Below are 72,089 nucleotides of genomic sequence, written 5' to 3'. Positions count from 1 at the left end.
TGTCTCTTGTCATTTAATCTAGTAGAAGCAATCTTGTTTCAAGTAATTTTTTGATAATGTTTTGTTAGATGGGCTGAAAGCTCCTGAAGTTTAAGATAGGTATCTCAACATAGTTGTTAAAATGATAGGGCATAAATTTTCCAGTCAGCAACTCCGTATACAGCAAGGCTGCAGAGAAACCTCTGCTTGCATCTTGGATATGAGAAAAACACAGAATTACATATGGTAGATTACTTGCTCCTATCTTAAATGAAGGAATATAGTACCTCACATGATATGTAAAAGAGGTTTCTCTCAAACTCCTCAAATCAAGTCTATTTTTCACATGCTACAGAACTAGCCAATGACATACATTACTATTTAATGTTGAAGTTAAGATCTGTGCTATGTGCAGCAAGTCAATATGCATATATAGAGAGATAAGAAGAGTTATAATTAGAAAGCACTGGAGAACAAGTTTTGCAAGGGAAATAAAAATCTCATGAGCATGACATGAGATTTGGCAAAGGTTTCACTAAGGAGGATGATCCTCTGCCCTTTGCAATATCTTTTAACATTCCTAAGAAGAATCTAGTATTCTCAGCTGTGAAAATGCCTGTCTGCATGCTGCAGGAATAATAGTTTTAACTGACAGAAGCAAGTCTTATTAAAAGAAAAATAAAGAGGTTTATACAAAGGGAGGAGGTAAATGTGAAAAAGACAACATCCCAGGTGAGACTCTCTAATTTAAATGAAAATGTTATCTGTTACTTCTCCAGTGATAAGGAGGACAATATCATTACACAATTTATTTTCATTTGCATTTCATGAAAAATTTAATCAGAGTATAAACTTGTTAAAGTGTTTTCTAATCTGGTTTAAGGTACATCAGTGTGAAGTCACCTTCAGTAAAAGAAACATCACCTAAGGGCATAAATACTCTTCTTTTTTTACTGAGCTTTAGTCACATGATATAGATGCTTATTTCTTGATGTTGATAGAGAGCACCTTGATTTTTGATCTCTGATTAAAATGTATAGAAATTAATTTTTAAAAAAATTAATATGAATATGGAGAACTATTCAGCTTGACATTGGAAGATTTTAATTCTTTTTTCTTTTGCACACAATTCATAACTCCAGAAAAGAATGTGATCTCCAAAGCTGTAAATAATTTTTCTTCTCATTACAAAAGCAAGAACACTTATTTTAGACCCTACTGTAGTATAGGATAACATGATGGTTGCAGGCAAACCTATATATTGTAAACTACACCAATTTTTTTCTATGCCAGCTAAATTTTCAGTCATCCACTTTTCTGGAAATGCAGAAACAGGGGCTTCTGAAATGGCAGGAAGCAGCTATAAACTGTTATAAACCTACATGACTGTAGCATAAGTTTAGAAATCTACTTTATACATAGTCACAAAGAGGAATTATAGATTATATACATGATTTAATCAGGAGCTGAATCTCTTCCTTTGCTTGTGATAACCTTCACCCTTCTATCTAATTAGTTTAAATATTATTTGAGCCATATATTTCCATAGTCTCTTAGTAACTTTATTACTTTGAGCATGTGTATGCTTTCATCTTTATTATATTGATTTTTCAAGTCCACATAAAAACATTTCTGAAATTTGTCATGCTCTTGTTGTGAAATGAACATTATATTCTAAAACAATGTCAGCAGCACTTAAAAAAATTCTGCACTGACTTGAATATAACTACTGCAATATCTCCAAGCCCATATATAATTGGATATTATGAGGAAGACTGCTCAGGAAAATCTGATGTATAAAGCATATTTATCCCTGTACTGATAGACTATTTGTCTATATTGCTGAAAATGAATTTTGCTGACAGCAAGGTGTCTTTAACATGCTATCAATTAGTTCTTAATAAGTAAATTCTGTAACAAAGATGTTAAAAAATGTAATTTTCAGGGGGAAAAAAAAGACATAAGAAATAATAAGAAAAAAATTTAGAAATTTGATATTTTAAAGATTTTAGCAGAAAAAATTAAATCCAAATCCATTGGAGTATAAATAACTGAAAAAACGTAGTTTCATTGGCTTGTTGTGAAAGAGAAGTACTGAGATAAGTAGCTCTTTTCACAGTGGCATTCTGTCCCCCATGTAGAACTAAAAATAAGATATTCTCTTAAGGGTCTACCTGAAGGCCAAATTATGCTGCTGCAGTGTAAAGCAATATTACAGACACCTAAAAAGGATGTTATGTGGACATGACAGAGTGCAAAACCTGGAAATAATAGCTCAAGTCCCAAAAGCATAATAGATATACTATTTCCATTTTTGGACCTCACTTATTTGAAGGATCAGAGGGCTCCTCTATATGATTTAGGCATATTGTGAATAGTATTCTGAGTCTGGAGAACAGGTTTAAGTCATTTTTCAGCATCTCAGCTTCTCCATCTGCTCAAATTTGATTATGATATTTATATATGAATCAAAAGTTGTTGAGAGACCTACATCACTGAAGTGTAAAACACATTAAAAACTGTAGATTAGTTTGCCATATAATTTTATGGTAATTCCAAGAAAAAAGGATTTAGTATTATAAAGTCTTAGAATAGTGAGGCAAGTATGGCAGGCATATGAAAGTTGCTTTGATATTATTAGACAATTCAAAAAAATAATTTGAAAGCATCCATGCTTTGATAGTCAAGATCACTTCTACCTTAATTAAAAATATTTGCAGGCAGTTAAAAAGTTCAAGGCAATATTCAACTCCATTTGGATGTTTCCATCTCTTTAGATTTGCTATCTCTATTTTCACAGCAGTTTGGACATTTGTAAGAATCACATTGTATTCAGCATCTTTATGCGGAAAACTCATGGGAAGAGCGTTTTAGTGTTTTGTAAGAGAATGGAAAGAGCACCATTGACATAACACTTCAGGACAGCTTTTTTAATGGAAAGTGAAAAGACTCACCTACAACTTTTAAGTGATGCCTTTGGGGACTTGTTAATATTCACTGTGAAAATAGTCACAGCAGATTGGAAAACCATGTAGGAGTGAAGGGAGCAAAGCCCATGCAGAAGTGACACCTGTGAGTGAACAAGCACATGGCTTCAGACTGGGAGCTGACTGAGATGGATCAACCAGCAGCAGAGGTGACAATCCAGGACTGCTCAGAAATACAGGATTGTGCAGACACAGAGACATCAGGTATTGGCATCAATCAAGAACACAAACCATTATAAATGCTGGAGTTAAGCATTCTAACATTGCACAAATGTTTCAAGAGTAGAAGAATCAGGTAGGTCATTGCACTCAGTGCCCCACAATCAGTAAAAGTTTTTAGTTCAGGGAAGCCTAAAGAACTTTTGAGTCTTCTGAAGATCAGGCACCTCTCTTGAGACCCTTGCTGTTGTATGACCAGGTTTTTGTGTCTCTCAGCTACTAATTTTCAGTGAAGGGTTTCTTTTGTTCTGATTCGTTCCCCAGCCTAGACAGGAGTCACCTACGGTTACTGTACTGATAAAAGGCATGGATGTTGCCAGAGACACCCTTTCATAAAACCTATTTTACTGCAAGTTGATCCTTTAAGAGAGGTGATGGAACCTCTGACACTTGAGATATTCAAAATCGCACTGAGCAACATACAAAGGAGAATATTTAAAAGAACAGTACTATCCAGATAAATTGAGCAGGTGATCTATTACATCTCTTTAACCTTCACTGCCCTTTGATAGATTTCTTGAAGAAAATGTTGTCCCTCCAGGTTCCAGATGGAAAAAATCTTTGTATTAGAAAAGGTCTCTTTTATTACTGAATCTATTTTCCTGCTCCTATAGGCAGCAAAGTGAAACCCATCAATGTCTCTCTATCATAGGATAAATGTTAATACTGGGAAGACTTGTCACATTTCTATCTTGCCTGAGACTAGTGGTATTTATAGAAGAAATCTTTTAGAATAAGTTTGTTGAACCAATCTAACAAGTCTTAGATCTTGTAAACCTTCATAAAAAGTTTCATAAAATATGAGTGTTCATTAGTCCCTACTTGTACTATGCTATATGGAGGAAACAAAAATATGGCTGGAAAAATACAGATCATGGATTCTGCTTAGATTTCACCATCCATGGTGATAACAACCATTATCAGGTAATTATAGGCAAATTGGTTAAGTTCATGGAAGAACACATGCTTTCTTTCACACATGGAATATACTGAGCAGCACTTTAAAATGGTAACCAGATTATTGAATTCTCTGCACTGGCTGAGAGTGACCTTGCTAAGGAGATATTGGTACCTAATTCTCAGGGAGCATATCAGCAATGTATCACTAAATACTCAAACCTGAATGGTTATGCTCATTGTTTTAAATGTAGATATTATTATAATTTATCCTTTTTCTACTTTAGAGGAACCAAGGCTCTCACTGTCTTTGAAGTCAAGAAAATAATGAGACAGAAGTTAAACCCATGCTGCCTGCTATTTGCTCACAGTCTGTTAGGGGCTCCAGTGGGTGTCAAACTAAAATCAAATGCTTGCCACTTAATCTTGAATTTTGATCTCCCTACAGGGATACAAGGAGGTGGGTAAAACCCAAGCAATGCATAGTATCATGAAGGAGATTGTTATATGTAAGAAATCTGCATATTTCTTGTATCTTGTAAGCTAAAGAGTACTTCCTACTTATTAAAAAGTCCCAACATTATTACTTTGATTAAATCAGAATATTTTTCCACAAGCAAACGAATTTAATTCATAAGACTATAAGTAAAACTAGAAAACTTTATTGATTCCATAATTTTTTCTTGCTTACTAAGGCATCTCTAGAAGTCAGTCCTTAGCAGTAGAATGAATGCTACCATTGACCCTAAGTTAATTTCAATGGTATCTCTGGATAAAAAGCAATAAAAAATACTCCATGTAAGTTGATTGTTTTCTTGTTTTTCTGTCTTAGCATCATGTGTTCAAGCCAAAAAAAATGCCATCATGGTTTTGTTGTCATCACACATTATTCATACTCAATATGCTAACTTAAAAATGCTTTTTTGCTTTTATTCTGGCAGCCACAGTACATGGACATGTCTGCCACATTCTAATCTGCTCCATATCTCAAAATGCATATGTATTTTTTTACAAAATGAAGCACTATTTATTCTAATTTATTTGAAATCAAAATAATAAGTAAATATCAGTTGTGAAACATTTCAGTTTGACTGTGACCTAAGTCATAGACCAAATCTATAAATATTTTAGTCCAAGTCTGATACTGTGACACTTGAAAAAAAAAAAATAAAAGAAAATAGCTTGGCTTAATTGAGCTGGAAGTGTCCGAAAACAATACAGTAACTTCAGTCATGTACTTTTATATTTTCTGATAAAATAGCTTATTGAGAAAATCTAGCTTGAAACGCATTTACTGTTTCACTTGGTGTATTTATAAGATGAATAAATATGTTTTGGGGTTTTTTTAATAACATCTCTTTATTTTAGTATGGCTTTTTTTTCTTATTTTTCTTTCACCCTGTACTTTTTATTGCTATTTCCACTAGAGCCAAAGGCAACAGATATTCATGCATTAGTTATTACACTTATTAAAAAATAATGTCTCCTAAGCACATACATTTTGACAGATTTCCTTGTACACTCAACTCATCATTATGGGATCATTTATGTCCTATGAATTTTGAATCTGCCCTGGGTGATTCTATCAGCAGATTTGAGTTTATGATACTACTCCATGGGATAGAATTATTATGAGTCAAATGAAAAAAAAATCAAGGTGTTAAAATATATTTGGTTCAGAAACACATTGAAAATATCTTATGGATTTAACACATAGTTGGGTGTTAAATGGTATAAAAAATACCTCAGCAATAACCTGGTTACTTTTTACTACCTCATTATTGTCACACAGGAGACTAGGCTAAACACTGAAGAAATACAATGACTAATAGATTTCAGAAAGATTTTCAATCCATTTATTTTTGCTACAGTTAGTGATATTATTCCAACAAATATCTCAAATTTAAAGTAACGTGAAAAAACATGGATAGTGAGAAGATGTATAAGGAGACGAGGCACATATTTTTTATTCTTTAATTGAACTATTGTTCAGAAGAGAGATCATCATCTCTGAGCCATTTTTTTTCCTTAAAACTTCATTCAAACAGAGCACACAATCACTGAGAAATAAAACAGCCTTAAAACAGGCTTTTAAAGACAAATTTTAAATCTTACTTTGGGTAAGATGATGCAGTGAGACTCACTACATGTCTTTTTCATGGGATTTGTATCTTTTCAGAGATTAAAAGAAAAGCATTCTGGCCTGTTTACTAGTTCTTCAAAACTTGATAAAAAGTATTCAGATGCAGGATTTGCCATACATTTTAATGACACAAGGCTGAATCAATATGGGATTTTTGGAAAGCAAACCTATTTCTGTTGGTAACCTACAAGGCGTGTGTTTTAGCCTGTTTCATTTGTGTGGAAAGCAGTGTCTAGGGAGAGAAGGGAATTATCTTGCCCCAATAGTACCTTGGGTTTTTAAGTTCCCATAATTGTCTTTATATTTATGCAGTTTTTATTCTACTGTTCTTTATTTGAAAAAAAAGGAAAATAAATTATAGATAGACTGTCAATGTTTTTATCATATTTTCATACGTTTTTCCATCACTGTGAATCAGCTTTTCTAAAAGGTGAATATAATGACATTTTTATGAAATTGCTTTAAAATTATGATTGATATTTTATGACCAGCATAAATCAAAACAACATTCTGTGAGGCCAACTTGTTCTTTTCTTTGCTTGATTGCTTAATTTGGATAGAAAGCACAGTTTCATAAAGAAATTCAAAGTTGCATTACATGTGCATACTGAAGTATGAAGAAAATAAAGAGTGAAAAACTAAGCCTAAAGAGAGCAGATAAGAATAAAACTAGTGAATTTAAATAAAGCCATTTCAAGTCTTGGTGATTGCTGATGTGTTCTTGCCATATCAGGACATCTGAAGAGCAATTGGTAGAACCAGAATAATCAAATCATTCCCCTGATATTTATGGTCCTTTCAAAGACACCATGTAAGTAACTTCTTAGTTGCCCCACTTTATTTATTTGTGTTTCATCTTTATAGCTTAGATTTTTAGGCAATTTTGGCAATTTTATTGAATGAAATACCTAAACTCTTATCCTTATTTTCAGTGATTATTATACAAGAGTACCTAGGTGAGTCTAAGGAAGGGAGTAAATATCCTTTCAAGGTGCTTAGAGTAGAGGGTTCAAGAACCTCAGCTATGGAATTCAGATGCCTGAGTAATTGCTGGAATCTAACACTTCCTTGGATACGGATGCTCTGGAGCCAGCAATGATACAAGATATAGTGCAGGAGAATATTATGCAAGACCACACACCACCACACAAAACTTCTTAATCTACCTCGCCCATGCTGCAAGGTTGTGTTAATTCATGGCTGCAAAACAAAACCTCTGAATTATGGCAGAATGATTTGCAGCTGGAAGAGAGGCACGATCGTTGTTGGCTGAAGGCACCAAATGAATTTTCACTTCTGTGAAAGTACATATTACACTGAGAAACTAAAACTCAGTACACCACACCGGTGCATATTCGATGCCATTTCTTTAGCTCTCAAGTGAATAGTTTATAAACACATACCAGAAAGAAAATTTTAGGTTCAAAAATTAACATTCAGCATTTGGTTTGAAAAAATCCCCAAACAGCTAAAAGGTTGAACTGAGTGTGATTATGGTGGGCAGAGTTTTTGATTATTCAGCAAATCACCTGGGACAAAAATTCTGAGTTGTCATTTCTGGTGGCGTTTCAAGAAATTTTCTGGATGGACTATGAAGTCAGAAATACAAAGACAAAGATCTAAAGCTGCAGTTCTATATACAGGCATAAGAAAAAGAAATCTTATTACATATTCCTTTTCCTGTGCCATTACATTAAAGCTTGTTATAGCCTGATATAATCATAGGTAGCAAATCACAGTTAAACACACAGAGGGGTGTATAAAAATAATCTGGGTTTGTGAACTCAGGCCTTAGTTATGTCTATAAAATAAAAAGAATATTCCATAGTTCTATTGTGATCCATGATGGTAGCTCAGCCACTGCTGTTAATTGCAATAAATGTCTATGAGTCTTCCACAAATATTTAGAGAGAAAGATGAGACCTCATGGGGAAAGAGTCAAACCCCTGCCTTGAACGTAATTTTGGCTTGCAACTTTATGGTGCTTTCCCAGCTACTGGGTTTAATGTTTGTCTTCATTACTGTAACTGAATACAAGAGCTGATATTATTTCTAACTGCTTACCCCATGATGGAAATGTTAATAAAATGCTGGACTGCAAAGGTGGCCTAGTTGTACATATTCTAAATGGATGAACAGAGGAAGTCAATAGAGATTGGGAATCCAACTTTCTTAAACAAAAGTCATAGGGGTGAAATTTTGACCTCTATGAATATAAAAGTTCAAGGAAATTCAATGAAATCAGGATTCATGGGAAATCTCAGAATGGAGGTACCCAAAATGAAAAGTGCCCAAGCTAAGAGGTCCCTTTGGAAAACTGGCATTTGCATGACACACTAGAATTGACACAAGGAGTCTTTGTCAGAACTGATATGAACTCATGAGTTCCTGGCTCTCAATGATTGAAATTACTTCTTAGAACTTGCTAGAATAGCAATAAAAACAAATTTTTCACTGCAATCATTTCTGTTACTGTGCTCAACTTCATAAAATATGTTCCTTGGGGGTGAAATTAATGAGCAACACATAAAGACTGGTTATTCACACCTTATGCAGCTGCACTTACAAGAGGATTGGGGAGGATGAAATCCAGCCTCAATACAAGGCCATGATGTGCTGTGGCCAAAATTCAGGGGATTGTGGCTTTCATTTAACCTTATAGGCTGGAATAATATCTGCCAAATTTCTGTGTGTTCTTCATAAGGATTCTAAGTGACTTGTTTTTGATCTTGAAATTTGCAGCTCTTTTCCAAACCTATTCTTAAATGCTTTGCCACAACTCACTTGATGGATAATCAGGCCTTCTTCCCTGGTTTTCAGACAGAAGGAATACATTCCTTCTTCTCATAAATACTTTGCCAAAAGTTTCTGTGTAGAATTTACTTACTGCACTTCTGTGAGCTTAATGACTTCAGGGAAATTGTGGGAAAGCCCACAGAAAATGGTTTAAAAAGACTCCTCTGGCATTATCTATGTAATATAGATAATAAATATACAGTGTGTATCTTGTCACTGACATCAGCATACCTAAACCTTATCAGATAAATGTGACCTGTGGAGAAAAATCAAGTACAAAGGAAGAGTGGTATACAGAGGTAGTTACAGATGTTGCCATCTTTCTTATGAAAGATGCACAAAATTCTCTTTGTCAGGCGTCTTCTGTGGACTAACTAGCAATTTCATTGCATCAAAATTTCTTATAAAAGTCAAAAGGATTTTGACTGCAGAAAGACTGGAAATTCACTACAGATCCTGACAGTACACCAGAATCACTGGATTGTATACTCACTAAGGTGCAATAGCCCTTGTAAAAATCTGCTTTAAATTTAAATTTTGCTATGCTAATCTGAAATGAAGTACTCTCTTACTCACAAATCACATTCTGTGTATTTCTAAGTCAGATCAGTCTTCTCTGATCATATCATTGGCAGATTTCCTGTGGGGTGAGATAGCATTTACAGCATATCTAAATGATATTTTGCTGTTAGCCTGTTGTATAAACAGGGATACTCCATATCTAAAACCAGGCAAAATGTTTGTTAGCTTGTCTCCAACACTACTACAACACTTCAGTACTATAGTAATTGCTGTAATTGCATGACTTGAGGTACAAGAGTATTTTGGAATGGAAAGTAGAATGTGATCAGGTCAGCACACCAGGGCAGACATGACAAGTGGTATTAATTAGGGTGGGAGATCCTATTCTTCTTAATGCTGTAGATGAAGATAAGGAAATCTTTTTAACAGAGGAAGCTGAGAATCCCAAGCTTGTCAGAAAGAAGAACTATACAGGATATGATTAATAATAAATTATTATTAAGGAAATAGGTTTAATGTCTTGATCTTGAAGAGAATTGCACCATATTTTGTTATTATCCTTTTGCAGACTCCTTATGCAAACTCTTAATAATATCTAAAGGTAATGCAAACATTCCTTGAGTGAAATTTTATACCAAAGAAAGACATTTTGATGATGACAGATGTAGAAATACAGTTCTAGAAAAAGATATTTGCTTCAACTCACAAATGGTGATGACTTTTTAAAAAATCCCTTTTGGACTACACCACCTACTGTGTTTATAAGTAGGCTTCTATGATAATAGAAAAAAAGACAAACTTTTAAAGACTTCCTATTTTAACTATATTGCAAAATAATCACTGTGCAGTTCAGCATGTACTTTAAGCATGTGCCCTCATTGTTTCATTAGAAAGATTAATTTGTGCTTTCTGTGTATTTTCATGACTTATTTGTAGCAAACAGGAACAACTCTCCTCAAAATTTGTTAAAGGTAGCCTTTTCAAAACCACCAGACTGAAAAATAAAATGCCTGAAAACACAGAAGACACCTGCTTGAAGAGATGGTTTAGACCTTTTCTAATTGTCAACTTCTATAAAAAGCAGGTGGAATAATTTTCCTTCTTTTTTGACAATTCTTTTGTAATACATATCTGTTTAAGTTTTATTCAGCAGGTGTATTCAGCTTTGGACCACCACAACCTGTATCATGGCATTGATTTTGGAAGGTATATGTCCTATCCAGGGTCAAGGTCCACAGGTGAAAAGGAATTGAAATAATTTGCTATAATATTTATACAATTTTAGTGTATATAGAAACTTCTGTAGGTGTGGATTCTTTTGGTAACTGTTATTTCTTTTCAATACTTAATTTCATGAAAAATTGAATGATTCATCTTAAATGTGAGATTTTGTTGCAGAACTGAGCTCTTACTAGAATAGAATAAAATTGACATGCTCCTTTGAATCATTTTCTTGTTTGAAATGGGGACTCCCTTCTCTATTTTGAAGATATGAAAAGGATCAGATTCTTTTGATTACTTCTGAACACAATTATGTTTTCTTCCTGGCAACATGAATACAGTGAACTAAAATAAGAAGGCTTAAAACTAATTTATTGTTTTCATGGGAGAAGGACAACTCCTTCAAGAGGTTGCTATACTATGTGACCTTTTTGCATCTCACAAGTTTTCAATTAGATTTTGACTCTGAGCAGATTTTTAAAGAGAATGATTGATTAAAAAAGGTCTTGTAAGCAGAGAAATCAGGCTGAGGTCCCACATGGTCTCATATCCAAAGGTTTTATTCATGTAAGTGCATAAAGAAAATAGATTTGAAAGTGTTTGAGATTGAAAAACAGAGAACAATTTATCTAATGGCATTGTACTTTTATATATTTATTGATCGTATTGATTTTTTCTGTCATCAGCTGTGAAACAAACCATGTTCATGAATCAGCTTCCTCAGCAATAATGCAAGCAAAATGAAACTTGCACTAAAGAATGTATTCCCAACAAACAGAGCTCTTGTAGCATACTCTATTTCTGTTAGCCACAGTTTGGAGATGACTATGTATTAAATTTCTCCTGACAGTGAAAATTGTCTAATGATAATAATTCAAGCTATTAAAAAGAAATAGAATATGAATGCTCTCTTCTTTCCTTCCCTGCCCTCCCAGAAGACAGAAAAGAAGATATCTCAAGCTGTTGAGATCCAATCCTATTTTTGCTGACTGTAAAGTCTTCGACCTTCTGAAGTCAATTGGACTTGACAGAGTACGAGTATGAAACAGATTTAGACCTGAGATTATAAATTCTCTTTTTAAGGACTCCTAATGTACAAATTTCACGAGTGGACCCACATCACAGCAGAGATTGTTACAGCACTGATGGCATTCTGAACAGCTGCAAGTACAATGGGTTCTTGTTTTTGTTTGTAACACACCAGTACAACGTGATGGCTTTGATGCTTTTGAACCTAAATATCTGCAATTCTAACTTGCTGATTCCCATAATAATCTAGTAGAGTAAGACTGGCCATCCTTTTCTTCATAATAATTTTTGTGGGTATGTATTTAGCTATTTTTCTAGGTGTTTCCTAGATTACTGTGTTTTCCACAGTAGTCTCTGGTTTCTGCAGAACTTCTGTGCTGCTTGGAAAACTGTCATGTCATGCCCAAGCAGACTTTATAACATGAATTCATAAGATTACAGGAATCTCTTAAAGGTTTGAAATCTCCGATGGTTGCTCTTAAGGTAACAATGTAGGCAGTTCTTAAGAAATGTCTTTTAGATAATTATTACTAGTCAAAACTACCACACTGCTAAATAAGTCTATTTCTATTATACATTTGAATTTACTGAGGTTAACCAAATACATGTTTATACTCTGTGCTGCACATAACTCTTAACATTCCAAATCTGCATTATCATTCCAAAACATGAGACTTCTTTAGTTTCTTTAGCATATGGCTTCAAAATTAATATTTGAATTTATGAATCAGTCATGTTTTACATAACACTCTTATTCTTTTTACATCCTTTTGCTAAAGAGGTTTTCTTTGCAATTTTACTTTTTATATAGAAACATAACTTAGAGGTGAAAGGGATCCATAAAAAGAATATGCCATTTGTCATGATAGTCTACATTTAATCAAAATAAATTTCTTATAAAAGTTCATCCATTATTATCAGATATTATGAATACAGTAAATTCAGTATATTTTCAATTACATAGAAATATTTTGGTATTTAAAATATAAACTCCAAGAAATTTAGTAACTTTTTTAGATAAAATTGAGTATTTTTCATTTCAATCATGCTCGACAGGATAAGCAATTGTTCTTTGCCTTTTATGTTTCTACTCTTCAAATGCTTACACCAGGAAATCATATATCCATGGTTGTTATTTATCCAAGGTTACCATATACCCACCGTTATTTGTTTAGGTTGCACAAGCCCAGCTTCAGTTCTTTTTCATGTTTTCTTTAGTCATAAGCCTGCTTTCTCATCATCCTACTCTTTCTTTTTGGTTGACTCTTAGTTACCTCTAATTTTTTCTTACTCTTTAAGAAACTTGAAATGAAACAATGCATGAAAGCTACAATTTAACAGAAATATAGAGAAATGGACTACAAACCTTCAGAATATTTAATCAGGAGGGGACAAAAATATTTCTTGCCAACATTCAGGATTCCAGTGCATTGCAGACAGTCATGTAAAAACCTAGCTTTCTGATTTACTGCATACATGTCCTTTACTGGATTTAATAAAAGAATCTCCTTTAATCATTAATGCCATACAGCCTAATACAGGCCATTTACTGTCCTTGACCCATTGTTACAAGGTCTGGCAGAAGATTAAAATGTTTCATGCAAATGTCAAGGTGCTCATGCAAATACAACAGCTTGCCCAGTAATAGTAGGATAAAATAGGATAATTGTTATTAGCCTTCTCTAAGTACAGTTCTTAATCATGTTCTTAATTGCTCAGAAACAAATCCTGCCACTTTTGAACTAAGAGTAAACTATACAGTAATACAAAGCTGGAAAAGTGACTCTTCAGGGTGGCTGGGACTTGAGTGCAAATAGGTGTAACTTTGAAATAAGCACATATGGGTCAGACTCCCAGTTTACTGAAGTTAACAGAGCTAACTTCAGTAAACTGGGAGTCTGACCCATATGTGCTTATTTCAAACAGATAGGCAAAAAATAGTTTGAGTATTGGATGTCTTAGAAATTGCTAAAAGGTCACATTTAGGATTACATTCAATTTCTGAACTTATTTTCCAAAGTATGTTAACTAAAGAAAGATTGTTTGGACAGAATGAGTAGAGAAGGATGACATTTACTCTTTTATTAAACGTCAGCTGTGGCAAGCAGGTTTCTTACTCCTGAAAATAGTATTCAGGTGAGGATTAGGTAGTTCTTGGAAGAAAAGTACCAATTCCAAAGTGGATCACAGGAACATATTTCTCAGATTACAGACACAAATGAAAAGTCAAGGGTTTGTCCTCATTTACAGAAATGTGATCCTGGAAGGAGTCAGGTATATGTCCAAAAATGAAGTTGTAACTAGAGAAGGTTGACATTTACTTTGTGCTAGTCTGTTCAACCTACATTATTTTTTTTATGAATATTTGTGACTGGTCAGACACATGGCTTTGTGGGGACCAAGATCTCCATATATAGATAGCAGCCTTTCCATATCAGATGTGTATTTCATTTAGGAAATGCAAGCATGTCTTGCTCACTGTGAAATGTAGAACACATCAGCAAAGGAAATATGTGCTGCTGAGAAAATGGGAACATTGATGAAGAGGGACTGGGCAATAGCATTGATAGATTTGGCATAGGAAATATAAAATATGGTGTTTATTAGGCAGCAATATTCATTCTATTGTCTAACTTTAGTGTGGACAATTGTTCAAACCTCTGACATGAAAAGAAGAGAAGAATAACTAGCCACACAGCATTTGTAGTTTCCGTGCCACTGTACATATTTCCTTTGTATTATTTCCTACCTCTTGTTTTTCACAGTCAATTTGTGTTTAGAACATCCCTGCACTCTGTCCCAGGAACAGATACACTTCAGAAATTCATTCCTTCATGCATAGCTCCCTACCTAGTTCAAAACCCTGTCTGCAGCCATGGGCATTATATATGAAGAGCAAAAGGAAAATTTCCACTTATTAAATGATTCTCAAGCATTTTAGAGCATTTAAAGTGCACATTGGAAATGTCTTCACTTTGGAAGTCCAAGGTAGATACTTTCTAATTTTCATTTCCTAGCAGGTACTTCTGTTTTGCAAAGTTTACTAGCCCAGCATGTCCCTTGCCTGTATGTCCCTGTTTGGATCTCCTTCCTAGAGATGAATCATGAACTATTTCACCAGAAGCTCCTCCCTGAACTTTTCTGCTAATTGTTACTTTGCACAGCCCTGTATGGTGTGTAATTACCATGAGGGTGGTATTTTTGAGAGTAATACTTTTGAAATATTCATCACCTTTACAATTTTACTCATCTTTTGCGAAAGATGGATCACATCTGACAGAAACTGACAGACTACTTTCTGCTATTAAATCTGTTGCATTAAGAGACAAGGGTTCTGGCAAGAAACAATGTGCAAACAAGAAGTAGAGAGTCTTGTTTTAAATGACATGTACATATATGTTCTCAAAAGCAGCCACCAAAAAGATTGTGTTACATAACACACAATTTCACACAAAATTCACTCAAGGATTTGTCTCAACTTTTTTGCAAATGCTTTCTGCACCTCTCCTAGTGAATGTTGCCATTCCTGAGTACTATAGGACCAAGTTCCTTTGGTGATTTATACACTATGTCAAAAATATGCCAAAAATTTATTCCTTTGCTTCTTCATTTCACCGGCAGGTTATTCTTGCAATAAAAGAAAAATCATCAGGACTGTTTAGTAAAAATCCTGAGATGAAATTTAGTAATATCTCACCCTGGCTGGAGAAACAACCTAGTTTGAGACAATTTGGGTCAGCGTACAGAAACAATTTTGTCACTGGAACCACACTGATACCAAGATCCTCATATCATCTTCCTCTTTCTCTCACCTCTCTCACACACATTTAGAATTTGATCTTTATCTCTTTCCATAAATTCAGACTACTTTTTAAGGTAAAAAATAGTTTAGCATTCTTAATTTTTTTTCTAAATTTGAAGGTCAGATTGCATGATGACATATTGAACTCTGCCATTTATGCATTACAAGAGAAAAAAATGAAATTTATTTTTGGATTTGTTGTTTTTCAATTAATCACATGTTCTCTTATCATCTGTTACGGGAAAAAGGGAAAAATTTAAACATCAATTTCTTCAAACACTGGTTTTCCTTGCCCTTGTCTTATTTATCTGCTCACTAATCTGGATTGTGGTTTTCTGAGCTTTTTTCCCCCAGTGATTAGTTTTCCCATCAGTCTCTCTTTGATTGCATTATCATTAAAATGGTGCAGCTCTCAATATTCAGTCACAATCATTTTCCCCCAAAACTCAAAAGTGAGTGAGAAACATTCTTCTTCAAGTTTTTGTGTTTTCATTAGACCACATCCCTTCTCTTTTCAAATCTATCAAGACTTCAGGTAATGGGCTCATGACCTGTACATAAAGTAATATTCACACCTGTATTGTAGTCCTGAAAACAAATGTGGTCTGTCAGAGAAAGGCAATTGGATCATCAGTTCTTTCATTCCCAGGTAGAAAATATCTTCTATTATCTGGCCACTAACAGTGAAATGGGCTCTTAGTGTGCGTTTTCAAGACTGCTAATTCAGTTTTAGGAAAAAAAAGATATAAATGTCTTTAATTGGGCAAGGAAGCAGCTATTATAATATATTTTATAACCCTTGCAATAACAGAGAAAACATTCAAGAATAGGTAACACTTGGAGGACAGCCCCATGAAAATAAATAATTGTTTGTTCACTACATTAATAAGATTCAAAGAGACATTGATTTATTAAATGATGGGTCATTAGTAGTGGAGGCAAAGGCTAAACAAGCTTCCATGGAGAGTTACTCTAAAAGATGACACTGTAGCTTTTTTTTTATTATTACAAGGATATATAAATCAATTTAAACTGATTTATTGAAAGTTTGATCATTTTAAGATACGACATTTTATACATTACCTTTAACTTTAATATGTGCATAATTAGTATAAATTGGCATAGTGCCAGTTGTTCTAACAGAGATCTATTGACTTACTACACCTTAAAATGTTGCTCATTAGCAGCAGTTATCCTCAATTTGCTATGACAATATTAATATATGCCTGTTAGAACATTTTTTTAAAATACAAATATTTAGAGAGTCATTGATACCTTGCTTCTCATAATGCCTATGGAAATGTAGGTTGTCTAGATGTAATGTGTCTTGAAAATGAGAGTAATTTTCCAGCTGGTGGGAAATTCCAGTGGGTAATAATACCTTCTATTTATCCAAAAATATTTTAAAAAATGAAAATATGATGTTAAGAGAAAATTAATTTAGAAAATGTCAACAAATAGATTATCTCGTGAATATATTAATTTTAATTAATATTATTTGCTTTTATAAAATTGCATTTTCCGGGGTTTTTTTGTGTCTTTTTGCTATGATCTATCTAGAGGGTAATTAGGTCCCTCTTCAGGTAGAAGGAGGTGTTGTTTTTCAGCAGTACCATTTTCCATAAGGTAAATAAGCCTATTCTGTTAAGGAACATGGTACCAAGATAAAATATAAGAGGAACAAAACCCGAGGAGGAAAGCCAACTGATGGGGTTTTTTAGGTTTACTCATACATATGCATACAAAATACATTCCTGCTATGTGGATCAGTTTTATTATTCTTAAAACAGGCTATATTATTTTATGGATGGAGCAGTTACTAATGTTGAATTGATAATACTGGAATATAAATACTGTAGTAACTATTTTACTGATTATTAGAAAGACAAGTAAAAAATTGTCTAGAATTAGAGTTATAACTTATATAACAAGAAACATTAAAAAGCTGTATAGAAAACAGAGTTTTGGTAAAAAAACCCAAAACATTCTGCAATGTTGTTTGATGTTCTAACATCAATTTTTTTCAGTCGCTTTTGGAAAGCAAAGGCTTTTTAATATTTTCACCCCTGTTTATACATTAATGTACTATTCCTTCTTCATGCTGGTAAGCTACATCTGTAAGTAAGTCATATATGTAAGTCATAAAAAGAATGGGTTTGAAAAGCACAACCATTTTTTATTTAGATACTGACTGCACACTGAATTGATCTACTATGAAAACGTGACTCATTTAGTGCTCCAAAAGATTAAAGTAATACTTAATAAAAGCCAATACATTCAAGGGGTTTAAAACACTTATTTTAGCAGTTGATTGTACTTAAAATAGATCTTTAAGTCAGTGGGAACATTAAAAATTTTAAAGGGCAAAAATATGTTATTTCTTTGCCAGCAACTCTACATCAGAGAACAGCCCAGCAGCTCAGCATAGTGTGTGCAGACGGAATATCAAATGAAAGGAGGAGGTGAGGAGGTACCAGCAGTTGGTTACACAGTACAGTGAAACCTCCAACAGCTGTCACTCAAAGCATTTACATTTCAGCCAGGGGTATGCTGCTGTATTTGAACAGAGCTCATTTTTATCTGGAATGTTATTTAGGAAATGATAACAATAAAAGTGAGTCTGATACATTATGTTTTTTAGGATTTCTACATCCCTCTTCATCCCTGCCAAACCTGAAAGATCATCTGACATCCCAGCATCAGAGTATTGAGGTTTGTTTTCTCACACAAAGGCACATTGGGGTTCTTCACAATTAGTGGTGCTGTACTGGGTCTCACACCAGAGGTAATCAGCAGAGATCCATCACATCTCTCACATCTGGCCTTGTGCTGTGCTTTTCAGTATATGTTGGACTTTGTAAATGTATGCTTTATGCCTCAAAATAAGTACACTTTGAATTTTATAAATCTAATGGATGTAACTAATTAACCCAAAATATTAAAACACAACAAAGGCACAAATAAGTATTCAGAACAAATTAGGTCACCTTGTAAGTGAATGCAGTAATAGTTTATTTCCATTTTTACTGCATTTATTGTATACTTTTAACATGCTATCTACAGTATTTCTAAATGTATTTTGGCCTGAATCTTGCTTCAACAAAGTTGCTAAAGATAGCATGAAAAATGTCTTTGTAGTATCTTAGTTTTTCTTGGCTCTGTTAGGCACAGAATGAAAGCAGGAAGTATTTGGCCCTGTGAATATAACTTGTCATTTGGAAATTTCAAGTTTTGGTTTCTTCCCTGCATGCTGAGGTTTAATTTAAACCATGTCACCCACCCTGAGCAATGATGTCATATCCCTCTGTGATAGCTCTCAGAAGTTCTCTGAAGTTGTCAGTGAGTTAATGCCATTCTCTCCTCTCATAAATGTTGAACAAGTGCAATAAAGAAAATATAGCACTTGTTCATGAAGAAAACTTTGTAATTTGTAGGACAAATGCCAGAGTCAATGTTTAATTCTCCATTAACATGGAATGAAAATAACTAAAAAGTTTTCCAGAATTTAATTTTAGCTCAATTTAGTTGTATAATCATTATGGTTGTTCTGGCTTCAGGTTTTCACTTGCATTTCAAGGAAACTGCATGTCTTGCTTTACAATAGCAGGTATTGTGGTTCCTCACACTGCCTTTCAAAGCTGTCATAGATTAAGTGAAAGAAAAGACTTTCCATGTTATTTTATCCTTTTCCCTTTCTAGAACAGGATTATGCCTTATAATGGAAACTGCAGAACTATATTCAGTATAATTTGAAATTGCTGATCAAATGGCTTCCATCACCACTTACCATTAACAGATGTAATGACGTATGCAAACACTGATTTTCAAATGTCATAGAAGTTGTATTCTGAATTTTAACTTGAAGGGCCCACTCTTACTGAAAACCAAACAAAGAGACCATTCTCTGTCTACTTGATACCTCATTCCTGTCTTGCAGGAACCATTCTGATATATAATCTGATACAGATGACATAATGAGGCAGAAGAAGGGATGGAGGCAGACTGTGAAGGTAGAGTAGGGACTTTGAAGGTCATCATGTCCAAATGTATGTGCAAAGAGGGTCCTGAGAGCAGGCAGCCCAGAAATGTGTGCAGAGAGCTTGTGAATATCTCCAGGGGTGGAGATACCACAACATATCTGACAGTCAATGCCAGTATTCAATCACCCTCACAGGGAAAAAGTGTTTCCTGATGCTCTGGTGGAAAGAAGACATTCAATGTCTTGAGAGCATGTCCAACATATAACAATTCAGTTCAGTGCCCAAGTAATCTTCCTATGACAATTATAATTTAGTATTAATATAAACATATATACATACATAAATAAAATCCCACAAAATCATGCTGAGACCATATCCTGAAGTTTGAAGGCACCAGGACTGCCTGAACAGTTCTGGGAAGCATTATGAGGTGGGGGAAGCCAAACCTGGCACTTGGTCATTCCTTATTGTTTACTGGGAACAGCACCTGCACCAGTCCCAGAAATCTCCCCCATATTTTGATTTAGCAGAAACTATTTTCTTTGTTCCAAGACAAAGCCCAGGAGCTAGATAATCTGCAGAGCAGCATTCAAGATGAAAGCCTTTCAGTGTATGCAAACACCCAGAGTGTCTGGGGAGCGCTGGCTTTGAAATCCAAGTTTTATCGACTCTGTTGTTCATAAAATGACTTATTTCAATGTCCTTTTGTACCCTAGTAATATAATGCTTATTTCTTTTTGTGATGTTTAAATTAATGTTCATAAATATTATCTGATGAAGGGGAATAAACAAGGAGAAAATATTTTTGCTCTTAGATAGTAGCATGCAGAAGTAAAATATCAAGCTGTCAACTATGCTTTAATATACATCTTTATTTTCCATATTAATTTGTTTACATCCAAATGTAGAATATCTATAACTTAAGTGAGTTCCCTTTTCTCTGCTGGAAATCTTTTTTACTTCATCACGTAAATGGAAATGTTTTCATATCCTCCCCCAAATATTTTATTCTGCATGCATGGCAAGATATTGATTCTGTATAATATATCTCCCAGAACAGTGTAACAGGCTCTGCCTGGAAATATGTGTGTCCCCAGTACGCCATGAAAAATAATAAAGATCTCAGAAGCAAAGATTTCCCTAATTGTTTTACTGGGGACAGTGAAAATGCTATTAGAGAGACATAAAACTTATTAACAAACAGCATTTGTGGAAATGTAAAAACATTTACTTTCTGTATTGATAACCATTCTTCATCATATTTTTAATTGTATTTCTGACAAAACAATAAGAGAAAAAAAACCTGCTTCTACCAGATAATTTATATTCTAATAAATAAGAGATAGTATAAGTCATGAATTATATCAGCAAATGTCATCGACTGTAATGAAGAAGGTACATGCACATTCCACCTACTTAAAAAGAATAACTGTCAAACAAAGCCTTTCTTGTCCTACATACTATTAACAGATAAAATTATGCTAATCTTTGTAAAGAATTTATTGACTATATTTGGATAAAATAAGAGGAAAAACAAAGAAAAAAGGAACAGAGTATCTTCTAGCTTTATAGTCTAAACAGCAGGATACCCTGAGAACAAAGAGATTTAGTTGTCAGTGAAGACAGTTTCTAGCAAAATGAGGCATTTGTCCAAACTGCACAGCAGCTTTCTTTGCCACTTTGTTTCTTTCTCATTCCTGCCTCATTTTTGTTCCTTATTTGTTTGCTTTCACTGCTTAAGTGAGAATGCATACCAGTCTGCACAATTTACACATCAGGGATGGGATATGCTGTACCAACACACCATGACAATCAAGAAAACAACAACACCTCTCATTGTGTAATCTGGAAATCAGAACTGAAAGGAAACCTTTAGCGCTCTTCTTCTCTGCCTTCCTTCTGTGTAAATGCGAATCCTTTTTAACAGACTCCAAAATGTCACTCAACCACATGACACAGGTCATTGAAATCTAGTAAACCAGGTAATATTTCTTTTTCACAGACCTCTAGATGAGTAGAGGACTTAAAAAGAAAAAGGTACTCTTAGTCCTGTGTTTAACATTTGAATGTTAAATGAAAAACTCCTGCGTCTTTTACTGAGCACATCCGGCTTCAAAGTACAGATTTAAAATTTTATGGGTAAATCTGTAGCACTAATATTCTAATGTACACCAAGCCCTTTATTTTCACATAAGAACTGATTATCATGCTGTCCCAGTCATTCCTGTGTGACATGAGGTGGGTTGGGCAGTAGAGGAACAGAACAAGGGGGTCTCCATGAAGCTTGGCAGTGAAAAGTGCAGACAGAACAAACGCATGCATCTGTACAGGAAAAGAGCAATCTCACAGGCAGGGTCCTGGGAGCCTCTGTGGCTAAGATGAATGTGTCTGTCTAATGTCTGTCCTGCAGTGAGCAAGGTTAACCACGCTGCCAGAGCTACATTAATGTGGTGGGTTGGCTCTAAATGGACACCAGCTACCCACCAAAGCTGCTCTACCACTTCCTGCCTCAACTGGACAGGGATAGAAAATATAACAAAAGGCTTATGAGTCTTGACAAGGATGGGGAGAGATCATTCAGCAATTGTCATAAGAATCAAAAATCCCTTGACTAAGTGAAATTAATTTAATTTCCTTCCAATTCAATCTGAATCATATTACAAAAAATATAAAATGAAAACTTAAAAATACTTCCCCCCACTTCTCCCTTCTTGCTAGGCTTCACTTTTTTCCTGAGTTCTCCACCTTCTCCCCTCCAGCAGTGCAGGGGAACAGGGAGTAGGGATGGCTATCTATTCATCACAAGGATTCTCTGTCATTTCTTCCTCCTCAAGGTGAGGACTCCTCCCACTTTTCCCCTGCTCCAGAGGAGAGTACCTTCAGCAGTATTTAGCAATGTAAAACAGAAATTTTAGAAAACATGGAACCAGACTTGGTTTTGGTGCATAGTAAGAGGATGGAGTGCAGTGGTCACAAGTGGCAGCGCAACAAAGCACAATTTGGCATAAGGAAAAAGTTCCTCCCCTTGTCACTTATTAGCATTGGAACAGCTTTCCTAGGGCAGCTGGAGGATCACAAGCCCTGAAAACTTCCAGTGTTAACCTGTGTAAGGCTTTCTACTGTCTGGTCTAATTTTGAAGCTGGCCAAGCTCTGAGAAGTTTGAAGCAGGTGACTTCCAGAAGTCTCTTCTAATCTAAGTCTTTCTTTGATCCTGTGTTCACAAGTTTAAAACTTTTATTTTGTAAGACACTTCTTGAGTGATTTTTTGTCTCTTGCAATAGTCAACATGATCCAGAATTACCTTGTCTTTCCTTTAAAAAAATGAGCTCACAAAAACTTGGGATAAGGATAGATCTTCAGAATGTCAGAATGTCTCATTTTTTAGCCAATATCTGATATTAGCTACTCTGTCCTGCATTTCCACAATCACTCCAAATAATTCCAATACTGAAAATTTAGCAATGATCTCCTGCTTGATTAGAGAGGATAATACTTAATTACTCTGCCCTGAAGAAAGCATTATATAACTTGATATTTTCATGGATTGTTTCCATCAGTATTACCACTTCAGTATCTCACAGTCATGTTGGACAGAAGATCACAGGAAATGCTTTGCTCAGGAAGGCCAAAAAAAAGAATAATTCTCTGCATTTGCTATATTCATATGACTTGCTGCACATTCCCTAATTCCTGTCTCCCATCTTTTTCCATAACTCTTTTTTATGGTCCTGTGTCTTTTGTCTGTACATAATCCAGGGTAGAATTCCACAGTTCTCCTAGCCATTGGTTACAACAATTGCATATTAATTACTGACTGAGCACAGGCACCTTCTGTCTTTTAGAGATTTCGTGATTGCAAAATATAAATTAGGTATTTCTTAAGCAAAAATAACATTTATTTGAAACTGGTAGGAGAAAGCAAAGAAATTACATGTGAAAGTCTATGAGAATGTGTATCAGAGCAATGTGCGTAGTCTGAACTTTTTGAGTCATATGTGAATGAAGATTCCAGTCTTCCTCAGGTTGTGTTCAATTATTTTAGAGCTCTAGCAAGCTCTTCTTTGGCCTATCTTTCCCTGAGCAACTATTTCTTCTGGGCTATTCCTTCTCTCCTTATGTGTTTAATCATAATCATAGAGCTTCCATTTAAAATAACCCAATATATATTGATACAGAAAGTGTCTGAGTTACAAACATATAGTGCATATAAGCTGCTATCAGCAGCTTCCAATTTCTCTCACAGACTGTCCATAAGTGGCTCTCTCCTGGAACCTAGAGGAAACCTTGATAAAAGAGCAGATTTTAGAATCATCATGCCCAGAGCTGCTCCAATTTGTACACCACCTTCAGCCTGGGGCTGTTTTAAGCTTTATTAGCTAATGTCTGCAGGGCAAACAAATGCTGAGGTCAGTTCAGAAAATTTTCCAAACTTTTTAATTTAAACTGAGTTAACCATGAATTGATAAACTGCAGGGATGTACACAGCTGTAGGTTTCAAATAGCTGTAATTTTCAAATATCAGGGAGATGAAATATTCCCTGTCAAAATGAAAGGAAAACTACATCAGGATTTAAGAGAACTAATAATTCCCATTTTTCTCCCCTGTGAAGTGGCAGTAATTGAACTAAACCTATGATATTTGCATAAAAATCACTTTAAGTCATTTGACAATAAATAAAAGGGAAAAATTTCAGAACCTGAAGAAGTCTGAGAATACTTCAAGAATGTTACTGGAAATTATGTATTCCTCATAAAACCTTTTGCCTCATTCTGTTCATTTGATAAGACTTATGAAGTTGGAATGGTTAACACTGAGATAATCCAAATGACTTATATGTCAAATTAATGGTCAAGAAAGCCAACTTGGAACTATTCCAAGACAGATATTTGGGCTGCTACCATAGCAAATAGCAATTTTTTTAAAAGAAATGCTTGTCCTTAAGGTAACTTATTGTCTTCATTCTTACTTTGAGTAACTTTTTTTCCCCCCAATCTACAGTTTTTATCACACTCAGAAGAACATTTCTTTTATGCAGACCAGTTTATTGTATTAACTGTTATGCCTCTATATTGTATGCAACATACATATATTACACATTATTTTATATGAGATTTTTCTTGTATTGTTCAATCTTATTGCCCATAAGATATTTTGTGTTACTTAATTTTCAAAGATATTGTATTAAATACATAGTGCACTGGAATAAGCTGCAACAAGGAAAGACTTAAATTATGTTTTTTTTCTGATAATTCTTTGTTGTGTCTTTCAGTAGTCTTGATAAACCTTTCTTATTTCTCTCATTATAACAGTCTATAGTTCAAAGAGTATATTCTTTAAAATTTATTTGAACTTTATATGAGGCTGATTAGTTGCACAGAAAGGTCTCAAGAGGTCTGAAGTGATCGAAGCTATGCTATCTGCATGAGGATCAACCATTTGGAAAATCCTGACATATTTGGTACATCATTTTTTGTTCAGATCTTAGTCAATAATGGCTTTCAGCCCCGAAAGAAAGGAAACCAGTTTTTCCTCTTCATTTTAACTCATAAGTATCTTTAGATATATGCAACTGGGTCTCAGTTTGACACTTCCTCTTGCTCTAGTTTTGTCTTTCATAAAATACTGGGACGAAATACTGAAACAAGAAGACAGTTGCATGAAAATTGGTCTAAACAGAACAGTTATGATATGAATAAATGACTGCACTCTAAAGGCCTGAGTGCTTTTCATGCATTTATTTAAACAGCTGGTATTGGTTTCCACTGGTCACTTATCCTGGGAGCTTCCTTTGGAAATGTAGCAAATAAAAAAATTTTTCTATAAACCAGTGTGATCTTATCTCCCAACTCATTCTGTTTTCTATTGTTCTAGTCTTTTCAGTTTTGTTCTGTTCTGTTTAATTTTGTGAATACCTCAGACTATTAATTCTCTAAAACTGTTCAAATTTTCTCAGATTTCTTGTTAAAATTTTCCTTTAAATTCTAGAAGCATATACTTCTATAATTCTCTGGTGTCAAGAATGTGAACAGTTTTTTTCTCAATCTTGAATGCAAAATAATCTTATTTTATGGTGAAAAAAGCAACAGTAAATGTTTTCATTCTTAATTCAATAGCTGTTAAAAAGATGAGATCTTTGTGATTGCCATCCAATCAGCTACTGATGCTTAAAAAAAAATCAGTTAAAGAAACCTGATTAATGCTCTTCACTGGTGATTAATACCTCCCCTCCCCCCCTTCACTACCCCTCTCAAAAAAACAAACAAATAACTAAAAAAAGAAAATATATTAGAAATAATATATTAGGAAGAAATAGGAGAACTAAACATTTTAATGAGGGAATAAAATATCCTGTTTGCTCACAGATAATGCAGGATCTCTGTGAAAGAGGATTTATAATGCAAAAGATATGTGATGATGAGAAGATAGAGCATGATGAGCAGAAAGAGAAGCTGGGAACAGGTTGTATTGTACTCCGTATTTGTGCCCTTCTAAACTTATTTTTTAAGTGAGTTTTACAAGGTGAAGCAAGGTGTCTTCTATTAGATGCTAAATGTTTATTTATTGAGCTTAGAATCTTAATTATTTGATCAGAGAAGGGTGCAATGAAGGTCCTATTTCAAAAAGCCTTGTTTTTATAGGCTGATCAACTGGTCTAAAAAAAAGTACCTGTAGCTTTTCTGTAGATTTTTCCTTGATTTTCATTGAGGCAGTGAGCTTTAGAAACCACAAGCATTTGATATATTTTATTTAAAAAGCAATTGCTTCCTCTATCAGGGATGCTGTGAGAAATGAGTAGACTCAGAATGCTTAGATTTTAATTTTAATTTATCTTTAAACCCCTTGATTTGCTCTGGCTATGTAAAATGGCATTAAAATTGTTCGTACCATGTCCTAAATTTCCCAATCCATACCACTGCCAAGAAAAGGGCCTTGGTGTAAATGAGAATCAGGCCTCCAAAAGAGTGTTTGCCCAGCAGGTTGTCACTAAGGCTATTTAGCTGCAGTTGCTTCTGCAATACTCACTCATTTAGAAACTTCACTGTTAAATGAAATTCCAGCTCCCATGTTCCTTTACCTCTTAGCACTAACACAAACAAAACATAATGGTGCAACACAAAACTACAATGGTGCAACATCTTGTGGATGTTCAAGAAATATAATGTATTCAAGTAACCTATGCTTTTTCCAGGATGTGGTCCTCTTCCTAGTTGACAAGCCATCAAATGTGTAATCTAAACAAAATAGAGTGTTTTAGTGCTTTTAAATAACTCACCCATTGCAAGACTTAATTATTGTTATCATGTTCTGGAAATGTCTAATTTATGCTCAATACCTCTCTTGAGGATAACTACAGTTAGAGATAGATTTCAGTGACTTCTACATGAAAGTAGAAAACTTTAGTTTAGGCTTTTTATGGAATAAAAAATATAAAAGGAAAAAAATGGAAGTCCAAAATCTTGTGTAATTTTACTGCAATACTTATTGTCTTATACATACAAAAAATTTTTAAAAATTCCAAGCAACTCCTTCCCACTGTTCCAGTACAGGTCACATATTCTTCTGTGTATGGTTGAATCAAATATCTGTTGACAAGCTTAAAATAGATTGGTTTATAAAGGAAGTGCACAGTCCTCAGCAGAAGGATATATAAGGAGTGCCTAACTCCTTTCACAGAAGATGCAATTCTGAATCTGGTAGGTTTATATTTTGAAAACTAAACAACTCCTTGTAGGTAACTAACAGCCAGGCAACAGCATTTATTTTAGCAGAAAAAAATCAATATTCTATCCAGAAAAACAGTAAATTCTCTGTGAGCTGAAAGAACAGAAAAGTAGTTGAAAATCAGAATAATACATGTTACAACAAAGTAATGTTTACATTTTTGTATTATCATTCAAACTTCTATTATTAGAATATTTTGATATTAGTATATATTAGCTTTTCAGTATACACTTCTGAAGTTGTTCTGTTTCCTCAATGCTTTTTACTTTATGATTTCTTCTGTCTCATTTCTTTTCCATGATATACTATTTACTGCTTATATTCTTTCATCATTGAGGATAAGTTCATATTTTACAATAAAAACATTGACATCTAAATTTCAAGCTTTTCTACTCTTTTGGTAGGGGGAAGGAACAAACACAGTTAATTGCTTACAAAAAATCCCCCTTTTTTGATTTTTCGAAGGTTCTAACAGTTCACAAACATCTGTGGAATAATTTTTCCTTGAAGAATTTTCATTGAGTTTCTCAAGCTACCACCAGCAGCAAACAGCAAAATGCCTATCTGGCACTTTTGGGCATGACAAAATTTCGTATGAGCTCCCAGGCTTCTCTGCAGACAGTCTGATCTTACAGATGCCTGATCCTAGTACAAGCTCACTGGATTAACCTACATGTCTCAAGTAACATCATAGGCCTGGAACTGTCATCATCATTTCAAACATTTGTGGCAGATATTTTGCTTCCTTAAAGTAAAAATGATTCAAGTAGCTACTTTATAGAAATCAGAAGAATGACCTATGCGAATATAATATTTCAGTTTTTCCAAATTACTTTTCCCAATCTATTAGCATAAAAATTTAAATATACTGTTATGCATTTGAACCTTTCATGAGGTCTAGCTGCCCTTCTTGCTACTTTTATATAGGTATTAATACCTTTTAATTATTAATTGCAATAGACATTCCGTTAAATTTCTGAAGTCAACTTTCTTAGATTTTTATGCCTGCTTTCCTAGGCCCAAGTAATTATTTTTTTAAATATTATGAAGTAACTATTTTTATACTGTCCCATAATCTCTGGTATATGTTTTGATGTTTATAAGATCTGTTTCTACAGATTATATTTTATTTCATTTCCCTATCCTTCTGTTTTCATACTCTTAACAAAGCTGAAGCTATTCTTGGTGATTGAAACATTCTGTCCGCCATTTAACCAAAAATCCCAAAAATTTGAAACAAATCACAACAGTTTTTTTTTATTTAAACATTTAATTAGAATAGCAGAAATATTATCAAATGAACTAAAATTAGAAATGGATGATTGGCATCCTTGAGCATTCAGTAGAACATGGAACATTCTGCTCCAGCAATGGTTTATTCCCAACCCAGACCTGTAGTATCTGTAGTTAAGATCAAGTGGATGTTTTGTAACTTGTCATAACAGATGTGGTTTCCAAACAAAGGGGAAAGAGCTAAATAAAAGCAAAAATAAAATATTGTGCAAAATACCATAGATTCATTGAAATATAAGAATATCACTTTTAAATTTTGTCCATCACTCCTGTTTATTCTTGCTGCATCCATGCACCGGGAAGCTGGTCACTGAGATTTATCCATCTGCTATCAGTTGCTCACTGGCACTTTGAATCAAACCCACTGGATGGATCACCAAATGTTACAGTAGAATTTTATCAAACATTACCCTAGGACAAAAATTTCAAAATTTTCAAAAGCTTTTACAAAACATTAATCAATTTACTCCCTCTAGCTGTTGAAAATAGTGTATAAGGAAATAAAAATTTGTATTCTGTTGATATTTAAAATGTATATGTTGGATTTTTCATTTCCTTTCCCACTTTGAGATAGAAAATTGATTATAGAATGATTTTATTTTATGGCAGTCTTTTGGAGAAATTTGAGAAGAGAAAGTTGAGTGAATATCGAATGTACAATTGAATTCATTTTTTAAAAAGTGGAAAAAAAAATAAAAATTAATTTCAATAGGAAAGATTATCAAGATGAGTTATCCTGACTTTATTAACTTCTGGAGCAAATCTTATTCATCACCTGAACTCTGTTAGTTTCATTTCAGTACTTGAAATGTGAAATGCCTTATATATTTTCCAAGCTGCAGTAACTCTGACTTTAGCACCAAATTGGGCTAATGGAGGCTGTTGGCCTTGTTTAAGTGATTATCTATGCAAAGTCCATATGATGTAACACACATGTAGAATCTGTTTTGAATATTTCAATCCACTGGTGCAGCTGCAGTCTAAGCAGAATGAAAGCACATCCATTTTTTAGTGCAGGAAAAAGTGCTGGCTTTTTTTTTAAACGTAGGTATGTGAGGTTGCCTTCCAATGGACATCAGAGTCGCACCACAAGTTCTGCTGGGGAATACATTCTGGCTGATAATTTTTTTTGTTGACCATGTATGCAAGATTTGTTATTGCAAAAAAAAAAAAAAAAAAAAAAAAAAAAAGGGTAAAAATTGTAAGGTGCAATAGTCTTAGTCACATTTAATTGTAGAACAAGCTTATGTAATTTCACCATATTCTGATCAGGCATCACAAATTTTGGAGAAACCTTTTGAATTCCCCTTTTCAGAAACTGCTATTTGGTATTCAGAAGATTGCTCAATGACACTGCTTTTTTTGTGCTCAGAGCTGCACCTTGCTGATATTTCATCTGGGATTATGAGAGCCTCCTCCAAAAAATAGAAAACCTAAAGAAATGTAAATCTGTGCAATTTGTAAGTGATTTTTCCACAGTGTCTGTTCCAGCAGAAGAAACTTCTTTTGCTTCTACAATCAATATAAAAATTAGCAGTTATTATAATATATTTACTTAGACTATGCAGACTGCATGTCACCCTGAAAACTCAAAATTATTTAGAGAGATCAGAGAATTACACTACAGTGTTTGTAAACCCTGTGCAGTGGCAAGCACCGCATCTTGTTCAGGCATTATAGGCACATTGGACCCTCCTAAGAAGAATGAAAGCTGGAACCAATTTTACTGGAGCTCGTTGAAATTTATCTTTTGTCATGACTGGCTCTTTGTTTTACTCACAGTTTATCTGTATGTAAAGTGCACAAAAGATCAAGAATAGTACATGGCTTCTTACAAGGCAAAGCTAAAATTGCAATGCAGAAGTGCAAATGAGGCTCATAAATGCTGTCATGGAACTACAAACAATGCGTCCCAATGAAAAAGGTGTTATAATCCAGAAAAATAACTCAAGGTCCTCATTAAATTCCATATCTGAAATAAAAGGGTGCTGCAAAAGTTCTCCCAGTCTTCAGTTTCCAGATGTTAACTTTGAAAGTAATAAGCATGAATAATCAAACATAGAAGTAACAGTCACTTCAGCATAAGTATTCCAGTATAAGGCTCTGTTCCTCTCTCCTCAAGAACCTCGCATAGATCCTAAGATAAGTAAAAACTTGAGAAATGCAAATTTCTGAAAAGCAAAGGAAGTGAGAGATCACTTAGTGATGATGTATAAATAACGTCACACCAATGTATTTCACTAGCTGAAGTATTTGAAGTATTCAAATTTTCAGTTATTTGCGCAAACCATATATATTACATGTACAGTTTAATTGAAGATTAAGACATAGATAGAAGAAAAGCAATTTCAGGTAACATGGGTGTATTTGGCTGCATCATTTCTGTAACAGCATCAATAACATTATGTGGTGAGGCAGCAGGGTTAACTGAGGTACACTGCTGTGCTCACATTCTAGGAACTGTTTAGGACACATGCATAGCTTAAATATCAGCAAGAAAGCACCTCAGACAATTTCTGCTTTTACTGTGTGCTTTATAATATGGCATAAGATACTATGTAGGGTTTGAAATGACAATTTACTCCAGTAGATTTCAAATTAGTATACAAAAATGAGGTAGAATATTTTTTTTTCTTGTTCTCAGATGTGGAAAAGGAAAATTGAAAGGTCAAATACCTTGGTGAATGCAAAGAGTCAAGATTTCACCTCAGTTTTTTTAGGTATTTATTAATCAATCAAGATTATGTGCAACTTCAGACTCAGGGAGACCCAACCTCCATTTTCTTTCTAGATAGCGGAATATTTTATAAAGTTTTATGACAAATGTTAGCTTAAACTTCCTAGTCACTTTCAGACTTTTGCTCTCATCTGAATCATATTTGAAAGGGAAAAGAAAATACAGAAATGAATTGATTTGGTGTTTGACATAAAGCTGAAAATATCAAGTAGGATAAAAATTTATGAGAAACCTAGAATATGAAGGCTGAGTAATTTTGACTTGGGGCCTGCGGTTCCTGCCTTACCAGAATCATTTTCTTCTTACCATGTCATCAAGCAGGATCACACATTCTGCTTTGCTTCAGTGAGGACTTCTGAAATATGATGTTTATCTTATATGCTTGTAGAAAGTTGGTTGAAATTGCTTAAATGCTTGAAAAATTCTGTACATAAAATCTGCAGGTATACTTTTACTGATTGATTCTGATCAGCTTAGCCAACTGAATCCATGAGTGGAAAGGCTGCAGTGAATGCACTGATAACCAGTTTGGTGCTACAGGTAAGTGCAGTTTGAAATATGTTCTTCCTTTAAAGCTTAAATGAGGAAGAAAGTAAAAAGACTGAAACCAATATGAACATGTTTTACTTTTCTTTTTATTTTCTGTCTCTCTTCTTTTGGTCCCATGTCTTCTTTTCTAGTATAATTGAAAGTAATCCCAAAGGAATAATAAAATATAAAAACCTCTAACAAAATAAGATTTTTGGAGTTTAAAAAATCAAATCTTTGCTGTTTAGCTATGATAGCAGAAACATTTGTTCTCCCTGAAAGGGTCAAGTATTTACTTGGTAATTCTTTCTTAGGTATTTATTTCATAGTTGCTTGTTTCCTATCCTCTTCCCTCTGACTTCCTAGCAATGCCACGATAAAGCTTACTATACAATTACACATTAAATTTATTTAGAAATTTTTCAGATTAGAGAAGTATTCAGAGCAATAAGGACAGTTTTCTGAACAAGTCATCAATTAATTTTCAGTAACAGAGCACAGTCCTACGTCACCTACTGCTGTAATTGTATTACAGCAGGAGATTTACCCAGGAGTTCAACTGCTCTCATTCCTGAGAACTAACTATTGATCAGACACACTTCCTCTGCAGACCATGTAATACCATATAAAGGTCAGCATGGACAGCACAAATTGCTTTTATTGAACAGTATAGTGAAGCGGCATTTAAGGTAAAAAAGCACCTTTATGGTTTTTTGGCAGGCAGTTGATTGTGACTGTGTAGTTCATAGTCCTGAAATCTGAAATTGCATCACTCTGGCTTGCCTGAGTAAGACTATATGCTTTGGGAGTTGAGTGTCTCCCAAATGAATCAGGCTGAGCAATTTGTTTGCACAGAACAATAAAAGATTGAAAGACTAATGAAATGCACTTGCAACATATTTTCTGAACACCCACACAAGTGAAGGGAATCACTCTTTAAAAGGAAAACATACATTTGAGGGTGTCAGAAACTTTAATTTTTTTTTTTTTATGATAATAACTGGTATATTCTTCTTCAAAACTAGAGTTTTAATTAAAATAGTATTTATAAATGAATGTATCACAAAAAAAAAAAAAAAAAAAAAAAAAAAAACCAACCCAAAACAAGCTGACATAAAAATCTCTAATCATATTGGATAAATTAAATATTTTGATTCTTCTGAAGGTAACTTGAATTTCGTTCCATTTCTTCTTTTGGATGGAAAAGACATTCCATTAAATTGAAATTGTTCCTGTACAGTACTCAGATTGTAAAGAAAAGATAACATTCTATTTAAAAACTCCCAGCAGCATTGATCAAATTTGAAAAGGATGTAATGTGCAGTTTATAAGAGAGATAATGCTCAGTCCCATGTTCCACCACTGCTATTGACACTGGTACAGTAGTCTTAATGAGCCTGTGAATCTTGCTGTAAGTGTGAAGTCAGTGCCATGTTCTTCTAGCCCAGCTTCATTATTTTAATAACTGGTAGAGAATAAATCAGCAAGGGGATTCCTGATAGACAATTTACTGCCTGAAGACCAGCATGTGATTCATGCACACTGGTGACAGGAATCAAACGGAGAGGATTCTGAAAAAAATGGATTTAAAAACACTAAAAAGTGAGCCCTGTTCAGAAGAGATGTGATGTTTTCCTACTCACAGACATAATCAGCTAAAGAAATATTGGAACAAACAGGTCTGCAAGAGTTGTCAGAAGTTAGGAGATGATCTGTTAAAGAGAAATGACAATGGTCAAAAATCAAGAAAACACAATACTGGGGAAAAGTCTATGAGTTTGGTTCATATGAAAGGCAGCAAAGAGAGCTATTTTGTAACACCCTTCAGACAAGTATAAGCCTGCTGCAAAGAAGAAACAAACATGTTTTCTATCTCACTAAAGCATGAGACAGAAATCTTTAGTTGTAGCAGTTACTATTGTTGCTATTATTGTTATTAATATTATTTCAGAATAAATATTTATATAAAGTTTTCAAACCTGAAAGTTATTAAGCCCCAGCCTCTGGAGGCCAAAGAACATCCAGCCTTGAGAACTGCTGATGACAGGCTAGTCCAGTACCAGGAACAGCCAGTGGAACCATCAACAGGTTCTTGGCCAGGGCAGTTCACTTTTTCAAGTTCTCCAGGCTTTTGTGCTTTTCTGGTGGCTCATTTCTGTCACAATGTTTCAAGATTTTGTTTGAGCAGTGTCTAGTCCCAGTCTCCATTACCGCAGAAACCAATCTGAGACAGCAATTACAGTTAAGGTATCTCAGAGTTTATGCATGACAATGGCTATTGTTATAACTAAAACAGCAGGTTTTATCAGTTTTTGTCTATAAAATCAAGTTGTGTTACCATCTGAGAAATAAAAAGGATTTTTCCAAAAAACTTCAAAAGTCAGATTTAGGTTCCTTATGGGGGTTTATTCCCTTTCTCATGTGGCACTGGTTGCTCAAGCAATAGGATAATATATTAAATAGTGCCAGAGTATTCTGTTCTTGTGCCACACTGTCTGTGCTGCTAAATGACGCACAGAGAGACTTCCCCAAGTCACAAGATGAAAATATATATCCTTCAGAGAGGAAATGACCAGGGTTTTTTAATTGTGAAATATAACATTAAATTCTTTAAGAGGATGGAATCCCCTGTATCATATTTATCATTTAGGCATCCTTGAGACCATGGAAAACCCAAAGTACTGTATAAGAAGGGCCTTTCCAGACAGAAAATGAAGATGGAATATATCTGTGGCCAGTGATGGCTACTGTGGCTTATCCAAATGAAAAGGATAGTGAAGATGTGTAGAAACACCCAAAAAGAAGGGAAATGAAGCAAAACAGACATTTGAAGGTAATAACTGAGGGAGCTGCAGAGAGATGAGATGGCTGAGTGGCTGCTTAGGGTAGCAGCCCCAATAAAACAACAGCCCCAAATCACTGTGCTGGAAATCAGCTGACAAACCTGGCTAAATAACTCTGTCACTCAAAAACAAAAGCAAAATTGGAGTGTGACTTTCCAGCTCTGCTTTGCTGTCTAGCATATACAAAATGAAATGTGGAGAGTCATGGATAGGTACATTGCATTTAAGCAGCTAATTGATGCTATCTGCATCCAAGAGCAAACCTTCACCTCAAATATAAATTTATCTGGTTCTTATCCTGCTGTTTTTCAGAGTGTTCCACCTATACATGGTAAACTTGAATGAGTTTATTTTCATATTTACCCTCAGTTATAGCTCTCCAAAGGTGAGCGGCATTTGTATTTCAGAAAGAGTTTAACTCAAACATCATAACCAACATAATTAACATAATAATCAAACATCACAGATGGAAATCTGTATGCTCTGACCTATCTTCAGATAGACTAAAACAGTTTTCTTTCACATTGTTGAAGATATTTTAGTTTTGGTCAATAGTTTTTCTAAATTAGATGAAAATCAGGCCTAGGTTTAACACTTTACATAATTTATTTTCTGTTTTCTCCCCTTCAGAGAGATACAAAAAAAAACAAAAATAAAACCACGTTAAATGATAAGAAACCTCTGAAGTCCAGAGTTCTCCCTCCTATGATGATCACCAAGCTGCAAACATTAGCAAAATCATTCTCTTTATGAATACTTGTAATTTAAAACTTCCTAAAGCAGTAAAAGTTTTAAAAAAAAATCAATCAAAAGCGTAAATCAAAGCTTCTTATTTATATCACCTGAAATTAAAAAAAAAATCATTCAATAAAACCAGTTGTTTTTCAGCCAAGGTTCTCCTTTAAGAAAGAGTTAAAGGAAAAAAATAGATATATAATTAATTAGATTTTGAATCACTCAGTTAGTGAAAAATGAACCTAATGTCCTTGATACTGGGTTTGGTATTGATTTCCCTATTTTTAGCCACAGAAAAATCAAATACTCTGTTTCACTATGATATGATTGCAAAGTTTAAACTTCTGAGTAAATGGGAAGAAAATTTGTTTATAACACATCATTGCCTAAAATTCCAAAAGAATAATTTCTGTTACCCGTAGTCTGGAAGAAATACTACTCTAGGTAACACTAAAAGAGCTACTTGAGTGGAGAGTTTGTTAAGTAACACAAATCATGAATATTTTCATCTATTTTATGCCCACTCTTTCCACATAAAAAACTACAATTCAGAGTAAATAGCAAGGACGAATTTTCTGCCAGTGTTGAATAAATGCTTGTAGAAAAAGTTGGCAGCTTCATTGTTTAAATAATTTCAGTGCTAAAAGAAATCATAGCAACAGCTCAATGCTGGCCTTAAAGACCTTATTTTTATTGTCCTTTGCACAAAGCTACTTTCTGTGCTTGCTGTGCCTGAATCCTCTTTCTAGCTAGAACACACAGCAGAGAAATAAAAATTTATCTCACGAAAAATTTTGATATTCCAAAATTTGTTTTTATTTTTCATTCAGACAAATGCCATGTTTATCATCCATTTGTGAAAAAAGAAAGAAGTGTGTGAGGTGGCAGTTTATGTGGCTTAGTAACTGTAGGGTGGTAATCTGAAATAATGAAATGTACTGTTGGATTCAAGTTGCAGGATGTGTTCCATCCTCAAATTAATATGTGGGATTCAATGTAAATGCATGGATGTGTAATGCCATTTGAAATATCTGCTGCTGACCCCCAGCTGCTGTTCCAGGGTGACATAGGACTCCCATTAATCTTTTGTCCCTTCTGCCAATTGGGTGCAGATTTTTGGATTTGGATGCTTTGGGGCACGTCAAACACTATTGTGCATGTATGTAATAGCAATTAATCAAATCCATTGAGAGGGATTTTCAGGGTTTTACCCCAGATTGCAAATAAACCCCTACACAGCCACTCATTCACTCAGTGGGATAGGAAGAGAATTGGAAGACTAAAAGCCAGAAAACTCATGGGCTGAAAGAGAGACAGTTTGAGAAGGAAAGCAAAAGACAACAAACAACAAAAGCAAAAAGAACCAATTCACTGTTTCCTACAAACAGGCAGGTGTTCAGCCATCCCCGGGAAACCAAGGCTCCATTGCACATAATGGTGACTTGGAAAGAAAAACATCATTGCTGCAAATATGGGTCCCCTTCCTCCTTCTTTCCCCCATCTTATACACTGACTACGATGGCATAAGGTCTGGAATGTCCCTTTGGTCATTTGGAGTCACCTGTGCTGGCTGTGTCCCATCCCAACCCCTTGTGCACCCCTGATCTCCTCGCTGGTGGAGTGGGGCAGTGACTCTGTTAAACACTGCTCAATGATAATGAAAATTCCCTGTGCTATCAACACTGCCTTCAGCACAAATCCAAAATAGCCTCATACTAGATAGTATGAAGAAAATAAACTTTATCCCAGAAAAAACACCAAACAATAAATACAAACCAAAAAAAAAAAAACCAAACCAAACCAAAACAAGCAACCAACAACAACAACAACAAACACCAAACAGATAGAAAACCAAACCACGCCCCAAAAACCCAAGCAGCATAGGGATCATTTTGAAGTTAGATACTGAAATTTCAGTGTTTCCATGCAAATCAGACATGCAAACTGGCACACTGGTCCATGGGGTGGAAGTCAGTGCAGGCAAGAATGTGCTGAGTACTTGTCAGCTCACTCCAAAGTAGATTGTGCTGAACTGAGACTCTGGCCTTTACAGGGCACTGGTTACCTTCCAGGAGGCATCTAAATTCACATTTTAATAGGAAGACATCATGAGAACACAGTCAATGGAGCAGAGAAAGGAATCCATCTTGTTTTTAAAGCAAATGGCTATGTATTTTAGGCTCCACTGCCTGTATTGACTTCCATTTACTAAAATGAATATCCACAATCCTGTGCTACAAGTAGATGGCCAGCCCTTACATGAAATGTTAGTGGGAGGGATCCAACATCTGCTTTTAACTCTTAGCTCAGGAAATATTTCTTATTCATATCAGTCTCTATAGAAACACCTGAATGCAAGTTTCTTCATGTTGCAGACCTACTGGAACATGCATGGGATTTTCTATTCACATATAATAACTTTTTATAAGGAAAGTTTGAAAGAAATAATGTTCAGTCAAGAACTTTGTACAGACAAAATGACTTTGAAATTAGAGTAATTTTGGGTGAAAATCTTTTACTTAGGCCTATTATATTACTCATCTCTTCTGGAGTCCGAGTATGTCTCTTACAGAAGGTGTCTATTTCATTTTCTTTCTAACTATTTCAACTAAAATACTTGTGAAATTCAAAGTTTCAAGGAACTTCCTTGCAGATATCAATCCTAAAACCACTGAAGTTTTCAAGCATTTTAGTTATCAAAAACTCTAAAGCCAGTGTTATTATTTTAGGAAATAGTGATGAATATTTAATCTCAATTTAGTAAAGTGTAATCTGCAGGATAAACTATTTCTCTACACGATCATTCACTGGCTAAAATTTATGAAGGCTTTGTTATCTACCTCTATATTTAAAACTATTGACTCTTAATTGTACTAGAGCTGACTTTTTTTAATCAAAACATCATGCAAAATTAACACTTTTTCTATCTGTAGGAATCTTTATCCTATCATATGAAATGCCAAGTAATTGCTTAAGGAAATGTAATACACCAGGGTGTTGCAGGAGACATTGTCAATGCATTTATTAGATAATTCTAAATAGACTGGGATTGTAGAAAAAAATTTGGAATTATATGTACACAAAATAAATTACCTAGTACAACAGACCTATGCTTACTTAACAGAACTTCATATTGATTGAATTGTCTTTCAATTGATTTATTTCTTTTTGAGAGCTAAATTTGGAGATAAATATAATGGCTCCATCCTAGCAAAAGCAAACTCACTTACAGTCATTCACACTCCTCATCTTTCTTCCATCAATGCATCATTGGAGGAAGATCCTTCTGCAGATGAAAGTTGCTTGACACTTGTTGCAGCTGTCCAGCCAAAGGTACCTTCAGTACAGATAACATCAACAAGAAGGAAGGAATGGATGTATTAGAGATATTTTCTCCATCAGATTTTGAAAGCTTTTATAACTTTAAAATGAATTTAAAATTAGGATTTAAAAATGTCCTTATTTTTTAGAGAAAACCTCAGGTTCTTTTTAAAAGCCTGGGTGATTTTTTGAAGGGACTGGTGACTTTTCAAAGTCTCAAAACATTTGGATAATATTATTCCAGGTATAATAAAAGGCCTCAGTGAAATTCTCTGAACTCTTTCCCTGACTTTCTCTTCTGTAACACAGTTTTAACTAAAAATATTTTGGTTGCCTAGGACCAAGGTGCCTATAGGCAGCGTGAGCAAATGGGTGGTAATAAGGACTTCATAGTTCCTTCAACAGGAAAAAAGTGTGTGATAGTGATAAGGCTCTAGTGATAAATCTGCTTAACAATGAATATTAACATTTTCTAGAACTAAAACAAAAATTTCATTAATTCATGCCTTCTGTAGGAGGAAACTTTAATGCTCTAGAACAGGCTACAATAGTTGTATATATATGAAAGAAAGATGGAATTGGCAGGAAGTCAGTAAAGATATGTGAAATAAAAAACATATTCTCTCAGAAAACCTCCATGTTCACATAAAAAGCATGCATACTTCTAATATATGCCCCAAAGAATATTCACTAATTAAAAAGAAATTGATCATACTACAATGATTACAATGGAAATTCAAAACTCAGTAAGCAACACTGTGCTTCAGAATATGTCAGGTATTTACAGAGTCAAAACTCAATAATTTTATCAATTAGGCCAGTTAGTTAACTTTAAGCTTAAAATATGGATAACTTCAGCATTGGGTTTATTTTTAGCTTTGGGTTTTTGCTCTCATGACGGAATCAGATAATCATTTTTGCTGGAAAAGACCTCTAAAATCATCTATTCCAACCTCCAACCTTTGACTGATCACAGCCCTGCTGCATTACATGACAGGAATTAAAGAAATTGAATTTACAGCAACTGCAATAATTCTGAAAAATATGGTTCCTGCAGTTTTTACCCATCTTGATGGACTGAAGGAAGGGTGAGGAAAACTGCAGTCTTAATAAATCTCCCGCAGCTAAAGATTTAAAACTCACACTGTTTCAAATTAGTCAGGACAACAATATTTATTTGCTGTTGAATTCCAGGCAGCGTGACATTTCAGCAGGGAACATTTTATAACAATTCAACTTATGACCGCAGAAGTTGCAAACAAATACTTGAGCCACATGCAAATAAAAGGTTTGCATATTAAACAAAAAGACAAGGAAAATTGATTGCCATTTCTGTCTTTGATCTTTCCAGAATCAGAAAACTACATGGAAAGGAAAGCTGCTACAAGGCAAGGAAGATTAGGAAGGACAGGAAATAAAGACAGCACACTCATTGCTGTCCCTGCATGCTCAGGGACAATTGACCAACATTACAGTCCATCAGATCCAGTGCTTTCAAGCAGGTTGTCTCTGTAAAATAACAACTATGAACATACAGATCCAGATGACATTTTGTTTGTTTGTTTGCTTGTTTTCTTCTTCAAAGGAAAGTTGGATGGCTGGCTAGCAGCAGGAAATGGGAGAGTGAAGCTCATAGCAGAGGAAGCAGGTACAGATGACATACTCAGCCACAACAAAGGATTCAAGACCATCACAGCTTTTGCCACTGGATTTGTTTTTTCCAAAACCCAGACTGATCCTATTCTGAAGCTGCTTTACAAATCCAATGTATTTTCAGTCTGCTTTCCCCTCGTTTCCTGCTGTTTAGTTGCACATTGAAGCTAATCTATGCATTCAAAAGTGGTTATATGATTGACCCAAATAATTATCAGCCTATCTCAGTACTGCCAATTGTTTCAATTGTTTTTGAAATTACTTTGAAAAGTGTGGCTCTCAAGTCTACTCAAGAGACCATAACTTGAGTTGGTTCTGTAGTTAAATGAGATGCCTTGGTTGCCAGAGTCTCATATTTATATAGACTTCACCTCTGAGAAAGTGAATGAAGAAATAAATCTTACAATGATTTACATCACCCCAGTGTTGTAATGGATTTGAAAAGTTTAATGATAATTTGATGGGAGAAAAAAGAAACAAGCAGGGTCATCAATGAATTTCCAGAGTTATAGGAGAGGCACTTGTGTACAGGTGAACAGCAGCAGTGTCTACCTTTTCTTGACTACAAAGTAACAGGGAGCATGCAGACATCTCTACTTACATGTGGAACTGCATAATTTAAGTAATTTGGAAATAGAATAGGAATCTTGAATGAAAAAGGTCAATTAGTGTTACAAAACAAAATATCATTGCCTTTAAATCTATATGATCCACTAATTTAGGGTGAGTGACAATCCGGGAAGATATTTGCCATCACTCATGTTAACTGGTGCTGCTGAGCAAGTTAAAATGGTCTAAATATTGCTTATATGAACAAGAATTAATCAGAAGATTTCCAAATCAAAAAATTTTTGAAGAAAAATAGTCACAGGAATATGCTAAAAGCTGAACACTTTTGGCAACATTTATAATGATATGGAAAAAGAAACATTTCAAGACTTTTTGATTACAGCACTTTCCTTTTCATGCAAATATTCCTTTGATGCAAGAAAAGGGAAAAAAATTACAAAATAAACCTTTTCAGTAGGCTGAAAATAATGAAAGGCCTTACCCTGTACAATCATGATTTCATATTGTGAAACATTTCTGCAGAAATGTTATGTTCTTTTGGAAGAAAAAAAACAAGAAAACAAATCTTTGTGAGACTCACAAAATGCAAAACCAGCTCAGACCTGTCTTGGAAATGAATTAATAGTACAGGTTATCGTCCTTTGGATGACACACATGCCAAATTTAGTGTGCTGGCCATCTTCCAAAAAGGGTAATTACATTCTGCTTACCTGTTATTCTCCTGCTGTTTTTCTTGTAAGATGTATTTTTTGTTACATTCTGTTCCAAAATCTTGTTAATGATGCTGTCTTCACAATGATAGTTTTTTTCTTTGTTCTTAACCATTAAAATACACTTTCTGTGGAATATATGTTAAACAAACAGTAACTGTTAAGTTATGACCCTTAAAAATTAATTCTGTAGCACCAAATCTGTCTCTTCTTAAGCCTTCAGCAATATGAAATAAACTTTGTAAAAATCTCCACAGCTGCTGTCATGAAAGATAACTCTCCATTCAACAGAACTCCCAAGAGCAAAAATGAAGTCTAAAGAATATTTTTAACTGATGCAAATAGTATAAATGATGATTAAAATTGAATTGTATATTTACCTAACACAACAGATTTAATTCTTGTGTAAGCTTTCTTCTCTAGGATCTCAATTATTTAAAATATCAAGGGTATTATGTAATTATATAAACAAATAGAAATTTACTCTACTGATTAGTTCTGCCACCTACTCCTGATCAGTATCTATTAACAAAATTCAAATATATGGGTGTAAACTTCTACACATATTACCTCTTTTCAAAGTTTGGAATTCTACTGCTAGAACAGTTGAATTGAAAATACTCTTTCACTGTTAAAATTCTAGGTCCAGCCAGATTCCATGTACACATACCTTCATCACTAGAAATTCTGTTCGACTGGTTTCCATCTTCCAGGCAGGGCTTTCAATTGTGTCCAAGTATCTTTCCTGGTATGCTTCCTTCTTCTGGAAGACTCAGGACTTTTGTGCCATTCTGATGCTTTGCAGCAATTGGGATCTCAGCTATTCATCATATCCCAGTTTTTAAATTCTAATAAATAAAGGAGGAATACTTTATTGCTATGCTTCAGAGTTTATGCATATTCATATATTATTCCTTATTAACCACAAATTTAAAAACCCCTGGATATTGTGAATTACCAAATCAATATGTGGAAATAAATACACAGGCTGTTCTCTGGAAAATGAGCAGGAGTCCTTCTATAGGAAGTAATAGTAAGTGGTGGTTTGCTTTTAAGAAAAGAGAACTTGAACAATGCTCTTGCCTTCCTTTCCCCTTCATTCCCCTCCCCTCCCCTCGTATCAGCACCTATAGATATCAGAGCTTACCAAATGAACTATCTATTATAAAGACAGAAATTCAACCACTGTTTTTAATAAATGTGAAATCAAAAATGTTTACAAGATTCTTAAATTTTGGCATATGACCTCAGGAAAGTTGTTCCTTCTTCCAGTAGGCTTTTTGAAACTGCTATGTAGTTTTCGTTTTGTTGTCTGTTTAGAGCAATGTGTTCTCCAAAGCTTTGGCTTGCCTGGCTTTCATATGATAATCAGAACTGCCATATGTTTAAGAGCTTTATTTCTCACTTAACTGCTTTAACTTGCTGAAATAATCAGCATGACTCAAAGCCAAATTCAATAGCTTGATGAAAAGAACACTCATGAAGCAACTGTCCATCACTTTTTCATACTGTGACAAAATGGTTTTCATTTTTCTGCAATAATTTTGAGCAGTTGTTGTGTGTTCACAGCATTCTGTTTCAAACTTCCTTTTGAGGATAGAGCTGAGTTAATTTCAATGAAATAGCTATTGTAGTTATATATAAATTACTCACTAATTCATGGGCATGATAAAAAACCTGAAGTTGCTATGGACCAAAATACTAATTTAGCACTTCAAAATACATTTACAAACAAATTTGAAATAGAATAACAGCAGTCCCAAATCACAATGTTATGGGACTTACATTTTGTGTCATAAATGAAAACCTGGTGTAGAAATGTTTTGCTAACCAGGAGAGTCTCACCAAAACAAATGAAGCTTTTTTAGGTTTCTGCTTGAGTATTGGTTCAAATATAAGCAGTGAAAAAAATGGATTATCTCCTGGACATGATTTATATACACTAAGGCAGGCATTTAGTGCCTTCATTAGGAAAACTTGTGTTTTAGGCTTTGCATGGCACAAAAGTTACTGAATCAGTACCGTAACTACAGTAGGCTCTGAATGAGCTTCACTTGCTGATACATCTTAATAAAATATAAACTTGTGATTTTCTCTAAGAGGTAACTTTATTTCTTATCCTGTTCCCACACAAATTGTGAGAAGGGAAGGCAACAAAGATAACTAGTAAATATATTTGTATCAATCCTATGATTGTACATAAATATTTTAATTAAAATTGTTAATATTGTAAAGTCTGATTATTACTAATCAGCTGTACTCATAAACTCTATTTAATGTTACATTGTTTATTTATTAGCTTCAAAAAGGACTATGCTATGTCACATCTTTATTTTTATCACATTTTATCAATATCTTCATTTGCACACTCATATTTACTTTTGTAGAAGAAAAAAACTTCTCAGCTACCTTCTCACATAATTATATATTATATATATTATATAATATATATAATTATGTATATATTATATATAATGATATTTAATGATATATAATTATATATTATATAATATACAATTATATATTATATAGTATACAGTTTATATATATATATATATATATATATATATATATATATATATATATATATAATAGATTCAGTATTAAGACCAGTATAGAAATACCAGAAAAATCTCAGGAGAATAAACAATAACTAAGAGCTGTGTAAGTTTCCTGGGAAAATAAACTAAAATATATATTTTATAGAATCTATAGCGATTATTTTCAGAATTATTCAGAATTAATTATTAATTATTAATAATTATTCAGAATTAACATCTGAATTGTGTTTTATACCAATATCAGTGATTAGGCTTGACTTTCTTTTTAGGGATATATGTTAGTGAGGAGGTAAGTTTACTTCCTTGTGTGCTATCCTTGTAGCTTTTAAGTAGGGATAAAAATAAAATGGCATCAGTTTAATTATTTTGTATTGGTGCTATCTTTATTTTTTCTATATTGTCAGAAACTAGGTAGATCTGGCTATATAGCATATGTGCATGTAGCATTTTAGGTACAGCTCTGTAGCTTGTGCTTTTGCCTAAACTTTGCCTATTTCAGTGCACTTTCAAAATGGAATGTTGGAGCATACAAGAAGAGCACAGGGAACTAATTAATACAGGAGCAAATCTCAGTCAATTTACTGAGTAAGACTGATCAAACCATAATTACTTTTAAATGTTAGGTGCTATCAAGAGTTACAGTCACATAAGAGCTCAGGAAAGGAGGTATGGGTAAAATGTGACAGGTCCTAATATTAACATCAAAGGTTGCCATGTCTTAGAAGTAACACGAATGTTACTTAAGCAAATGATAATACCTTTGCAGGAAAGGCAATATAATTATCTCGCATTTTCCTAGCACAGTTTTTTCACACCTACCACTAAAGCTGCCAGTGTTAAAGGCTTTGGCAAACCTTGAACTGTTTGAGCAACTTTGCAGCCCTGTGATATAGTGTTGATATCAGGTCATAATGCTTGTAGCTTTGTTTTACTCGGTTTAGCTGTAATAATAATTTCTCTAATTGACCAGTTGTCTGTATCAAATTGTTTTAATTCTGCTTATCTTCATAACATGCAACTAGAATTTTACACAACAGTAACAAGCAGATCTTCCAGGTAGAATGAAGTATCCCCTCCTTCTCTTTCCCACTGGCAGTAAGTCATAACCATCTGACTGTGGAAACATTTCCTCACCCATGGAGACCCCACTGTTTTTGCAGGGATCATGTGTTGTGTACTGATTTATACCTTTATCTGTAAGGACCTAACTTCCAGTAAAACCAGAGTTTGGCTGGGCAAAGGAAAGGATGGAAAGTTTGGAAAGGTTGAACACCTTTCTGAATCTGAACCTAGGAGAACAAAGACACTTTGTTTAAGTGTGACCCTCTTGCTATGGAGCACACAGGTGCCTCCAAACCTCAGGTGGTTCCCAGGAGTGTTCAGTGGCTCAGAAGGAGGTTAATAGCACACTCAGCAGGATGTTGCTTAATGCCAGGTGAGCAGCTTGCTCTTTCCATCTGATTGCAATGTATAGCTGTCCATTCCAGCTTGGTGCTAAAAAATTAACTGTAATCATTTCTTACCTACATTCAATCAACAAAATTGAAGTTAATTTGTATAATTTCCTAAACATTTCTTAGCTACTTTTTTTTTTTTAAATCTAGATAATTTTGATTCATTGGATGAATGACGTGCTTATAGCCTCAGTTATGCTGAAAAATGTGGGAAAAGCAAAGTGAAGGACAAACAGGAATTCAAGACATGACTCCAAACAAAGATAATGTAGTAAGAAACTCTCCCTTTTGCCTAGAAGAAGAGTCATTTTCTGAAAAAACACATGATAAGTTTATAACTATATTGGCATAAAGGATTTCAAGTAAGACAGAAAAAGTTTCATTTGAGAATCTGTGTGGTTTTGGAGTGAGCTCGAGTCTTGGAAGCATCTTAACTGAGCAGATTCAATCTCAGTTTCGTTGATGCTGACATAACAGTCAGCAAGTTCAGATAATTTCCCAGGAAAAATTAATGCATGAATCCACCCCAGATCAAAGTGCCTGTGTCTTTACTGACAGCAGTTCTAAGAGCCTTTTGGAGTTCTAGTTCCATAATTCACCTGCAGATTTGCATACATCAACGTTTTAAAAACATTGTCTTGATTTTCTGTAAATAAAACAAAGTCAACAGGAGGAGAAGATACATGGAAAGCCAGAATTAATTGGAAACATGGTACATTTCTTACACACATTTCTCCCCATTTATTTCTTAATTTCTATTCTTCCCCAGATAAAAATTAATCCAATGTAGAATTATTCCACTGTTATATAAGATAAACTCCAATCCTTTTTCCTGAGAAGTCATGATCAAAGAAACAAAGATTATTGTAAAACTAGGTTTAGTTTTTTCAGCTGTGTATGAGATTGGACTTTGAAAAAAAAGGATAATAAAGAAAACAGTAGAGATATGGCTGAAAAAGGAGAAGAGATTATAAATCCTGAGTACATTAAGTCCTGTGGAGCTCAGGCTGTATTAAAATTCCTGGACTAAGTTGTGCTGAGATACTTCCCTGGAACATTGGGAACACCATAACGAGAAAGGTGGATGCAGGAACCAGGGGTGCAGATCTGGTGAGCAACTCCCCATTACCTGGCCCATGGCTGAAGTTTGTTTTCTACATACAGTGAGAACACTAACAACTGTTTTCTCACTATATAAAAAGATCAAAATATCTTTTGGAATAATTTATCTTATTAAGGGAGAGTTCATTTCTATATCTTTATCTTTTATACTTACATTACTTCTTCCATTTGACGCACTTTTCCCTTTATCTACACCTCAACATATCAAAATTGTTGTGTCTGGGTTTACCGAGGGGCTAACTCTGTGACTAAGATATCATCTTGGGGTGCTTGACTTTTTTTCTTTAGCTAGCAGCTAGCTTACCAGAAAGAAGAAAGAAATGAGCATTGCCTTTTGCTCATCCCCAGGTTCCTGGATATGCTAAAAGTCATGCTCTAAACCTGACTTCCTTTCAGTCTAATATTTGTGTCTAATATCAATCTAACATATAATGTCTCATGTCTAATATTAAGAAAAGTACTATCAGAGGTTTGGACTGGATAATTCTTTTAGGACACTGGTGCTTAGAGTAGTGACTTTCACCAAGGTTTATGATGGTAGCTTTTGATACTCTCTTAACTCCAATTTTAATGGCATAAAATTACAGTGCAACTTTTAAGGAGAAAAGCACTAGTGGAATCATGTGTGCTTTACAGGGTACAAAAATGTCATGCTCAACTATTTTTTTAAAAATATGGTTGATTATTTAGTTTCATGCCAACATCTTTCTCACATCAAATCATAAAGAATTGTCGTACTACAGAATATATTTAATATAATAGTAAAGATGCATTCATCCAAATCTGTCAGCTAGAACCTCACTGCCAGATTCCAGTAGCAGGTTTTGTCCCACTCCTTTTATGAAAAACACTGAGTTTTAGGCAGTAGTTTGAATGGCATTACCTTGGTATTTGCCAGAAGAATACAGCAGTAACACAATCTGGATTGTCAGTATAGTGAAGTGCAAATATAACCATGAAAATATTGCTTCTATGTATGTAATACAAGAATTTCCTGTTGATGTGTTTGAATACATCTTTGTCAAGCAAATGTGCAAATATCACAGGAGCTGCTGAGAAGACATTTTAGCTATTTCATATGAAATAGCATTGACGTAACATGCCTTGGAGACAGATGTATCTCTGCACCCAGTTAGCTGGGCTTAATTACACATTACATTGACAGATTTGTTTTTTCTTTAGAATGCAGATTTGATATTTTGCCTCCTCCTGCTACACCCCAAAATCATAATCTGAGTTCTTAGATGCAATGAATGGCTGATGCTCATTGTCTACCACCCAGCACATTGCATAGATGCACATTTCACAGCAAAGGCCATTGTTTCATTGCAGCAACTGAGATATTTTTAGGCATAAGTGCTTTGTTACACAAGGTTCTGGTATCTGTGGACAGATATTTTTTGCCTTATTCTGTCTTAATTTTCTAATTCTGCTTATTTTTTTAATGGTTTTTAACTTTCGCCTGGCCTTTGCAGAGTCCAAAGTGCAGTTTCCCTAATAGTTTGATAAGTTATTGCCTGATAAAAAAATAAAAAAAGAATATTCAAATGCCTGAAAGGGTGCAGCCACTCCACAAACATATATTTTGAGGTCCTGTTTACCTTTTTATGAGATGGGTAGCAAAAAAAAAAAAAAAAACAACAACAAAAAAAAAAACAAAAAAAACCAAAAAAACAAAAAACCTAAAGAAGTAGAAAGAAAGAAAATGTAAAGTTCTGAGTCTCATGAAATTTGATAAAATGATGTTAATCAAGGACATGGTCTGATTGGTGGTTGAAAAATTATCAAGAGGTAAATAAATTGCTGTATGGCATTCTCAGCTTTGTAAATTTGAACACTTTTTAACCTATCAGGCCCCAAAGATGTCCCAGATGTCTTGATGGAACATGCACTCCACAGAAGAAAATTTAAAGGACAAGTCTCTAAAATACATCCCTGAATTCATCTCTAGTGTGTTTTCATTACAAATACATGAACTGCTTATTTTATTATAAAATAAAAAGAAAAAAAATGAACACTAAAAAATGAAAATATGAGCTTTGCCTAAAAATATTTTGTTTGTCCCATGCACAATTTTATTCCACAGAGATAAATCCACAGAGATAAAGTTTAAGGCTGAATAAACAAGAAAGTGCTATTTTGAATAGATAACATTATAGGTTTGAATGCTGCAAAGTAATTAAAGGATATAATACCCTTTATAAAAGATCAATATGCACTTGAGATCAGGGCAGCATCTATTTCTGAAATGATATAGCACACACTGATTTCTATCACATTTTCAGTATTGATCTGATATGAACCTTGTTGATTTGACTTCTCAGCTTGTTTGCCGAGGTTTTAAGACTGCCTGTGCCTCCAGAGTGAAATAAAAGTCAAGGCTGTTTGCATGTCTACATGAAGTGCTGTTAGCAGGTCTCAGTCAGAGACTCTGCAGTAAACAAGCTGTGTATTCCTTTGAAATTATCAGTTCCAGCTCTGCTTTGACAATTTCTTAGAAACTGATTTTCATGAGAAATTCTTTGATGAGAATGGTGAGTGCAAGAAGCACGAAGCTGTAGCCTATTGCTTTCTTTTACATGTTTGTTCTTTTATGCATGAAGAAGCTCTTTACAGCATTCTGATCAGAAAAAAGGCTAGTCGGGAAATTTTTGCAATGATTCTTAATTGGCTTTAACTTGATGCAGTTGATATCAGAAATTGCTTGAGTAAAAATTAATAAAAGAAGGGAATGGCATTGCAGCATTGCTCAGCGACAAGACAGCCAACTGAATGGGACAATATAACTTTTCTTGGTATATTAAAATTGGAAACTCCAGAAAGACAACAATAGACTTTATTTACACATGGGTCTGAGATATCTTGCTCATTTCATCCCTTGAAATAAAAGAAGAATAAGTCCTTTGGACAGTGGCTTTTGGCACTTACAGTCATTGGCAGGGTTAGAGGCTGGACCCAAAAAACTCCAGTTCTCAAAACTACTTCCAAGCTTCCAAACAACATTTCAAGACCATAAATTTGGGTGGGCAGGAGTTAAATTTTATTCTAACACCAGGAAAATTTTAAAGCTTTCTTTTGAGATCTGACTAGGAAAGATTGATCATACTAAATAATGTACATAAAACATATTGGGACTTATAAGACAGAAATTGTGTCACTTATTTGGCTAAGTTTCTGTATGCAAATTTGTTATATAAAAGAGGAATAGAAGAGAACATATTTCTCTCTTCTCCCCATGTACTTGGCATTTCAAAGGTTATATGGCAATTTGAAAGACCTGGGTTTAAGTATGACTTTTGTGTTTGCGATCTTCTGATCATCATTACCAAGAGGTTAAGCTGTTTTGAAATGTCATCCACCATTCTTCTAAAGGGCTCTGGATCCACTGGGTCAACTCACTGGCTTGAGAGCTGATTGTAGTTGGAGATATGAAATAATAAACTGTGAAGTACATTCACACTCCTCTCAGAGGAAATGAGATGTGTGGGAGGCAAGATGGGGGTAAACTCTCACGGTGAATGGTGAATCTTTGCCTCTTTGACACAAAACAAAAGCTTTATAACAAGGGGCTGGAAGTGAGAGTGCTCCTCCCCAGCAAATGCCTTCAGCCTGCTGATCAGGGCACTCATGTGGGAGGGAGAGATGTGGGGTTTGGTGCCCGGGACTCTCACATCCTATGGGAGGTCTCTGATGCTCCAGTATGGAATGACAGGGTCACAGCAACAGACCCTCCTCCAGCTCCCTCCTGCAAAAAGCAGTGACTCATTTTCCATTTAGATGTTATACACCAAGGAGGCCTGCTGAACAGAAGTACATCTCAGTAGCACAGAGTTCATAATTTAGCACAACTACCATTTTTCTGAGTTTTTCTGTAGGCTGCTTTAGGTAGTTTCCCACTGAATCAATTGCCATGTAATTTTGGGCCCTATTATGGACTACCTAATTTTATTTAGACTGAGCAGAAGCCCAAAATATTTTGGTTAGTGAGTGTAGATTCTGATTGCAGGATCAGAGTCCTCAGGACCTTTTTCTACCTGAGGCTGTAACTTTTACAAATTTTAAAAATGTCTGTATTTATTTCTCCACAAAGGAGAAAGGGGAGTTCTTGATTTTGGGGTAAAACCCAAAACAAAACTTTAAAGGGAAAACATCTTCTGCTTTTCTAAAAAACATCTTCTGCTTTTCTACTCACTTCTTTGATGAGATAGAACCAGTAGTGGTATTTTACACATTACCAGAGGCTGTCTTGCTATATTTCCATAAATTCTGCTTTTTGGTCAGTATGAAATTGGCAAAAGAACTCTTCCATCTAGAATCCAAAAAAAAGTAAAAGCTCTTTCAAAGAGGGCAATGTTTGTTTGCTTTGTAAGTCTCTCTAGCTTAAATTTGCATTTGCCTTGACATCCAGGTAGATCCCATTTTAGCTTGGTTGTATTGATTTCCTTATTCTAATGGTAAGATAAAACTTTCCATGCAAGGGTAGCTTCTGAGATTAGGTAACTCAATGTAATTCAATTGATTTTAGTGTTATGATGATCTCCACAAACTGAGAATTTGGCCCCAAGCTAAACATTTTATTACCTGGAACCTTTTTATTTTAAATTGACAAACATTTATTCATATTCTGTCTAGATTAGTAATTATGCAAAATAGCTGTCAACCAGTGATGATCAGTATATACTACAGCAAAACAGACAGCAAAACAAAAGATTTGTAATTTATCCCCATGCCTCCCTGAATCTTAAATCTAGAAGATTAAATGCTTAAATGCTCAGTCTCTGCAGTAGCTTAACACTCAAGGAGCATTTTCTCTGTTAAATCATTTAAGTGGCTTGAGGAATATAATGAAAACACAGAAGAGCCTCAAGCTTCCTGAGTAGAAGCTGGAGGATGATTTTCAAAAGCCAAAAATTACAAGATCTTAGACATTTCAAGAGGGCAGTGTAATGATTCTTTACCTGAGCTATTTAGTAATAAATAAGAAAATAAGTATTATCACCCTAGTTTAGAGTATGGATTTGTTTATTAACAGAAATTTCTGCAAATTGCGAGATTTTTTTTTCTGGGTGGTAATTTCAATAAGATACACAGCATAAAATGTAACACACAGAGACACATTATTAAAATAAAAATTTCCTTCCTGCTTACTTAGGTCCATAACCAAGAATGAAGTGACCACCACACTATTTTTGAAAGATAATTGAGGAGTTTTTTCTTGACATCTGCTCAGTTTGAGAAAAGTGACTTGGAGTCATCCTCTCTGCTGGAATCCCAGCTGTACTGCAATTATGAATTTTCCTTGGAAAAATGTGAATCTCTGCCTTTACTACACTTTTACAGCAAATTTATTAAAATTATCTCTCTGTTCTTCAGTAAACCTGAAGGTGTAAATTTGTAAGCGTAGTGAAGGAATAAAAATTTTACAGTGACTTCTCATAGAAACCAAATATGAGTTGCTGCCATGCCTACCAGCAACAGTGTGTACATCAGGTTAGACACAGCCTACTTGTGAACTTCTGCTGTAAGCCACTGCAAAGGCCAGACAGACCCAAACAATGCAAAATAAAAGTGGGTTTTTTTCTCCTTTAAGAAATATTCTCATTCTTGGCATCTTTTGCTTCCAGGCTGAAAGTGTCCTGTCATCATATTTACATGCAATCTAAAATATTCATACACAGATGTCTGGTCACAACACAGTATTTCTTTTTTTAATCATGTTTTCACTTAGGTAATGTATGGTCATAAAATGAACATCGCCTATGCACCACAAAAATGAAATAAATTTACTAATTTTTTAGATGTTGAAGAAATCATCTATCAAGAAATAGCAAGAAACCAGAATTTGTCTAGAAAAGTTTTTTGACTTTGCATTTAGTTTGGTGTTAGCTAACATTATGTAATAAAATGATAGATTTTAAGGTTAGGATTAAATATTCTGTTGTAAAAATACAGACAAAATGTCATCTGATTTTCTGCAAAATGATTTTGGAATCTTCCTGTTTACATATATTTCAATAAAGTTTTTTAGATAAATCAGCAGAAAATAAATTACCTCTATATATTTATTGGTCAAAACATAATTCATTAAATTGAAAGTATCACTAAATCTTTTGGAAAACTGGTATGTCTATAGTTTTTTTTTAATGAGGGCCTTCCAACTTTCCTACATATTCTAACTAGACCAACTTGGTTTCTCACTAATATTCTTTACTCAGGTGAAATTCCCTCATTTTTTAAATCTTGTTAATGCTGCAGGCAGAAACTAAGCAGGCTACTCACCTGTAACTACTTTAAAAATACTTAAGTGAGCATTTGCCATTTCAGGGTCAGTTTGCATTCTGGATGAATGCTCAGATCTGCTTTTTTCATACTTGCTGATTTACCCAGGCTGCCAATTACTACCTGCTTGGCATCCAGAATCACATCTCATATCTCACCATTTGTGAGGATGTTGCATGTCATCACTTCACTCTAATAAACATCTGAGGGCTCAGCTTCTCTCAATTCTTAGCAACTGTGTAAACAAAAACGCAAAGGATAATCTTGGAAGGAAGAGAAAAATAGAGGGGAAATAAACTCTTTCACCTGTGAAACCTCAGTCTTCGCTGGTAGAAAGGAATGGGTTTAGCTTGGCTCCTATTCATTTCTTAACTTACATCCCAAAATTGTCATGCATAATTTGATCCAAATGGATCACCTCGGTTTCAGGAGGGGAAACGGCTCAAGTAACAGGAAATAGTGAATCACCTGTAAGTTATTGAGAAGTCAGACTGCCACTTGGATCAAGGTTAGGGTAATTAGCTGGTCAGCCTGAACTGCAATTTGCCTGAGGAGAAACAAATTAATTTGGTTTTCACATTTTCAACATGACCCTTGTTGCTTTCTTCCTGGATCCAATGACCTCTTCTTTATGCATGACTGAAAAATATCTTTCCCACTGCAAAAATACTAATATTTCTTTCAAAGACAGTAGTGGGTATCAGCAGTCATGAATGTTTCTAATTTCTTGCCAGTCTACCTCAGTTTTCACACTTTTTATCATTGACATTGCAGACCAAGTCAGCTGTAACTAGATTATGCACGCCTTTTATTTTTCAGTTCCCCATAAGTTTGTCAGTAAAAACAGAAATCTGAGTTATTTGCTGCAGCATGCTGCCTGAGCTCCTGTAATACAAGCACATTTATTTGTGACACTTGTCTCTTTCTCAACTTTTTTTCCTATTGTATTTTTAAATCCAGATATTTCTTGTAGCTATATACTTGTGTAAAAATGTCCTATTTTGGAACAGAGTTGCCTCTGTTAAAGACAACAGAATCTTCCAGCTGACCTCCTTATTTCACCTTAGGCAGTGTCTAGAATGATCACACCAAAGGATTAAGTTCAGTCTAAACAGTTCCACTTGGCACACTAGACTACCAGGAAAATTCAAATTAAGATTATTTCCGTATGTGATACTTTAGTCAGAATCTTTGCATATGCACATGTGCATGTGGGTATACACAGCCTTTAAAGTGTGAGGAAGCAGTAAAAAGGAAGATTAAGATTGTACCTGCTCTGGTCTGGAGCCAGGTGCAGATCCTTTCCAGACATTGTCCCCAACCCAAATTATTCTGAAATTTTCAGGCAGTAATGGATTCTGCTGAAAGTTTCTGGCAACAATTTCTCTGCTAACTCATGAATATCCCTATTGGATAGATCTTCATGGATTAGATATAGTAAAAAAGTCTTCTTAAGTATTTAAGGGTATTATTCCTATTAATAGAATAAAGATATTCTGCTATGTGTTGTATGAACTCATATGCAAAGGCAGCCTTAACTAATTCTAAGGGTCTGTTTGTGAAACTTGAGACTTTGCTCACATGGCATTTCCGCCAAAAGAGTGCAATTGTGATATTAAAGAATAAATAGGTAATTTACAGTAACATGTGAGACTGACTGTCACTGTCCAAGATGAACCATGGAACAAAACCTATTGAATAAAGCTGTCAAAATCATGTTGTCTTTCTAAACTGGATTAGCACAGAACTTGGGTGATACAGCTTTTTGCCTACATTTAAATGGGCAAATAAGAAATGACATTTAGCAAAGAAAAAAAAATAGGTCATGCTGAGTAGGACTTGTAGTCTTCTAGAGAAATTAAAAACTAGTTTGGAAAGCCCAGCATCCAGCAGGTGTTGTTTTCCCCTATGAAGAACCACACTGCATCATTACCAACACCTTGACTCCCAGCCCTTACACAATCACACAGGGTTCAGGAAAATATCCATAATGCACTTGCAGGATTTACTTCTGTTTAAAAAGAAAAGCAAATCCACAAAATAAATTTGTGCATATGGGACAAATGGTCAGTTTGGGAGGAAAAGTTATTTAGACCTTCTGTAGAGAAAGATGTCTGTTTCCCTATTAATCAGGCAGTACCCTCAAGTCAAGTCTAACCTTTCCAGACCATGGCCTGTGGCTACCACTGAACTGGCTGTTTATTTGCACAGTTCACTTCATTAAGATAGGATACTGTGAGCTACCTTGAACTTTCACAAAGCAAGGGGCTTGTGTGTCAACAAATCTCTGTCATTTTAAGCCCAGTATAAATGTATCTTGTTTCTGTTTGCTTTCTTCTAGTAAGCAATCTGTCCTTTTTCATTTCACATTTCCCTGCCAAAAAATATATCACAGTTGCTCAAATTAATGTTTAGGCAGAACTGCAGGGTGAATTCCTTTCTTTCCCCCTGGGGGAAAACCTGTGAACACACAAATACATATATGCACACACTATCAGCTGCAGCCTGAGGCTTAGCAGCAGCCAGTTTAGATTGCTTCAGGACAGATTTTTCTGTAAAACATGGCTATGCTATTTTTTTTATTGGTGACTTGTGATAAAACAATGTTTCTCCGACTCAATTTTTAATTTTTAAGTCATTCACTAAGGGCCTGAAAAACTGTCCAACTTATCTGGCTTTAAATAGCTTAATGCTGCCACTGAATTTTAGAAAAAACAATTCTGAGTTTGAAAGAAAATCAAGGAAAGCTAGTATGCTTATATTGTGATTATCAAAGCAAATTTAATATACATTTAGGTTCCATGCCAGCCCATTCAGAAACATTTCAGCTTATTGGCAAATTTGCATTAGGCTACATTTAGACCTCATCTACAAGCCATTCAATCTAAGATTCAGCACTTAGCTTTGGGATAGGATGCATTAGAACAACATGATCTTAGTGATATTTGTATACCACACAGACCCCACCAGCCATATTAGAGATCTGGACAAATATGAAATTTTATTCCAAAGGAATTTGGTGTCACAGACAACCTGTCTGGTATGAAGATGTCTTTCCTAAACCTGCTGGTTTTGGTGAAGAGTTTAGGCTTTTTAGCTCAGCTTACCACAATGCTGTGAGACAGAGCAATGTTTTTTCATGCCCAAATGGTAAGGACACACCAAAACAACAACAGAATTTCCAGTCCCAGGCTGCCTTGCCTCACAAGATCATGACTGACACCACCATCAGCCTGATCTGCCTGCTCTAGTGATTCTACTGGAGCAGGAGGGTCAGACCACGTCCTCCAGAGGTGCTTTCCAACCTCAAGCAGTGCTCCTGTTCTGCATGGTGTGTGCTTGTCACGCAGATTTGGTCAATATTTTAATTAAGGAAATGGATGAAGTAATATTAGGTGAGTACCAGGAAGTTGTACAGAACATCCAACTCAAAAGAAATGCAAGGCAAGTAAAAGCCAGGATTAGACTCCAGCATGATCCTGAGAAACTGGAGAAATAAGCGGCTATCAACGAGATAAATTTAAATGAATAATTCACTACATTTATTTTAACAAAAAAAGGTAAAAAGAAGTATACCCAGTGTACAATTGGCAAATAACTGGCAAATAATTGACTTGAGAGCAACCCTATAGGAAAATGATTGACATATAGTAGGCATCAAGCTAGTTGTGAAAAAAATGGTATTTCTAATTGTTAGTATGAGTCTCATTGAAACATAGAAAGCAGCTGAGCTTTTGTATTTAACATTAGTGCAGCTTAAGCCTAGTGATACCTGCTGTAAGATGCTATTTATAGTCTGGATAAAGATAAAATGGAGAAAAGCTGAAAGAATTGTACTGGTTTAATATATAAAGGTGAAGGTTAAACATGTGATATTAGAGTAGCCATGTCTATGTCTTATATAAGAAACTAAGTATCAGAACCAAGAGGAATTTAGCTTAACAATGTATGTAGTTGCAAAAGGGTACCACAGTCTGGAACAAGCATCTGATGGAATTTCGGGAATCATTGTGATTAATCAGTTCGGAGGCCTTTTGTTTGGTGTTCAGTTTTTCCTCAGACTTTAGATTATTGTTTCTTAGCAGTAAAATGAAGGACTAGATGTTGTAGGTCCTCAATAAGAGTATGTTCTAAATTATATTTACAAGTTTACTTTCTTTCTTGCCATTACATTTTGTAAAAAAAGTAATTAATTTCTTGTGAGTTTACACTTCTAAAAATTTAGCTTTATTTATTGTTTTTTAAGAAAGAGTAAAAAATTAGTTTGAGAGAAAATATTTTCAATTCTAACAGGGATCTCATTTAAGTATGGGTGATTTGCAAAGAATATGTTTGTCTTTTTTGTTTAGTAACTGAAGACAGAGAAAACTGTATTTACATTACAAATAACTGGAAATTCATTGATGACTTAGAATTTTCAGTTCCTTTCCTCTAATTATGTTCACTTAGAGGAGCACCAATTCTATGACCTTAATTCTGAATAATGCACACATATATGTTTGAATCCATCCATATGGATGGGAAAAAAAAGTGAAAGCTGTTTTCAAAAGGTGTGTAAGAAATTTAAACACATCTGTATTTTCACAGCATGCATTTGTACATTTACATATCTGCTGGAGACTTCTGTTGATTAAAGGTTTGTAAACTATATGTAAATGCATGTTTCTATAGCAGATTTCTCCCTTTATATTTTTAATCAAAATCTGCTCTAGTATAGGATTTTTTTTAAAAGACTGAAATGTGTCAAATAAAAAAAAATAAAGTGAGTGAGTTATAAGCATAAAATAAAGTGAGTTAAAGGATAATGATTGCAATGGGTCAGAGCAGGTTCCTGTGACACTGATGGATACAGAAGCATTGCTGGAGATGTCAGTACAGAGGTAAACAAAATCTGACAAGGAGACAGATTCTGCTGCTAACAAGAGATAAAAATGGCCTTCCATTTTTTATCTGCTTGCTGTAGTTAAAACAACCAGTACAACATTACTGATTCTCTCAGATTAATTAATCTAGTGGGAAGGCTCCCATAAAATATATTTGTTCAAAGTAAAATCTGTTTTAGGTTACTTACTCTGTCCTCTGTTTAGTTTCTTGTAAATTTCTTTTATTTCGTTTTTTTGTGAGCATTTGCCTTAGTTTACTTAGACAATAAAGACGTCATGTTCCTATATTTGTTGAGTGAAGGTCTTTTCCAGAGGTCAGTTCTCTTATTATCTGCACTGTGTACTCTATTGTTTTATAAAAATGTACTGAGTAGCAATATGTTTCCTCAACATATGAATTTTTTTCTGCTCTTGATATGGATAAATAATGTTTTTGACTTGTTTACTTGATTCTTGCTTTTCCCTCAGTAATTGATGAATACATTTGTTCACTAATGGAATGTGTTCATTATTTGACTACATTGCAGATGGTTGAATAATATTAAGAAAGATCTGCAATATTTTCTGCTTTTAACTTTTAATCATTGCTAACTCTCTTATGTCACCTAATTTAACATCCGATTTTACCCATCACCTGATCCATATTCATTTCTCTTCAATATGAATCACAAAAGCATTAAAAAAAAGAAAAAAAAGGACATTAAAAGTTTTCCAGATCACAGCAGGCTTTCATATTGCAGCTCCATAAAAGAGCCTGTTTGGGCTGTTAGGAACCACAAAACTCCTCCAAAATTACACCCACTGCCTTTCCTGCCTCAAGTTCACCAGGAGCAGCTTCTCCAGAGCACGATGCACACGATACCCTTGGCACAGCTCCAGGGATGCTGGATCAGGGGATCCCCAGAGAGTTTGGTGGGTTTCGGCTGTGTACATGTATGATGGGCCAGGAGAGAACCACAATGTCTCCTGACTTTATTGTATGGAATCTTTTGAAGTATGGATATATATTTTAGAGTATTCCAGCTGTAGCCAGAGTTTACTGGTGTTCATAAGTCGTGATGTCCAAACAGAACCAATATCTGGGTACACAGCTAAAAGCCCTTTCCCATAAAAGTTTATATTTAAGAAAGCAACACGTTTAATGCACTGTGTCCTGAAAAATCCAACTTGAGCTCCTGTGTTGGCTTCTAATGTTTTTTCTAAACTGTGCAAAAGAGCCTGGTGATTTGTGTCAGCTGTTTTGTCAGTGTTCAATTCTTGCCTAGAGACTTTGGTTCAATAGGCAGGATGTGCATGTTTTCTTTCTCACTTCAGAACTCTTCTCACATTCCACTTCATCTCTCTTGCATTGTGTGCTCCCCTTGTGTAATGTAGGAATAAACCTTATGCCATTTTTTGCAATGAATTATTTGTATTTATAATTTTAGATCATATACTGACTGTTCTGTAAAATGCCATTGCTATTACATATTTTTATTAAAGTAGCACAATGAGACTTTAGCTTCAGTTGAGTTCTAGGCACTACAAAAGAGATTGATAATAAATATTAATAATGAAACAAAATTATATTTGTTAGAAGATGGGAAAGTTGTAGGTTTGGAGCATATTGTAATCATCATGACAGAATGTGTTACATCTTATGTACTGTTTAAGTAAAATAGGTAAAACTCTTCTGCTTATAAAAGTGAAGCAGTATAAAATAATAATTTAACCCCAGCCAGTGAGAAACTCTTCTAAGTTCATGCTTTATTTCACTTCTGAAATTCAGTCAGTATTTTTAACAGTATGCCCTGACCTAGCTGTCTTTCAAGAAAGGAAGGTATATTTCAGTCAAACTTTAATTCCTTTACTTTGAAACAATAATGAAGCGGATTTAAACGGATGTCCTCTGGAAGCTGGGAGATTATTGCACTGTGATCCCCTTGTTCTAGCTGTCTTATTTGTACAGAATAATCTGTATCCAGACAGCACACTATATTTAATGTAGAAATTTCAGTTTTGAAATTCACTACGAGAGCGATGCCAGAGAAAGACACAAGTCAATGCATACTTGTGTTAGACTGAACTGATAGCTTGACCCAGAGATGCAAGAAATGGCATGAACTGGTGTTTCTGTCCTTTAGGTTCTCTGTCTGAAAAGCATGACTAATGGTGCATTATAAAGTAGAATTTGGGCCATGGACTTTTACATTTCAAAAAAATGTACATAAATAAAACAGTACATGGATGCCTTTTCAATAGACTCACAGATTTCCTTTGAAGGAAATAGGTCAGATTACAAAATAAACTCTGTAGCCTCTTATTTATTAAGAACAGTGTCAGAAGATGGTCTTTCTGAGCTCAATTTTTTTTCTTTAGTGTTCAAACCATTCATACTCCCACTTTTTTTTTTTTTTTGAATCCTCTAATGAAATTATGGCAATAAAATTTACAAATTTACAGCTCAGTAAAATCTTGACTGTGTGGGCCACCCTCAGTACTCTCCAGTAAAAAGGAACTTCTGATGTCCAACCATAGGGAAAAAGCAGTAACATAATAATATCTTTTTTCCTCTAAAGTATTATACCCATTTCACTCTAAATGGGGTATATTATTTTCTCCTAAAATTAACCTAAACCAGGACACTATTTTATTCTACATCCTGTAGTGTTTCTATGTTCATGTCTTTATTTGATTTCATGATAAGAACATTTGAGTATTCTATTGATCACAAAAGCTTGAAAAAGAGGAGACATAAACCTTCCTTTCAAAATTGCTGTCTCCAGTTTACTAGTGAGAGGGACATGCCAGTTTGTTTTACTGTTTTCTCTCTAATATTTAAACTGGTCTTCTCCCATTTTCCCCCTTAGGAAAGCATTGCCTTTCATTGATGGAGATTTTGAAGGACTTAGGAGTCAGTCCAACTGCCTTGGCTAAGGGGTCAGAAAAGATTTCTTCATTCTCAGGTAAAAACAGCATGATGGATTTGCTCAGCTTCCTCAAAGTCAAGACAAAAAAGGATATACACTTCTTGGAGAGGTTTCAGGAATTTCTTTTAGTCATCTGTAAGAATATTGTGCCCAGTGTGGATAAAGATCAAATAACCAATTTTACTAAGTAAGGAAATCCTGGAATTTCATCAGTGGACCTTGAAAGAAGAATGGAGATGAATCAGTCTTTGCAAACTAATATCTTCATTTGAGTTCCTTTCACCCAGTGCACAGCTGTGTAAGGATAAAGAAGACTAATGAGAATAGCTTTTGGAGCAGCTTGAGGAAAACACTATCTCTGTAATGTATTATACGATGTAAGTCTTGTAACTTGACCATTTTAAGAACTGCAAAATTAAGTCAATACACTGAATCCTGCTTCTTAAATTGCTCCTGGTATTTCAATTACCTCTATATTCAATTACTTATTGAATTTTATTTTGATCAATCAGCTTTGGCTTGGGACTGTCTGTCACCACTGTACTAGTTCCAAACATTTTCAGTCTATACTGGTGGGATGCATGTTTGTTTTTATGAAGGCTCCTCAGTTTCAAAAGAATTCAATGTAATTATTGTAGAATTTCAGAGAAACTGCATGAAAAATTTTCAGACTTGGATTCTGAAATCTTTTGAATAAACAAGGTGAAATGGAAATGAAGAACAGTATCTCAGACAGTAGAGGAAATTCTTACACAGTAAAAAGGCAGGAATATAAGGTAGTACCATAGAGATGTAAATATGCATTAACGTGTTCATTGCAAAAATCCAACTGTAGTTTTTGGCTTATTTGTACACAGCAATTGAGTTTTGTATTTTTATCCAGTTGCAATTCATTGCAGTGAAAGTATAACTATGCTGAATACAGGACTGGAACAGTTCAAAAGTAATTTTGCAAGACAGTGAATGTTTAGGGGGAAGAATAGGGAACATCTATTCTGATTGCTCTTTTTATTAAAACCTGAAATATTTCTTTGAGAGTGGCAAAACAATTTTACCATTTCCTGAAACATTTCAGTCAGAGAAATTTTTTCCACAGAATGCATTTTTTTCCCTTAGAAATTCTCCATGCTGTGACTGTGTGACTTAATTAAAGTGTTTTGCTCCCTATGCATAAAACAAATATTGCTGACTGAAGCAACTATCCTTATGTTGGCCTTCTGGACTAGATTTACAGCAATGTTTAGCATCTCCCTTGCAGAAAGAGACATCTAGTTTTTTATAAGTGGGTTTAGGCAGTAGGTATTTCAAAAAATGCTTTCAGCAAACAATAAAGATTTGTCCCCTTAACCCTGTTGTGTTTTGTCTAGATCCATGGTTTGATCGCAGCTATCAAATCTATTTATAACTCTAATACTCCATTTTCTGAGCCTTTGCTAATCAACTGAGTGATGACTATTTTTCATCATCTAATCAGCCCGACTAGGAGTTATTTATTGAGAGTTGCAAGAACACTTAATTTTCATTGATAAAATATCTTTTTCTATTTCTATTTGATATTGATGTCAGCCTTTTATGAAAGGCAGCTAGTAATGGATGAACCCTTAGCCTCAGGCATATTGCCATCTCTATTCCTGCAACCCACTCCTGTTTGGCAAACCTAGTGTTTACTTTTTCTTTCTCACAGCACTTCATAAGATTTCTTGCTGTTATGAGCATTGCATCATTGCTGACCTTCTACAGAAGATTATTCTCATTCTTTCCATGGCCCTAACCAATTATTTTTGTTAAGTTTTACTCTAAGCTCTCATGTTTCCTTTCTCTCTAGTTTTGGTAGGTTCTGCACAATTTTTGACTGGTAGTCATGACCTGTTTGCTGATGATTATGAATGTATGTCAAAGGTTTTTTGAGTCCTTTTTTGTGTCCTTCTTCCATCTATGGCAGCGGAACAAGGGCAGTACACAGTAGACAGGACTATGTTTTCTCAATGCTGTAAATTCAGGGTAACATCTCTGAGGACATATATTCATCTAGTGCTCAGTGAACATACACTTTTTCTTAGCACTTTCTCCTTTCCTAAAGAAAAGCAGTATGTTCCCATACCAACGGGTTGTGATGGACATTTTGACATGTAAATAAGTGATTTTTTTTTAAATCCCTCTCATGTCGCTCAATCACTAAGGCTGCTAATTATCTTTTCCAATGTTTCCATGGAGTTCAAAGAGCTCCTTTCATGAAAGGAAGCTGAAAACCCAGTATTTAGGTTTGTCCTTTCTTACAATGCATTGTGTGATTTTAGAAGCTGTTCTGTATGGAACCCCTCCTGTTTTATGTTTTCTCACCTGGAACATTTTGTTACATATTTCCCAACTTTATTTGTTAACACCTCAGACTCTTTGGTCCCATAAGGGTTGAGGTACCATAAATGGCTTTGGATCTGCTGCTTGTGATATCAACACAAACATCCCAACCCGGGCAGAATTGTGACCCCATTTGCTCAGTGCTGCATCCACACTAATCACCTTTTCCAAACAGGTAGTGCCCATTAGCCTACCAGAAGGTGCTCTGCAATTTCCCAACTTCATTTAGGCACCATTTAGGATTACCATATGGACATGTCAGATCTGATATCTGCTAGTCTACACATCTATCTTGACATATACATCATTCTATCATCAGTGAAAGTATGTTTAAACCAAAACTTGAATAAATTGTAGCAGAGATCATCATAATTTGCATTGAGAAAGAGAGTTAAAAAAAATGGCTAAATGCAGTGTTAGCACATTAATAATGAAAATTCACTCTTTTCACTTATATGTAAAGAACAGAAAAGCAAATATCACTGAAGGCAGTCTGGCAAAGTCAGTTCTGTCCTTCATGTGACAAGGTTCTTTGTGGTCCTCACAGTGTATCTTTGGAAGCTGGTTAAAGGGAAACAAAAGGAAAATTATATCAAAAGTAGCACAGTGGGAAAGAACCAGGCAATAATGGAAATCACACCACGTTCCCCCAGCAGCCCCCCTCTGGTGTATCAGATCAAAGTCTTTCTATTTTTGAATTAAAGCTTCTTTATATTAAATACCAAGAAAGTATGTTTAGATAACATTAAGAGACTGACTTAAACCATAAAAGTCAGGAAATTCAGAATTAAGGCTGACACTCAGTTCTTAAATCACAGACAGGAGAAAGGCAGGAGTGGGGATGGGAAGGTGAACTCAGGCACAGAAGTGCAAGGTGAGGAAGGGAAGTGAGACCTATCTTGGCATCTTTCTACCTGTGTCACTGGAAAACTAAAGATTGTGTTTTAGGGGTTTATTAATGGCCGCTATGCCAATGCTTTCCTTTTTTTTTTTTTTTTTTTTTTTTTTTCACTGACAGATTGGCGAAGTAAATATATAAAAATATATAAAATATATATATCATCATATACCTGTCATCTCATATTAGCTATGCTTTCTATAGCTATCCTATTGAGCCAGGAAAAGAAAAGGTGTTGTGATTGGTCAGCTTTGTTTTCTTTTCCTTCTGAGATTCTTGATTCTCTTAACCCCACTGGTAATAAGTTATAACTACCCTGTTCTGAAAGCTAGGTTTATGCCTTTTTTCTTTTCTTTATTTTTTTTTTAATTTAATTTAAACCCCACTCATGCTTATAGGTTTTCCTATGCAACTTCATCATCACTCTTCTTATTTTTTTAACAGATTGTTTTTTAAAAAGCTGAATATTTACACCCAGAATATAACCAAAAGACTAAAAAGTTCCTTCTATATAGTCACATACAGAGTGTATAAACACAGTCTGTATGTGACTATATAGACACACAGAAAAAACCAAAAGAGAATAATTTAAATGACACAGTGTTTATTCTCTATGAGCAAAAATTTATTATTTTACATGATTGAGAACAAAGTCATCGATTTTAATTTGAAATATTCATTAACTAGAGCTACATGCTGGCTGTCAGAAACCACAATTCCCCATATTTTTTATTTTATTTTTTAAGATTAGAGAGAACACAGATTGTAATAACTTTAAATATTAAAAAACTGAGGTAATTTTTCAAAATACATATGTTTATTTTAAACTATTAAAAATAAAAATAGCAATATATCTTCCTCCTATTTAATTAAATTAAATGAAAAATAATGAAATATAAAATGTAAAAATGTTATGAAAGCTACATATCTTTTTTTTCCATTTAGTCCTCATAACGATAAAGAGATTAAATAAATTATAAATCATTAAATAAAATATGATGGGACACACTGCTCATTGCATTTTGTTTTGGTTTGCTGGAATAGGAACTGAGTCTTTCTAGGTTGTCTCACAGAGAACCTTGGCTCTTAAAAGTGTTGTCTTACTCAGAAAATACTGAACAATCCCTGAATTGTTCATCTATATTTTGAAATGAAATGTTCATTGCTGCATTTGATCTTTACGTTGCTCACAATGAATTGGCACTGGGATTCTTTTGGGAAGAAGTTGGTGCATCTGGACACTAATCAGAAAAACTATAATCATGAGCAATAGGAATAAACACATCTGTACAGGAAACCTGATTTAAGAGAAAATACATCTAGGCGGAGTAACAATACAGAACACATGAGCAGACTTTCATGAGCATGACTGTGTGGAAAGGATGATATTTGTATGGTGCATCAATATCTGAGGTAGATTTATAAACATTTTCACTTTTACAATTTAGAGAAAAATTGATACCAACAATATTTTGCAAACTATATTACTTTATTGATTTTCTGCTGATTTTGTAATGTCAAAATATGAATTGCAAAGAATAAGTGTGTTGCATTTCAAAGAAAAAATTGTTTAAAGCATGAAGAAATCAGAAAATTATTCTTATTTCCATTTAAACATGTGAAAGTGAAATGTGTCCTAAATTTCTAAAACTGCACTTCATTCTTCTTTCGATTTTTTTTTCTGCTCAATTAAAGAAATATAACTTTCCTTTTGTATGGAATACAGTTTTAAATTTCAGTGTGTAGCAGGGAAACAAAAATAGATGTGAAGCTTCTGGCTGAAATTTTATTTCACAAAAAACTGTAGCCAATATACCATTGGTTCTTACAACTTTTTTTATTCAGTTTCCATTCCATCCAATAAAAACATTTTGTATATAAAAATTTGATTATAAAATGCAATTTATGGATCTCACAGTCTTTACAGTTTTCAGTTCCTATAATGTTCTAAGCATGAAAATATTTGAAAGACATCATTATTTTTACTGGAGATCATCAATAAACAGGCTTATATGTTTATATGATATTGCACAAGTAGTACAAATACCAGCTTTAAATTTACTGAATATTATGAAAGTTTTCATGCAGTTACATAAAAAATAACTACATTTATAGAATTGGTTTTTAAAATTCTATTCACATGTATTTTTTTTTCCACTGAAGGTCTATTAAAGTATTTGGCAAAATCAATTATACTACATGATATACATGTCATATATTTCACATTAAGTATCTTCTTTGCAAGGATATGTATTTAAGTGTAAATTGCATTGGTATAAGGAATTGTCATGTAGGCTTATATGAAGACAGAGATATATAAACTGGTAAGGGTTCAAAAATCAGGTACTATTTGTAAGACCAATCTATTTTAGCAATATGGCTGCTGACCTGGGGGTTTTTTGTGGCTTTTTTAGTGTTTTTGTCGAAATTTTTTTTTACTAAACTTTTAAATGGGCTAGGACTGATGCAGCTCTGCATTGTGCCAAGCAGACAAACCCTAAGTGATATTTTGGAGCCAGGGCAGAATTCAACTTCTGTTTCTTTTGGGTGAAGTAATGGCATATAGAGAGAAGCAGATGTGCCCTAGCAAATAGGCATATACAAAACTAAACATATTAGCACTGGAATGATGCTGGCTTCTCCAAATGAAATCTGACTGCCATTGTTTAATGCTATCATAGCAAACCTGGACACTGCAGAGGAGATAAATACACAAGTCACACACATCAAAGGCATTTTTAGCATAATCTGAAAATTCTATTCGTACTGGTTTATTCTGATTAAAAGTTAAATCTAGTCTTACATAAAAGAAAAAGAAGTCAATAAAGTGGCCATAAGGTTACCTTGGTTATATTTCACTTAAAAGTGTATAGTTTTTGGTTAAATTCTGGTGCCTGTCCAGATGCTGCTGTTATCATTCTGGGATCTGCAGCTTCCAGTTTTCCAGAGTAATATTTTTACCTTCTTTAAATAGGCCAAAGATATACATCCTACATATGAGAAATCTTGATACTTAATTCCAGTTTCAGATAATTCAAAATGCAAAAATGTAAAGTTCTTAAGATAAAGATTATTGTGGAAATGCTGAAAAGCTTTTATCTGATACTGAAAAGAAGGATTCTGTAATCAGAATTAGGTTAACTATGCTTTATCCTTCCTTGTTATTATTGGCTTCCTCAAGTTAAGGCAAAGTGAAGCTACCAACATATATGCAATTGATCTTCACCGCTTAATGTAATTAGCTCTTAATTATCTTACTAAGTCATCTGGATTTGTTTAAATTTTTAAAGTGATTCAAAGAGATGCCTTTATTATTACTGTATACAGTTTAATGCATGCTCCATAGAATCTCAGCAGTGAACACCTCCTAGCTCCCCTCTCTGTCTCTTTTCCCTGTGTCTGTATTCAGTTTCCATGTTTCTAACAACCAAGCACACAGAACCAACAGCCTCCCAAAGCAGGTCTGCAATCACTGTATATAGTATATATACCATATATAGAGCAATCACTGCTCTACTATAACTCTCATACATCCTGCACTCAGCATTTGGCTGATTTATATGAAGCATACTTCTTGTTTTGGTCTCTTTTTTGTGTCTTGGTATATAAAATTGATAATACCTTTCTGATAAATGCTCTGTCTTATGTCTTTGTAATGGATTTGATCCCATATGCCTCAGTAACACCTTTTTCCACACAAGCTTCTATTAGAAATGAAGAATCATGAGACCTCGTGAGCACATTACTGAACAAATCAGTTTTGACTAAAAAAATCTGTCCAATATTTGGTAACATCATATATAGTATATGCATCACAGCAGTCAACATTTGGAGAACCTCCTAATTTTTAGCTGGGTTTTGTTGTCTCCTTATCAACCCTGCAAATTAAAAATACATCCATTGTATCAAACTAGCTGTGCTTTCTCTGGACTTAAGAGTTTCAAGTACTTGCAATTGTACCTCTTGTATGCAGATGTTGTCTATTAATAGAGTAAGAAAAGACATTGCTGTTATTTGGACTGGTACAGGACGAAGATATATTAGTGCATGCATTCATTGAAAAACAGGAAGAGGATTAAAAAACCCAAGAAGAACAAAATGGAAGATTTCAGAGAAAAATTGTCTCAAATATTTAAACAAAAATACAGTCATTGCGCTCTTTTATTAAAACACTTCTTCCTGTTAATATCAAGTCAGGGCAGCTAAAATATGTAAAGTGACAAGCCAGCCTAGTTATTAATCTAGAGTTGAAAGCAGGAGGCTCTTGGGGACCACAAGACGTGCTCCACACATGCAGCAGAGCTTTCTTAAAGTCACAAATTCCACAATGTTGTTCTTCCAATGTCCTACCTGCTGAAATGTCCTGCAACCATGCAGCTTCCCAAAGCCATATTTCAGCGAAGTTCACAAAACTGACAGTACTTTCCATGAGAAAAAATTCTTTTTGACAGGGGTATTTTTTTCACAAGAAAACCATAAAAAATCAATTATGCTTTTTTTCTGCAATTTCCTGATGAAAATCTACCCATGAGTAGAGTGAAAAAAATCTGTCTTCTATTAATATCAAAGCATTGAGTTTTAGCAACCTTTTATTTCTACGGTGTGATTTTCAGATATAAATATTGCTCAGAATTTCCCAAGGATTTAAGAATTATCACGGATCTGTCTTGTGCCTTCCCATATATCCGGCAGGGAACAAGACTACATCCTTCAGCAGAACACCACAAATGATAGCTGTTAGCTATGATTACATCTAGCCAAATTCTACAGCATTCACTAAGGTTAAGTCTGATAACTGAATACCATTAGTATCTGTACAAGCATCCAATCCAATCTAATAACAGTCATGACTTCTGTTGTTTCCTGGGAACAGGCAACAAAACAAACTCTCGTTTTGAGTGAAAAAATGTTTCTTTTAGAGACTTTGAATTTTACTCTTTTTAATTTTAGTGTGACCTTTTGTTCTTGTATCACAAGCTATTGATTTCAGCAGCACCTGAAACAGCTCTGTAAGCTCTATGCCTAATTCTTTTTCTTACAGTTCATATAGTAAACTTGGGATTTACTTGAAATTATAATAAGAGACCTACATAAGTTTGCATGTCTTTTCTTAAAGAAATGTCTCTTCCATTTTGAAAGGGATAATAAGTATTCTCCAAAAGTCTATGTGGGCACATATCATCTCATGTCACAAGGAAACATCATCTTTACTTTCAATAGCTTGGTATAAAACCCCCAGGAAAATAAAACCATATGATTCTACAAAACTCCAAAAAAATGGTGCAGAGAATGAAACTTAAATCGCCTGGACTAATTCAAGTTTTATACTTTTAGCAATGATGCTGAACTAGACCAAAATGCTTCCTATAGTTCCTATAGAAATCACATTCTCATGTGTGAATTCTTAATTGCAGCCATGGTCATGCAAGTTCAGAACCACTTTGAAGAGATCTGGTTTAGTAGTGAGCCCTCTGGTAATTACAGTAACAAATAAAGAGGTCACATACTCAATACTAGAACATTTACAGCAAATGAATCTATTAAAATAGATATATTTTATAAAATGGTGAATAAAGAAAAAACGTAAAATAGAAGAATAAGGAAAAGATTGTAAAACTATATTGGGAGCATAAAAAACAGAGTCAATATTATAAATACATTGTAAGAGGTGATTTTTATTAATTTCAGAGCATTTCCAATTAAATTTTACTGGAAAGAAAATCCTTGGCATTAATTAGTTCCTCTAAAAGAAAGATAATCTCCAATAATTAAAGGGTTAGAATTAATCCTTTTTAAAGGCAGAACATCCACCTTGTTCACATTAAATTACTCTTCTGAACATTTTTTGAAAGGCAAGAAATTGTTCAATAGGTACATGCTCTGTTGAAAATCATCAAATGAAGGAATTTGCAAATTAAATTTTCTTCTCAATGATTTGAAATATGCTATATCACATTATCTTCATTATTATCTACCATACCATACGGTGTAAACAGCCTGTATTTATACTCATGGCTACTGTAAAATTGCTGTGCAGTTGTCTTGGCACTTAGGAATATCAGTTTTCAAGCGTTTATATAATGTCAGTATATAAAATGTCATTTAGGAGATGCAATCTCTGTTTTAGATCAATACCACAGGAGGTTAATAAATTTTTTTCAGTAAATCTTTGCTCTTCAGTTTTCAGATGCCACCCTTGCAATACTGTGAACTTGCCTCGGTGCAAAATGCAGGAAATAAAACTGAAATTGTGGAAAACTCTGAGTTGCACAATTAAAAATTATTTTTCTGGAATACTTTCAGCAATGAATTTATGTCTTCCAGTTCCTTGTCAGAAGCTACCATGTACAGCAACTCCTAAGTCAGATTCTAAGTTTAAAGATAAGATATAAAAAATTTGGAAATGCAGCTGTTACAGGCATGTGTGGTCTCTGGTGAAAAATAATTTGAATAAATTCACTTGAACAGTAAAATGCCAGGTCATGCCTTGAAATTAATTAGAAAGATGATGAGCTGGGTAATTTCTGGACACAGGTTCCATGTTTGCTTTGCAGATTTTCACAAATCAGTGAAACACTAGCAGAGAGTAAGCAAATGCATATATCATCAAATTAGTCTTTGTGAAAAACCTGTAAGGATGATTATTAACATTGGGAAAGTCCATAATGCTGAGGATTATCAGACACTCCTTCCAGACAGGAAACAGATGTTTCTTGTCAAAAAATAATTGTCATTATTAGATTCTAAAATGACTGTAACAATAGAAGATTTGGTGACATTATAGCCTTAAAAGGATGGGAAGGGTCAGATATTTGAAATTTAGGATGGAAGATATTATTCCTCTATTTTGAAGAAAAATAGTGATTTGTGCAAAGAAGCTGGGATGTTTTTTTTTCTATGTGGGGCTTTCTTTTCTTTCTTTCTTTCTTTCTTTCTTTCTTTCTTTCTTTCTTTCTTTCTTTCTTTCTTTCTTTCTTTCTTTCTTTCTTTCTTTCTTTCTTTCTTTCTTTCTTTCTTTCTTTCTTTCTTTCTTTCTTTCTTTCTTTCTTTCTTTCTTTCTTTCTTCCTTCCTTCCTTCCTTCCTTCCTTCCTTCCTTCCTTCCTTCCTTCCTTCCTTCCTTCCTTCCTTCCTTCCTTCCTTCCTTCCTTCCTTCCTTCCTTCCTTCCTTCCTTCCTTCCTTCCTTCCTTCCTTTCCTATTTTTCCATAGTCTTTTAGTTTTTAGAGTATCTAAATTAATCTGATTATCTAATTCATCTAATCACTATGTGATAATGGCCACAGGTTCAAGTTGAAGAAACACCTAACTAGACTTTGGATTGGGTGCCATTATGATTCCTATTACATTAGATTTAGTTGAGGTAATTAACAGGTCAAAAAGTAAACGTAGCCCATCCCTTTATGTGCACCTTACTTCAAAATACATCCCACTGATTTCATTAGAATTCCTCATGGGACTATAGGAATCCAGTCAGAATGTGCATCAATTAGGAAGATGAAATCCTGGTTCCCAGCACCCTCCTTACACATGTTATATATTCATTACACAATCTTTCTTGCCTCTTCTTTCAGTCACGGCATATTACCTATGCTCCCAGGCCAACTCTAAACTCTAAATAGTCCCACTGGAATGCAGAAGTGTCTTGGGGAAACTAGCCTCCTTTTCTTTGCCTTCTGAAAATTAAAACAGCAAAGTAAGTGTGAAAGTTCCTTAATTCAAGCATCAAATAGCAGGTCCTGCATTTAAAACATGGCTTGTTTCTTCGTCGTTCTTTCTGATTTCTGTGTCCTTTCCTGGCAGACATTAATCTCCCCCTCTTTAATATAGAATGCCGAAGGAAGGAAGGAAGGAAGGGGCACCAATTAAGCCTCTGTTATCTCAGTAAAGACAGGCAATTTCTTCACTAATTGAATTAAAGATTGTAGAGGGCAGCCAT

This window comes from Melospiza georgiana, chromosome 6 (assembly GCF_028018845.1).
Source record: "Melospiza georgiana isolate bMelGeo1 chromosome 6, bMelGeo1.pri, whole genome shotgun sequence".
Lineage (NCBI taxonomy): Eukaryota > Metazoa > Chordata > Aves > Passeriformes > Passerellidae > Melospiza > Melospiza georgiana.
Note: the sequence above shows the minus strand (reverse complement) of the source record.